Source organism: Odocoileus virginianus, chromosome 10 (assembly GCF_023699985.2).
Source record: "Odocoileus virginianus isolate 20LAN1187 ecotype Illinois chromosome 10, Ovbor_1.2, whole genome shotgun sequence".
NCBI classification, from domain to species: Eukaryota; Metazoa; Chordata; class Mammalia; order Artiodactyla; family Cervidae; genus Odocoileus; species Odocoileus virginianus.
This window is the reverse complement of record NC_069683.1, coordinates 70,927,612-70,999,700: the sequence shown is the minus strand read 5'-3', so window position 1 is coordinate 70,999,700 and position 72,089 is coordinate 70,927,612.

The window sequence follows — 72,089 nt, the reverse complement described above, 5'->3', positions numbered from 1 at the left end:
AGTTGAGTCTGGAACAAAGGAAAAGTGATCCTTAAAATAAGCAACTCATGAATAGCAAATAAATAAAACAAGAAAAGAGAAAATTATAAAATAGCTACTCAGATAGTAAAGAATCTTCCTGCAATGCAGGAGACCCAGGTCAGGAAGATTCCCTGATAAGAGAATGGCTCCCCACTCCACTATTCTTGCCTGGAGAGTTCCATGGACAGAGGAGCCTGGAGGGCTACAGACCATGGGGTGGCAAAGAGTTGGACACAACTGAGCAAATAACACTTTCACTTTTCTTACTTTCATACAAATATATTTGTATATGAGTATTTGGAGAAGAAGTAGTTATGTATATGTAGAATAAGCACACATGTAAACAAAAAGACAATTATGAACACCAAGGAAAACAAAACAAAACAAAAAATACAGAAAAGAAAAATAATAGTATATGAGTTGTGATTCAACTGTGAATAAATTATGCTCATAATAACATATATTAAATATTGGTTTAATCCTAAAAGATTAACATAAATATATTGATAGGATAGTAGGGAAATTAATGATTTGTTTGTGAGTAGTAGTATATAAAAAATTAAATTCTTATCATACTTATAAAAATTCAATACATTGTGTTTATTCTCAGATAGTAGTATGAGTTATTTCTGAGAAGTGTAACAGTAAATATCATAAGAAACAGTTAAAATATGTAAATAGAGTTTCTCCCAGAGAATAGGAAACCATATCAGGGAAATGAATTTTAGAAATTTGTTATTTTTATGCAGAGGGCATAGCAGCCCAATCCAGTATTCTTTCCTGGAGTATCCCATGGACAGAGGAGCCTGACAGGCTATAGTTCATAGGTTTGCAAAGAGACTGATATAGCTGCAGTGACTTAGCACACACGCATACATGGTGGTGGTGGTAATTGTGACAAAGCCAATTTAAAGGAGAGAGAGAATGAGAGAGAAACCATCTGCTAAAAGAAGGAAAAGTTGCAGGAGAAAAGAGGAGAAGCACGGGAAAGTAAGCCAAAGAGGTAAGATAGGCTTTGTTCCAGGAGGGCAGTTCTTGCCCTGCTTGCCTTCAAAGATTTGTGACTAAAAGTATGACAGAGATACAACCTACTCTAAAGAGGGAATGTTATGGATCTTATTCACTTTTTTTTTTTTATTTCTTAAGTAAGAACATCCAGGGAAAGAAATAACTTGACATGTATCCAGAATTTCATCTTTGTTCAGTCATGCATGGTATTGCATTCATAGAACGGAGAGTGACATAAATAAACATAAATGTTAAATAAACAAAAATAAATTTATATTTGAGCTGTAGATAATTGTAGTATATGTATTCACCATAAATCTCAGTCTGGATTGAACATGGAAATTACTTAGTTGAATTTTAAAATCACAAATCGTATACAATGAGATTTTTGGTCCACAAAACAATCTGTATGGGCAAGGTCCAGGCATCAGTAGTTTAAAAACTCTGTAGGCAATTTTAATTTGTAGCAAACAGAAATTATGACTCTTTCCTGTGGTCCTTAGACTAGCAATATTGGCATCATCTAGATACTTTTACTAAATGTAGTCTCAGAACCTATCCCCAGACCTAGAGAAGGAAACATTTTGGGTGTAGGTGCCATCTAAGAATTTATGATGATTCCGAAGCACACCACAGCTTGAAAACCTTTGACTTGGGGATCTTATGATATACAGTGTGGATCATGGACCTATAACTAAGCATATCAACTATCCCAATTTACCAGGATAGTCTTAGTTTGATAGTTAAACCCCTATATGCTAGACAAGGGGGGTTTTAGTGGTAAATAATCCACCTATCAATACAGGACACAAATGTGATCCTTGGGTCAGGAAGATCCCCTGGAGAAGGAAATGACTTCTCACTCCAGTATTCTTGTTGGGGAATTCCCATAGGCAGAAGAGCCTGGTGGGTAACAGTCCATGGGGTTGTAAAAGAGTTGGAAATGACTTAGCCAATAAACAACAGCAACAACATACTAAACAAACCAGAATGAATGGCTACACTCAGCAACAACATTACATCATTACTTGAACCTTTATATTTAATAAAAGTGTTAAGTCCACTTCTAGACTGCCTAAATTCAAATTTGCTTTTTAAGGAAAATTTTATTTTGCAGCAATTATTTTGTAGTACATAGATGACTTCTATGTACTTGACAATCTGAGGAACACTGAACTTGGACAGTAATGGTTTACAAGCCTACTGAACATTAAAATCTTCCCAGGCTTTACCCAAGACTCAAGCAGAATCTTTGGGCTTGAGCACCAGGCCTCTTGTGAACCCACGATTGAGCAAAACTATGCATTTATTTGTTTTGCTTTGTTTGTTTCTAAAAAAAATGAAATTTTATTTAAAAAAATCACAAGTATGAACATTGTTACAATTAGAAGCACTGTTGGTTCTCCACAGTGATACTAAGCGTGCTCACAAGGGGTTTCCATTGTTTAATTTCACATAAACATTCATCTTTAAAAGGGGAAGGGAGAAAAAAAAAAGCACACTACTATTTCACTTTTTTAAAGTTTCTTCACAAATGGAGAAAAATACTAAAGTATAGACAATGACTCATTTCTCATACTAGTAAGTTTATGTCCCAAATCCTTCAAGATATGTTTCAATAGTATGTGAACTGAGAACTTTCAGATGTACAAACTGGATTTAGAAAAGAAAGATAAACCAGAAATCAAATTGTTAACATTTGATGGATCATAGAGAAAACAAGGGAATTCCAGAAAAAATATCTACTACTGCTTCATTGACTATGCTAAAGCCTTTGACTGTGTGGATCACAACAAACTTTGGAAAATTCTTAAAGAGATGGGAATACCAGATTTCCTTATCTGTCTCCTGAGAAACCTCTATGCAGATCAAGAAACAACAGTTTGAAATAGACATGGAACAACTGACTGGTTCAAAATTGAGAAAGGGGTACAGCAAGGCTGCATATGGTCACTCTGGTTATTTAGAGTCTATGCAGAGTGCATCTTGTGGACTGCCAGGCTGGGTGAATCACAAGCTGGAATCAAGATTGCTTGAAGAAATAACAGCAACCTCATATATGCAGAGGACCACTCTAATTGCAGGAAGTGAAGAGGGAATCAAAAACCTCTTGATGACAGTAAAGGCGGAGAGTAAAAACCTGACTTAGAAGTCAACTTTCAAAAAACTAAGAACACGGCATCTGGTCCCTTCACTTCACTTCATGGCATATAGAAGAGGAAAAAGTGGAAGGAGTGACAGATTTTATTTTGGGGGGCACCAGAATCACTGTGATGGCAAGTTCTGTGAAAGGAAATCTAGAAAGTGTATTAAAAAGCAAAGGCATAACTTTGCCAACAAAGGTCTGTATAGTCAAAGCTTTGATTTTTTCAGTAGTCATGTATGGACATGAGTGTTGGAGGATAAAGAAGGCTGAGCACTGAAAAACTGATGCTTTTGAGTTGTGGTGCTAGAGAAGACTGTTGAGAGTCCTTTGGACAGCAAGGAGATCAAAGACAGTCAATTAGAAAGGAAATCAACCCTGAATATTCATTGGAAGGATTGATGCTGAAGCTGAAACTCCAACACTTTGGCCACACGATGTGAAGAACTGACTTGTTAGAAAAGACCCTGATTCTGGGAAATGTTGAAAGTGAAAGGAGAAGAGGGAGGCAAATGATGAGATGGTTGGATAGCCTCACCAGCTTAATAGACATGAATTTGACATAATTCCAGAGACAGTGAAGGACAAGGAAGCCTAGTATGTTGCAGTTCATGGGGTCTCAAAAAGCCAAACACGATTTAGTGACTGAACAACAACAGACAAAGAATAATCATAATGTTGTGATTAATATTATAAATATGGAATTATAATTTCAAAACATATTCTGGTTTAAAAAATAAATCTGGTAGTCAATGCAGTTCTGCAGGATCTGTGTCCAGTGGGACTGGTGTTTTCATTCCTGTGGTGCTCACCTTTAGCCATTTTTCCAAGTCCTCCACACCTGCCTCTTCTGCTACCCCTCTATTCCATCTAAGTTCCTAGGGGTCACCCAGGATCACCTTATTTTCTTCCACTAAAGCCACCATGGTTAATGTCCCAGTCACCACTGAAGCCAACTCAGTCTCCACTGCAACAACCTCTTAACATTCCACTGAAACCACCATAGAGATGCCAAAACTTACACAGGACTGGGAAACAAACTATTGGCGGGCAAAAACAGAACCTTGTGTGCACCAGACCCCAGAAGAAAGGAGCAGCGACCCCACAAGAGACTGATCCAGACTTGCCCATCAGTGTCCAGGAGTCTCCGGTGGAGGTGTGGGTCAGTGGGGGCCTGCTGCAGGGGTGGGGCTACTGAGTGCAGCAGTGCCTGCATGGGACCTTTTGAAGAAGGTCACCATTATCTTCATTGCCTCCACCATAGTTTGGCCCCAGGTAAATAACAGGGAGGGAACACAGTCCCACCTTTCAACAGAAAATTGGATAAAAGATTTACTGAACATGTCCCCATCCATCAGAGCAAGACCCAATTTCCCCCTAGGTCAGTCTGTCCCATCAGGAAGCTTCTGTAAGCTTCTTATCCTTCTCCGTCAGGGAGCAGACAGACTGAAAACCACATTCAAAGGAAACTAAACAATCTGATCACATGGACCAGAGTTCAGTTCAGTACAGTTGCTCAGTCATGTCTGACTCTTTGCGACCTGATGAATCGCAGCACGCCAGGCCTCCCTGTCCATCACCAGCTCCTGGAGTTTACTCAAACTCATGTCCATCCAGTCAGTGAAGCCATCCAGCCATCTCATCCTCTGTCTTCCCCTTCTCCTCCTGCCCCCAATCCCTCCCAGAATCAGAGTCTTTTCCAATAAGTCAACTCTTCGCATGAGGTGGCCAAAATACTGGAGTTTCAATCTCAGCATCAGTCCTTCTAATGAATACCCAGGACTGATCGCCACAGTGCCCCACAGCAACCGCTCCTTGGAGGTGGGGTTGCTCCTTTTGGCCGCTGCCCCTTGTCTAATTCAATGAAACTATGAGCCATGCCATGTAGGGGCACCCAAGGCAGACGGGTCATGGTGGAAAGTTCTGACAAAAAGCTATCCACTGGAGAAAAGAATGGCAAACCCATTTTAGTATTCTTGCCTTGAGAACCCCATGAACAACATGAACACTGAAAGATGAACTGCCCTGGCAGTAGGTGCCCAATATGCTACTAGAGATCAGTGGAGAAATAACTCCAGAAAGAGTGAAGAGACAGAGCCAAAGCAAAAACAACACCCAGTTGTGGATGTCACTGGTGATGGAAGTAAAGTCTGATGCTGTAAAGAGCAATATTGCATAGGAACCTGGAATGTTAGATCCATGAATCAAGGTAAATTGGAAGTGGCAAACAGAGATAGCAAGAGTGAATGTTGACATCTTAGGAATCAGTGAACTAAAATGGAGTGGAATGGCTGAATTTAACTCAGATGACCATTATATCTACTACTGCAGGCAAGAATCACTTCAAAGAGATGGAGTAGCCATCATAGTCAACAAAAGAGGCTGAAATACAGTACTTGGATGCAATTTCAAAAATGACAGAATCATCTCTGTTTGTTTACAAGGCAAACCATTCAATATCACAGTAATCCAAGTCTATGCCCTGACTAGTAATGCTGAAGAAGCTGAAGTTGAATGGTTCTATGAAGACCTATAAGATGTTCTATAATTAACACCCAAAAAAAGATATCCTTTGAATTATAGGGGACTGGAATGCAAAAGTAGGAAGTCAAGAAATATCTAGAGTAGCAGACACATTTGGCCTTGGAATACAGAATGAAGCAGGGCAAAGGCTAATAGAGTTCTTGCAAGAGAACGCACTGGTCATAGCAAACACCCTCTTCCAACAACACAAGAGAAGATGCTACATATGGACATCACCATATGGTCAACACTGAAGTCAGATTGATTATATTCTTTGCAGTCAAAGATGAAGAAATGCTATACAGTCAGCAAGAAAAAGACTGGGAGCTAACTGTGGCTCAGATCATGAACTCCTTATTGCAAACTTTAGACTTAAATTGAAGAAACTAGGGAAAACCACTAGACCATTCAGGTATGACATAAATCACACCCCTTACAATTATATAGTGGAAGTGGCAAGTAGACTAAAGGAATTAGATCTTATAGACAGAGTGCCTGAAGAACTGTGGACAGAGGTTTGTGACATTGTACAGGAGGCAAGGATCAAGACCATCCTCAAGGAAAAGAAACACAAAAAGGCAAAACGGTTGTCTGAGGAGGCCTTACAAATAGTTGAGGAAAGAAGAGAAGCAAAAGGCAAAGGAGAAAAGGAAAGATATACCCACTTGAATGCAGAGTTCCAAAGAATAGGAAGCAGAGATGAGAAAGCCTTCCTCCATGATCAATGCAAAGAAATAGAGGAAAGTAATACAATGGGAAAGTCTAGAGATCTCTTCAAGAAAACTAGAGATACCAAGGGAACATTTCATACAAAGATGGGCTCAATAAAGGACAGAAATTGTATGGACCTAACAGAGGCAGGAGATATTAAGAAGAGGTGACAAGAATACACAGAAGAATTAAACAGAAAAGATCTTCAAGACCCCAATAATGACAATGGTGTGATCAGTCAACTAGCACTATACATCCTGGAATATGAAGACAAGTTGGTTGGCTTTAAGATGCATCATTATGAACAAAGCCAATGAAGGTGATGGAACTCCAGTTGAGCTATTTCAAATCCTAAAAGATGATTCTGTGAAAGTGGTGCACTCAATATGCCAGCAAATTTGGAAAACTCATCAGTGTCCACAGGACTGCAAAAGATCAGTTTTCATTGCTATCCCAAAGAAAGGCAATGCCAAAGAATGCTCAAATTACCTCACAATTGCACTCATCTCACACGCTAATAAAGTAATGCTCAAAATTATTCAAGTCAGGCTTCAACAATATGTGAACCATGAACTTCCAGATATTCAAACTGGATTTAGAAAAGGCAGAGGAACCAAAGATGAAATTGCCAACATCCGTTCGATCATTGAAAAAGCAGAAATTTCAGAAAAAAAAAAAAAAATCTACTTCCGCTTTACTGACTGTGCCAAAGTCTTTGACTGTGTGGACCACAACAAACTGTGGGAAAATTCTTCAAGAGACGTGAATGACAGACCACCTTACTGCCTCTTGAGAAATCTGTATGCACGTCAGGAAGCAACAGTTAGAACTGGACATGGAAAAACAGACTGGTTCCAAATGGGGAAAGGAGTATGTGAAGGCTGTATATTGTCACCCTGCTTATTTAACTTATATGCAGAGTACATTATGAGAAATGCTGGGCTGGAGGAAGCACAAGCTGGCATCAAGATTGCCGGGAGAAATATCAATAACCTCAGATATGCAGATGACACCACTCTTATGGTAGAAAGTGAAGAAGAACTAAAGAGCCTCTTGATAAAAGTGAAGAGGAGAGTGAAAAAGTTGGCTTAAAGCTTAAAATTCAGAAAACTAAGATCATCGCATCTTGTCCCATCACTTCATGGCAAATAGATGGGGAGACAGTGGAAACAGTGAAAGACTTTATTTTGGGGGCTCCAAAATCCCTGCAGATGGTGACTGCAGCCATGAAATTAAAAGATGCTTACTCCTTGGAAGGAAAGTTATAACCAACCTAGACAGCATATTAAAAAGCAGATACATTGCTTTGTCCACAATGGTCCGTCTAGTCAAGGCTATGGTTTTTCCAGTGGTCATGTGTGGATGTGGGAATTGGACTATAAAGAAAGCTGAATGCTTCTTTTAAGCTGTGATGTTGGAGAAGACTCTTGAGAGTCCCTTGAACTTCAAGGAGATCCAACTAGTCCATCCTAAAGGAGATCAGTCCTAAGTATTCGTTAGAAGGACTGATGCTGAAGCTGAAACTTCAATACTTTGGCCACCTGATGTGAAGAACTGACTCATTTGAAAAGACTCTGATGCTGGGAAAGTTTGAATGCAGGAGGAGAAGGGGACGACAGAAGATGGGATGGTTAGATGGCATCACCAACTCAATGGATGTGAATTTGAGTAAATGCTGGGAGTTGGTGATGGACAGGGTGGCCTGGCCTGCTGCAGTTCATGGGTCTCAAAGAGTCAGATCCGATTTAGTGACTGAACTGAACTGAACTGAACTGGAACCACCAGGGTCCATGAGGTCACCTTTTCTTTCCCACCAACCACCAGAGCCACCTCTGCCACAGCCACTGCCTAGGAGTTGGAAAGATGGTGGGAGGAAGACTTCACGTTTTGGGGCCTTAGACTAGTTGCACTCGATGAAGTTCTGTCTTCCATGCCGTGAATCAGGGCACTTCCACTTCCTCCTCAAGATGGGTTCCCTTGGGAACGCCAGGGCCTTCTATGTGGGAAGGCTCTTTGTCCCCTCCATGACCTTCCATGTGATCTATGGGTCCTTCAGGACCTCCGTGACCCCTGGACCTCCTCAGGAGGTAGTGGCATCCCTCTGTCCTCGTGGTGTGTCATTCCTTCCCACGTGCTGTTCATTGGAAGCTTCTTTGCAAGAGAGGCTTTTGAAAATCTCCCCCATCAAACCACTCTACAGAAGTTTTAGCACATCTTCATAGGACACTGTAACATCATGGTCTTTGGGTTTTCCTGTTTCTTTGTCCAAGTAGATATGGATTATGTGTTGTCCACTCCTTAATTTTAACAGCTGTGCACTGCTTAAAGAAGTCTGCCAGGTCATCTAACGTCACACTGGCATTTAATCTGTCCTTGAACATAAATTTCACTGTTTGCAGAGTCTTCATCTGGACCTACGGTAGGCCTAAGTCAGGATCTTGTCCTTCATCCATGGATCCACCAAGCTTATTGAAGCCACCTCACTCTCTAGCAACCATTCTGCCTCATCTTCCCCCCTGCCCACCTCTGCTCATACTTCCACAATCAAATGTCCCCTTTCCTCTGCCCAGGTTAACCAGGTCACTTATTCTCCAGTTCTCTTCTGGTCAGGAACATCCTCCAGACTCCTGCTTGTAAGCAGGAGTGGAGTACTCTTGGAGTGGTCCTGTGGGAATGAACTCTGTTGCCTGAGTGGTCTGTGCATATCCAAGAGTGGGGAAGGTGGTGTAAGCACCATGGCCCTACTGGGCTGTAGGTACTGTAATCCATGGGTACCTTTTTCTTTCCACAACTACAAATTTTAAATGTAATGAAAATAGAATAAAGTAGGTCTTAGATAAGCATTTAAGCTTCTAGGCATTCACAGTGCAAAAATATCTTAGAAGCATGTTTCTTTTTTCTTTCTTTTTTCAGTTTCTGCTCAGATGGTAGATGCTGTGTTGAGTCTTATGGAGACAAAAATGAGTAAGATAGACTTTTACAGAAAGTAATCATAAGTCAGTCACAATGACTCATTTTTAAGCTCATGCTTGAAATTAAAAATAATAATAATAATCACTACTAATAACAAGTTCTTCCAATGTTTCCCATTTGCCTTCTTCTTGGCTAGAGAGTAACCCTTTGTTCTCAAGGGTTGGAGAAATTAACATGTATTGGACTTAGTTACAAAGAATTATCAGTCTTCTATGGTTATGACAGCTGAAAAATGTCTCAACAAAAATTACAGTGAAAAATCAAAATTGTTGTCCAGACTAGGGTAAATACCTAAAGATTTATGATGTCTTTAGGATAAAATGAATCTTGAATCCTGTTATTTTTTACTTTTTTTAAGATATGAAAACCACCTCTCAAAACTAAGTATACCACTTTGAAAAATATTGCTTCAGAGATATTTTTGAAAGTAAAAATATAAAATAGAAATCTTCATGGTATATATTAAGCTTTAGCTGTAAATTAGCTGTTTTGATCACTTAGTTAAAATACTATCTCATCCTTGTTTAGAGTAGAATGATTTTCCTAGAAGAGACAGAGTTTGATATCAAGATCAGGAATTTGCAATCTCTCAACTTAATCAAGGCTGAGTACTCTCATTGCCTACTAATCTATCAGAAACTGATGTGGTCGAACTCTGTGAACTCAGGTGTGCTGCTGAAATGACTCATATTGGCAGAAAGTTCAGGTTCATTAGATAAAAATCAAACTTGATCTTGCCTTGTAATGAAATCTTCTAACATGCATTTAAAAAACAATAGTGTAGCTCTCTGTGTTTCAAGCACTTCTGTCAATTTCTCCTAAGATACATATGTTCTTCTAATTTATTCAAATCTGTTACAATCACACTTTATCTTAACAGCACAATTTTTCTAAGTGCTAAAAAATGCTCCTGCCATAACTAAAGAAGGACATGAGATAGCATTTTACTCTTAGAGAATGGGAATGGATCTTTTTAATTGTCCATAACTTCCTATGCAAAACTCCAAGAACACAAATATTCTTGACAATTGTCCAAAAGTAGGAGCATTTTGAGGTAGAAGGTAAAAAAGTGGAACAAAACAAAACAAAACAAAAAAACTTTGTTTACATAAGAAGTGAATTCTAAATTTTGGTTACTTTAGGTTAGAGTGCCCGCTTTCTTAGCTAACACTAACTGGAATGCAATTATGTGTTACTGACCAGGTATTGAATAGTCAAAAATTAGTGCTAATAAAGTACTCTTTTGTCCTTTAAGTAGCTACTATCCACATGATTGATATATTTCCTTGTCATGTGTGACAAAATCTGTGCCCCAAGTGAGGTTCTGAGATATATACCATCTTGAAAATTTTGAGTACGTGAGACATGGAGGAGGCTAAATATATGCACTACTTTGATTTGGTCTGATGGCCTTAGAGCTTAAAGAAGTCAATTATATAATAGTTCTATTGGTCATTGTGATTCCTGTTCCTTGCTTGTCTCTCATTGCATCTCTAAAGTGAATGATCTGTTATGATCAGTATCTTTAGAGAACAAACTTATGGTTACCAAAGGGGAAGAGTTGGCGGGAGGGCTAAATTGGGATTTGGGGATTGACATGTACAGACAGCTATATTTAAAATAAAATGCATTTCCAGACTTCCCTTGAGGTCCATTGGTTATGAATCTGCCTGTCAACACAAGGGACAAGGGTTCGACCCCTGGTCTGGGAAGATTCCACACGCTGCAGGGCAACAAGCTTGCATACCACAACTGCTGAGCCTGAGCTCTAGAGCCCTCAAGCTACACAACTGTGGAGCCCAACTACTGAAGTCCATGTGCCCTAGAGCCCATTTTCCTCAACAAGAGAAGCCATCAAATGAGAAATCTGCACACAACTAGACAGTAGCCCTTGCTCACTGCAACTAGAGAAAGCTCACAGGCAGCAATGAAGATCCAGCACAGCCAAAAATAAATAAATAAATTTTAGAAATAAAATAAAATGTATTTCCATGAAAAAGATTTTTGTCTTCTCAGATCTTTTTTTTATGCCAGAAGTTTGTTATTTGTAATAAGGTTGTCATGATTTTTTTGAGTCATATAGCAAGTATTGTTGCCCTGTGAACTATATGTGTAAAGCAGAGAAATTAATGGTTATTTTCCTTTATTTTAGCAAGCATGGAATAAATACCACCAGTTTTAAGTTGGGCTAATGCTGTGAATCCCATAGAGATGTATGATGAAGCAGCCATTGATCACAGAGTCTAAAATCCAGGAGGGCAGGTAACACATAAAAATATATGCAATATCTAGAATTGTTAAAAAGTATGCCTCATGAGTGGAATTGAGAACTGTTGGGGCTGAGAAAGGGAAAGATCCATTCAACTTTGGAGTTATCAGGGAAGACTTAACAAGGTCAGTAGATAAAGCAGTGTTTGTAGATTAGCACAGCAGAAGACCACAATTTAATCTCTTTTTTCATTTTCTATTTAATGTTTAAATCTCCATACCTCACTTTGTCATTTGTAACAGATTTAAAACTTTTGTCTTAAGGACAGATTGCATTAAATATAAAAGGCAAAAAATAAAAGATTGAAAAAAAATCATAGGAAAAAATCTTAATGATCTTGGAATAGCCAAAGCTTCCTTAAATAATACAGAAAGAGGCTAAGAGCATATTCATTTTTGTCTTCACCAACCAGTAAGATAGTAGAAGAAAAATTGACAGATTATAAGAAGATGTGACAATATTGATGATACTATGTCTGAGAGATGACTCATATCTAGAATATTTAAAAACAAAACAAAACAAAAAAACAACCTCTCAGGATTAGGTAAGGAAATGCATTGAAAAATAGGTAAGAGACTTGCCAGTTACATCACTAGATAAGCAGTCTACTTGCCCCATAAACATGAAAAGTATTTGACTTCATTTGCTTTTTGAGAAATGCAGAATAGAATCACAGTATACACAATTTTACTAGAAGAATGGAAATGACAAAAGAAAGTTCCAAATATTGAGGAAGATGTGTAGGAACTAGAATTCTCATGTAATCTTAGTAGAATTATAGACTGGTAAAACCACCTTGGAAGTTCTTTGACAGTTTCCAATAAACTCAAGCATAAGCTGACTTTATAACTCAGCAATTCCAGCCATAGAAATATAACTGTATTGTTTCCTATTGATGCTGTAACAAATTATCATAAATTCTGTGGCTTAAAACAGCACAAATTTGTTATCTTACAGTTTTTTATTTATTTATTTATTTATTTATTTATTTATTTACTTTTTTTTCCATTTATTTTTATTAATTGGAGGCTAATTACTTTACATCATTGCAGTGGTTTTTGTCATACATTGAAATGAATTAGCCATGGATTTACATGTATTCCCCATCCTGGTCCCCCCTCCCACCTCCCTCTCCACCCGATTCCTCTGGGTCTTCCCAGTGCACCAGGCCCGAGCACTTGTCTCATGCACCCAACCTGGGCTGGTGATCTGTTTCACCCTAGATACTATACATGTTTCAATGCTGTTCTCTTGAAACATCCCACCCTCGCCTTCTCCCAGAGTCCACAAGTCTGTTCTATACATCTGAGTCTCTTTTTCTGTTTTGCATATAGGGTTATCGTTACCATCTTTCTAAATTCCATATATATGTGTTAGTGTACTGTAATGGTCTTTATCTTTCTGGCTTACTTCGCTCCGTCAATCCTCATATAAAAATTGACCTGGTGCACTGGGAAGACCCAGAGGGATCAGGTGGAGTTGCTTTTAGGCACGTAATCTGTGGGCCTTATTTAATTTTTCCTCCCAGTTAGATTGCCAAAAACGTTCCCCAGTCCCGCCAGTGCGAGGGTTTCCTGGTGATTGGAAACTTCCTTTATTAAGACTCCCTTCCCGGGACGGGTCTCCGTCCATAGCTCTTTGACTCCCTTTTTATCTTTTATATTTTGTCCTACCTCCCTTCAAAGACAATGGGCTGCTTTTCTGGGCGCCTGATGTCCTCTGCTAGCGATCAGAAGTTGTTTTGTGAAATTTGCTCAGCGTTCAAATGTTCTTTCGATGAATTTGTAGGGGAGAAAGTGGTCTTCCCGTCCTATTCCTCCACCATCTTGGCTCCTCCCATCTTACAGTTTTTTAAATCAAAACCTCATCAGCTCTCATTGGGCTAAACTAAAGCAGTTATGTTCCTTTCTGCACACTCCAGGTAAGACTTCCTTCTGAAACCATTCCCAGCGTCTAAAAGTTCCCTGCATTCCTCATGTCATGGTGAAGACCTGAATTATTAATGCCAGGAATGTTCCTCACCCTTCTCCCCCCACTGAATCTCTCTCTTTGTCTTTCTGACATCTCTCTGTCTCTCACTCTGCCTATATTTCTGTTTCTATTTGTGTATCCTTTTCTCTATGTCTCTGATTTTCTTCCTCTATTTCACTCTTTCTCATCCACAGTAGCAAGGAAAGTTTATTTGCTTTTAAATATTTATGTGATCAATTGGGCTGATCTAAATAACCTAGGTCACTTCCTCCATCTCAAATTCTTAACTTAAATCATATCTGCAAAGTCCTATTGGTCATGTAACATGCTGACAGATTTGAGGATTTAGAAAGCAGTTATCAAGTTCAAAAACAGTCAAAATTCATCAATATATTAGAAATCATGATGGGAGCATCCTTGTGAAGGATGTGATTTATGATTAGTACATGGGTGGGGGAAATTTCCAGGATGATAGCACTGTTACTGCTTATCCTGGGTACTGGGTAACATGTTTAATAGTTTGTGAAAATTATGTATGTCATGCTTAAACATTACATTTGAACAATCTGCTGTACTAAATTGACAGAATAACAGTAGGTTTAATAACCAAATGACATAAAAATATTAGAAATTATCTTTATTACCTACTATTTGACAGATGTACTGATTTTTTTTTCCTGTTCTCATATAGCCCATAAGATATGCATTATTTTTCCAACTTAACAAATAAAGGTGCTAAGAACCAGAAGTGCTAACTAGCATAGCTAATAAATATTATCTTGACTTTAAAAAAAATTTTATTTTTTGCTTCTAAATAATGGAAATCATTGGGCTTCCCTGATATCTCAGTTGGTAAAGAATCTTCTTGCAATGCAGGAGAGTTCAATTCCTGGGTCAGGAAGATCTGCTGGAGAAGGGATAGGCTAACCTACATTCTTTATCACTAATAAATGACAGAAATGGTATGGATCTAACAGAAGCAGAAGATATTAAGAAAAAGTGGCAGGAATATATAGAATAAATATACAAAAGAAAAAAAAAAAAGACTGTCATGGCTCAGATAACCATGATGGTGTGATCACTCACCTAGAGCCAGACATCCTGGAGTGTGAAGTCAAGTGGGCCTTAGGAAGCATCACTACAATGAACAAAGCCAGTAGAGGTAATGGAATTCCATTTGAGCAAATCCTAAGAGATGATGCTCTTAAAGTACTGCACTCAATATGTCAGCAAATTTAGAAAACTCATCAGTGGCAACAAGACTGGAAAAGGTCAGTTTTCATTCTAATCCAAAAGAAAGGCAGTGCAAAATAATCTTTAAACTACCACACATTTGTATTCATCTCACACACTGGCAAAGTAATGTTCAAAATTCTCCAAGCCAGGCTTCAACAGTATGTGAAATAACTCCCAGATGTTCAAGCTGGATTTAGAAAAGGCAGAGGAACCAGAGATCAAATTGCCAACATCCTTTGGATCATAGAAAAATAAGAGTTCCAGAAAAACATCTACTTCTGCTTTATTGACTATGCCAAAGCCTTTAATTGTGTGGATTACAACAAACTGTGGAAAATTCTGAAAGAGATGGGAATTCCAGACCACCTTACCTGCCTCCTAAGAAATCTGTATTCAGGTCAAGAAGCAATAGTTAGAACCAGACATGGAACAACAGACTGGTTCCAAATTGGGAAAGGAGTACCTCAAGGCTGGCTGTTTATTGTTACCTTGATTGTTTAACTTATATGCAAAACACATCATGCAAAACACTGGGCTGGAAGAAGCACAAGCTGGAATCAAGATTTCCAGGAAAAATATCAAAAACCTCAGATATACAGATGACACCACCCTTTTATCAGAAAATAAGGAAGAAATAAAGAGTCTCTTGATGAGAATGAAAGTGGAGAGTGAAAAAGTTGGCTTAAAATTCAACATTCAGAAAAATAAGATCATGGCAACTGGTCCCATCACTTCATGGAGAATAGATGGGAAACAATGGAAACAGTGAGAGACTTTACTTTGGGGGGGGCTCTAAAAATAACTGAAGATGGTGACTGCAGCCATGAAATTAAAAGGCACTTGGTCCTTGGAAGAAAATCTATGACCTACCTAGACACCGCATTAAAAAGCAGAGACATTACTTTGCCAACAAAAGTCTGTCTAGTCAAAGTTATGGTTTTTTCCAGAAGTCATGTGTGGATGTGAGAGTTTGACTATAAAGAAAGCTGAGTGCCAAAGAATTGATGCTTTTGAACTATGGTGTTGGAGAAGACTCTTTTGAGTCCCTTGGACTGTAAGAAGATCAAACCAGTCAATCCCAAAGGAAATCAGTCCTGAATATTCATTGGAAGGACTGATGCTGAAGCTGAAACTCCAATACTTTGGCCACCTGATGGGAAGAACTAACTCATTGGAAAAGAGCCTGCTGCTTGGAAAGATTGAAGGTGGGAGAAGGGGATGAGAGAGGATGAGATATTAGTATGGCATCACGCACTTGATGGACATGAGTTTGAGCAAACTCCAGGAGTTGGTGATAGACAGGTAAGCCTGGCATGCTGCAGTCCCTGGGGTTGCAAAGAGTCAGACACAACTGAGCAACTGAACTGAACTGAATGGAAATTATCGTTTGCTTTACTTATATAAAAATGTATCACTTCATATATGATATTGAAAAATTTGACCATGCTTCTTTATTAGAATCGATGTGTTGTTTTCTGACCAGTGACAAATGAGCAAATATAACTACATGCAGCACACACATCAGCACGCATCCTTGGTCATTTCAGTGGTATCCAACTGTTTGTGACCCCATGGACTGTAGCTTGCCAGGCTCCTCTGTCCATGGCATTCTCCAGAAAAGAATAACCTGAGTGGATATCCATGCCCTCCTCCAGGGGATCTTCCCAGCCCAGGGATCAAACCTGGGTCTCCTGCATTGCAGGACGATTCTTTCCCACTGAGCCATCAAAGAAGCTCCTATGTGCAGCATATAATCAAATATTTTAGGAAGAGTTTTAGTTGCTTCCATAAATTTTCCAGACAATAGCATTGAAACTTGAAACGACATTGCCTTCCAGAGTATATAAGCCAATACTTCTGCTTTATAAGGGATGTTGTTCTGTTAAATCATGGGAGAAAAAGAGGCCTTGGAAAGGCAGAAGGATCCTAGAGAGCTATGGGATTCACTACATCTTTATCAACAGGTTTTAGAGTACTCTGATTATCTGTGCAGCATCAGGTATGCTTAAGATGAACTTTTCAACGCAAGAGAGAAAGAATTCCTTGCAAGGCTTTGAGATAAGAAGGTTGATAGAACTTTAAGGTTGCTTCTATATTCTAAGGTTCTAAGTTTGGAAATGCCATTTGATATGGAAGTGAAGTGAAATTGTTATTCACTCAGCCCTCTCCAACTTTTTTTGCAGCATCATGGACTTTAGCCTACCAGGCTCCTCAGTCCATAGGATTCTCTAGGCAAGAATCCTGGAGTGGGTTGCCATTTCCTCTCCAGAGGATCTTCCTGGACCCAGAGATTGAACCCGGGTCTCCTGTACTGCAGGCATATTCTTTGCCATCTGAGCCTTCAAGGAAGCCATTTGATATGGGTTTCCCTAAATGTAACTAAAATCTGTGGTTCTTATGTATCAGTCTGATGGAGGCTACCAGAATATTTGGTTAATGAGTTGCATACTAGGAAAAAATATAGTGCATTTTAAAATGTCTCATACTTTTGCCATTTCTTGGAATAATGCTTATCATCATGCCCTAGTAAGAAAACAAAGTAAATTAGGACTCAACTTAAATTCAAACTAAAAAATTCTTTATTACATATTCTAGCTATATAGTATCAAAATATATGTTATATGAAATAAACCTGATATTTTAAATATATTCAACCCACTTTTAAGTTTTCTTATTTGTATTGGAACTTCAGCATTACTCCTTCCAATTTGCAACCCCATGGAATAAAGAATCCATGGAATTCTCCAGGCTAGAATACTGAAATATGTAGCCTTTCCCTCCTACTTCAGGGGATCGTGCCAACCCAGGGATTGAGCCCAGGTCTCCCTCATTGCAGGCGGATTCTTTACCAGTTGAGCCACAGGGAAAGCCCAAGAATACTGGAATATTGGAGAATTCCACGGACCGTATAGTCCATATGTTCGCAAAGAGTTGGACACGATTGAGAGACTTTCACATAATTAAACTTGGGTACTAAATATGTTTATGTATTTCTCCCATGCATAAGCTGTAAATGTGAGCTCTAACAATTTCTTTTGTATTGAGTCTCAGATTTTTAAAACATATATTTCAAAATATTGTGCTGAAAATCTTTAAAATATTTATAAAAATGACACCTTAAATTGTTTCATTTTGGAGAAGAGTTGAGCCATTTTGGACAGAGCTGAGAAGGTCAGCATCGTAAAAAATTAGATTTTGAAGAAAACTAAAGAGAAGAATAAAAATAAAGGAAAAGTCACATTACCACAATCACCTGACAAACGATTCCTATATTTTTATGTACTCTTAACTTTGGAGTAATTAGAAAAATGATATAAAAATGCCAAAAGGATATATGAGATAAAGATTCTCCCATTTTTTCAACTTATAGAAAAGGAGAAAAAGAAAACAAGCAATATTTCTTTTTCTTCCTGCAATTAGGAAAGTCAAAAAGAACTGGCTGAAAGGCATATCCTCTCACAGTTTGTTGGTGGTGTGTCAGGCAAAACTATTGAAAGAGGATCCTTGTTGAATTTCAATCTCTCTTGCTGTCTATCAGCACCTCAGAGCACTAATGCCATCACTTTGCTTGTAAGATTTGTCGACAGGTAAGGCTACAACAGGGAAAAACAGTAAAACATGGTACTTTATAGCCTGGAGGCTTCACTTCAGGTGACCTGGGTTTAAATGCAAAAAGCTATGCCTCTTCATGCTCTGTTTTTTTTGTTGTTGATGTTTGTTTTGTTTTGTTTCTTTCATCCCTAAAATGAGAGTAATAATAATAGCACTTACCTCACAGTGATGTTGTGACAATTAACTGAGCTAATACTTAAAAACTGTTTAGAGCACTGCCCAGAATATTTGAAAGGTTCCATAAGTTTTAGCCACTTGGGTTTTGTTTTAGCCCACATTGCAAGAAAACTCAAGTGATATTGCTGATTTATAAGGGGAAAAAAAAATTAGGGAGTTACCATTTATTTTCACTTGAAGAGATTTACCAAATAATTCTTAAGTAAACTATATCCTCAAATACATTTTGGATGTTTTCAATATTCACCACACATATTGAACACTACTATGGGCCAGGTGCCAATCTTACCCAGTCTTAAATTAAATGAGAGAAAATGTAGGAAAAATACTATATTGGGGCTCACACCATCTTTTTTCTTAGCCTTAGTCTTTCTTATTTGATATTATGTAAGTATTTCTTGTATACTTGACATTACTAAGTGTAACTTAGTTAATTTTCTGTCAGTGAATGCTTGAATCACAAAACATTAAAACATACTTTCTTTTATAGTAATTCATAGCTTCATTGATTTTTCCAATCAAAGAAGGATAAAAACAAAAATTTATAATATATGCTATCATTGCCCCTAATATTAACTAATGTGGTCTGTACTGCTGAATGTTAATTAAAAAGAGGAGAACTGGAGGAGATAAATCACTGCAAAGTTTAAACTTATATTTTTCTGTTTCTTGTTAGCAACAGGTTCTTATTTTCTTAAATGGTTTTAAAAGAAACAGAGGATCTCTGAGACAGTCAATTGTTCAAGTATTTATGTATATTTTTTTAATCTCCCAAAAGTGTAAATTTTAACCATCAGAACTGAGATGACCCTAGTTTTCTTTGTTAATAATAAATTGAATTTGTCCATTTGACTAAAGTGTAGGCTTTGACTCCACTCTCTGGCAACACTGATGCCATCCAAGTTATTTTTTCATATTCACAGCAGGATGGCAGTTTCATTTGCAAAACTTCTAGTCCAATTCCCATATCTAGACAAATTTTGTACATATCTGAAAGTGGACATTCTTCTAATCTCATTTTCTGATCTTCTTTTGCCCTAAATAGATGCAACTCATGAGAAATGATAAGACTCCAATTTTTCACTCTTAAAAATGATTTTTAGAGTTCCAAGGACAAAACTATCCACCACTATATCCTCTCTAAATCCATTCAGGCTTGGTTTCTCAGTACCCGTGTCTCTTGATGAAAATAAAAAGAAAAAAAAAAATGATGAATGACTTAAAAAGTTTAAGAAGCCAGTGTCTATGGAGGCAGAACAATTGTTTAACTTCAGGGTTGACATGAAATTACTTTCCAACCTATTGTTCAAATAACTGCAAAAAGATGAGAGTATGTCTACCTATTTATGGAAGGTTAGGGAGTGGTGAGCCAGTTTTGCTATTTTTCACTTGGCTGAGCAAGTGTGTAAATTTTTTAGAGTAGTACTTCTCAAATTTCAATTATTAGAAATTTCTCCTTAATTTTAAAAACTGCTTGGTCTTGTTTTCATATTTTTATCTGTTTTCATGGATATTTTATTGGGAAAGGAAAAGAATTGTTAGAGATTGCTAAACCAATGCCATTTTTAAAGAACAACATTATTGGGATATAATTTACATAGCATAAAATTAGGTCACTTCAAGTATATAATTCAGTATTTTTCAGTATGTTCACAGAGGTAAGCAACCAAAACCCTCATCAATTTTATACTATTTTTTAAGCATTAAAAAGAAATATGATAGTAATTATCATTAACATCCCATTTCTTGTCCAAGTACATTTTCTTGGGCTCCAAACTCACTGCAGATGGTGACTGCAGGCATGAAGTGTTTGTTCCTTGAAAGAGAAGCTATGAAAAATCTAGGCAGCATATTAAAAAGCAAAGACAATATTTTGCTGACAAAGGTCCATCTAGTAAAAGCTCTGGTTTTCCAGTAGTCATGTATGAATGTGAGATTTGGACCTTAAAGAAAGCTGAGTGCTGGAGAGTTGATGCTTTTGAACTTTGGTATTGGAGAAGAGTCCTGAGAGTCCCTTGGACAACAAGGAGATCAAACCAGCCATTCTTAAAGGAAATCAGTCCTGAATGTTCATTGAAGGACTGATGCTGAAGCTGAAGCTCCAATACTTAGACCACCTGATGCAAAGAACTGACTCATTGGAAAAGACCCTGGTGCTGAGAAAGATTGAAGACAGGAGAAGGAGATGACAGAAGATGAAATGGTAGGATAGCATCACGGACTCAATGGACATGAGTTTGAGCAAGCTCTGGGAGTTGGTGATGGACAAGGAAGCCTGTTGTGCTGCAGTCCATGGGATTGCAGAAAGTCAGAGATGACCTGAGCAGCTGAATTGAACTGAACTGACTGCATGTCCTCTCTTTATAGATTGGCTTACTCTGGATATTTCTTGAAAATGACATAATAATATGTGGTCTTTAGTACCTGACTTCTTTCACTTAGTACAATGTTTTCAAAGTTTATCCATGCTTTGGCATATATCTCTACTTTATTTCTTTTATGGCCAAATAATATTCCCTTGTATGTATTTACTATATATTATTTATTTGTAAATCAATTAAATCATTGGTTCCAACTTTTAGCCACTGTTAGGAATGCTTCTATGAATATTTATATACATTTTTAAAATGGTATCAGAGTATAATTGATTTACAATATTCTGCTAGTTTCAGGGATACAGTGAAGCCAATAAGTTACATATATACATATACCCACTCTTTTAGTAGATTATTTTCCCCATCTAGGCAATCATATGTAATGAATAGAGTTTGCTGTGCTATGCATTATGTTTTTACTAAGTATCGATTTTATATATAGTAGTGTGTATATATCAATATCAACATTCCAAGTTTTCCCTTCACTGCCCTTACACCCTTGTAACCATAAGTTAGTTTCTTACGACTATAACTCTATTTCTGTTTTGTAAATTCCTCTGTACCCATTTTTTGTTTTGACATATAAGTGATATCATATATTTGTCTTTGTCTACCTGACTTCCTTCACTCAGTATGAAAATCTCTAGGTTCTTCCATGTTGCTGCAAATTGTATTCTTTAATTATTTGCTATGGCTGATTAATATTCCATAGTATGCATGTATGTATGTGTATATACACACACACACACACATATATATATATGCACATACACACACACACACACACACACTTCATCTTCTTTGTCCATTCCTCTGTTGATGGATGCTTAGGTTGCTTTCATTTTCAGGCTACTGTGAATAGTAGTGAACAATGCTGCAGTGAACAATGGAGTGCATATATTTTTTCAAATTATGATTTTTTTTCTGAGTATATGCACAGGAATGAGATTGTTGGATAAATATGGTAGTTCTATTTCTAGTTTTCAAAGGAACCTCCAAAGTATGCGCCATAGTTATACCATTTTCATAACCACCAACACTATAGAATGGTCTCCTTTTCTCCACACACTTTTCAGCATTTATCGTCTGTACATTTTTTGATGGTGGCCATTCTGATTTGTGTGAGGTGATAACTGAATTTTAGTTTTGATTTGCAATTTTATAATAATTAGTGGCACTGAGCCTCTATTCATGTGCTTTTTAGCCACATATATGTCTATTTGGAGAAATGTCTATTTAGATCTTCTGCTTATTTTTTGATTGAGTGAATTGTTTGTTTGTTTGGTGAGCTGTTTGTGTATTTTGAAGATTATTTTCAATTGCTTCCTTTGCAAATATTTTCTCCGATTCTAGGGTTGTCTTTTCAGTTTCTATATAATTTCTTTTGGTGTGCAAAATTTTTTAAGTTTTAATTCAGTTCAGTTCAGTCACTCAGTCATGTCTGACTCTTTGTGATCCCATGAATCACAGCACACTAGGCCTCCCTGTCCCATTTGTTTATTTTTGCTTTTATTTTCATTACTGTAGGAGATGGGTAGAAACTGATCTTACTGCAATTTGTGTCAGAGTGTTCTGCCTCTGTTTTCCTCTAAGAATTTTACAGTATCCAGCCTTACATTAGGTCTTTAATCTATTTCATGTTTGTTGTTGTTGTTGTTGTTTCTTTGTTTTAATGATGTTAGAGAATATTCTAATTTTATCCTATTATATGTAGCTGTTAAGTTTTCTCAGAACTACTTCTTGAAGAGATGGTTTTTGCTTCATTGTATATTCTAGTCTCCATCATAGATTAGGTGACCATAGGTGTGTGGATTTATCTCTAGACTGTCTATCATTGTCTACTGATGTCTGTGACAGTATCCTGTTGTTTTGATTGCTGTAGCTTTATAGTAGAATCTGAAATCAGGGAGTCTGATTCTTCTGCTTTCTTAAGATTGCTTTTACTGTTTGGGTCTTTTGTGTTTCCATACAGTGTAAAATATTTTGTATAAGTCTGTGCAAAATGCCATTGATAATCTCATGAGGATTGCATTGAATCTGTAGCTTGTTTGGGGTAGTAAAGTCACTTTCACAATATCGATTCTTCCAATCCAAATACATGGTATATCTCTTCACAATTTGTTTATGTCGTCTTTTACTTTTTTCTTCAATATCTTACAGTTTTCTGAGTATGGATATTTCGCTTCCTTTGGTAAGTTTATTGCTAGACATTTTATTTAGTTTGATGTAATGGAAAATAGTAAGGTTTCCTTGATTTCTTTCTGATCTTCTGTTAGTGTATAGGAATGTAAGAGATTTTTGTGTATTATTTTTGCAACTTGCCACCTTATCAAATTTGTTAATGAACTTTAGCAGTTTTCTGTTAAAAATCTTTAGGATTTCCTGTATACAGTATTACGTCACCTGCAAACAGTGACACTTTTACTTCTTCTTCTTTTTTTTTTTTTCTAACTTGAATTCCCTTCCAAACCAAAACTATGCTGAATAAGACTGGCAAAATTGAACACTTTTGTCTTATTCCTAATCTTAGAGAAAGTGTATTCAATTTAAAAACAGGAGAATATATGTTCCCATCAAGGGCATATGGAACATTCTCCAGGATAGGTCACATCTTGGGTTACAAATCAAACCTCAGTAAATTTAAGAAAATTGAAATATCAAGCATCTTTTTATATCACAATACTATAAAAGTAGAAATCAATTACAGGGGAAAAAAACTAACACATGAAGGATAAACAGTATGTTCTTAAATAACCAATATATCACTGAAGAAATAAAAAAGGAAATCAGAAGTTACCCAGAGACAAATGACAATAAAAAAAATGATGATCCAAAAATCTATGAGATGCAGCAAAAGCAGTTCTAAGAGGGAAGCTTATAACAATGCAAACTTACTTCAAGAACCAATTAAAATCTCAAATAAACAACCTAATTTATGCATAAAACAACTCGAGAAAGAAGCAGTAACAAAACCCAAAGTTAGTAGAAGGAATGGAATCATAAACATCAAATTAAAAATAAAATAAAATAAGATAAAACAATTAGCAAAGGTCAATGAAACTAAAACCTGGTTGTTTGAGAAGATAAACAAAATTGATAAACCTTTCACCAAACTTATCAAAGAAAAAGGGGATAGGGCTCAAATCAATATAATTAGAGCTGAACATGGAAAAGTTACACTGGACTACATAGAAATACAGAAGATCATAAGAGATCATTACAAGCAACAGTGCACCAACAAAATGGACCACCTTGAAGAAACGGACAAATTCTGAAAAGGTAAAAGCCTCCAAGGCAACCAGGAAGAAATAGAAAATATGAACAGACCAGTCACAAGTACTGACATTGAAATTGTGATAAAAAATCATCCAATGCATGAGACAAGTGCTCGGGCCTGGTGCACTGGGAAGACCCAGAGGGATCCGGTGGAGAGGGAGGTGGGAGGGGGGACCGGGATGGGCAATACATGTAAATCCATGGCTAATTCATTTCAATGTATGACAACAACCACTGCAATGTTGTAAAGTAATTAGCCTCCAACTAATAAAAATAAATGGAAAAAAAAATCATCCAATAATCAAAAGTCCAGGACTAGATATCATCACAGCTGAATTCTATCAAACATTTAGAGAAGAGTTAATACCTACCCTTCTGAAGGTTTTCCAAGAAATTTCAGAGGAAAGAAGAATAACAAGCTCATTTTATGAGGCCACCAGCACCCCAACACTAAAATCAGACCAATAAATCACAAAAAAGAAAATTTTAGGCCAACATCACTAGCAAACATAGACACAAATCCTCAGCAAAATGCTAGCAATCTTGATCCAACAACCCATTAAAAGAGTCATATGCCATGATCAAATGGGATTTTCCCAGTGATGCAAGAATTTTTCAATATCCACGAGTCAGTCAGTGTGAAACATCACATCAAAAAATTGAATAATAAAAACCACATGGTCATTTTAATAGATGCAGCAAAAGCTTTTGAAAAAACTCAAACCCATTTAGGATTTAAAAAAAAAAAAAAACTTTGCAGAAAGTTGGCATAGAGGAACTTATCTGCCTCAACATAATAAAGGCCATATATGACAAACCCAGAGCAAACATCATTCTCATGTGCACATTTCTGTGGGTACTTTGGTATCTTGAGTATAAATCTAGCAATAGAATTTCATATAGTAACATTGTTCATGTTTAAATTTTGAGGAAATGACAACACATTTTACAAAGTGGCCTCACTATTTTCCATTGCTACCAGAAATGCATGCTGCTAAGTCGCTTCAGTCATGTCTGACTGTGTGACCCCATAGATTGCAGCCCACCAGGCTCCCCCATCCCTGGAATTCTCCAGGCAAGAACACTGGAGTGGGTTGCCATTTCCTTCTCCAATAGCAATGCATGAGAGTTTCAATTTTGCAGATCCTCACCAATTATTTTTATTATCTACTGGATGACAGCAATCCCCACAGATGTGAAGTGGTATCTCACTGGGGCTTTGTTTGGAATTTCACTTGTGGCTAACAATGTTGAACATTTGTTGATGGGCTTACTGACAGTTTCTAAACTTACTATAGAGAATATCTTTTAAAGTCCTTTGCACACTTTTTAATTTGATCATTTATATTCTTTTTCAGTTGTAAGTGTTCTTTATATATTCTAGATACAACTTTCTTACCAGAAATATGTTTTTTGATAGTTTTGTCCCCTTCTTTGAGTTTTCTCTTCACATTCTTGAGGGTATCATTTGTCACACAAGTGTTTTAACTTTAATGTTATCTGAATTTTCTGTTTTTTTCTATTGTCACTTGTGCTTTTAGTATTATCAATACCTAATTAAGTTCAGAAAGATTTTTTTTCCAATGTTTCTAAGTGTTGTATAATTTTATTTCCTGCAATGAAGTTTATATTTCACTGTGAATTAGTCTGGGAGTATGGTGTGGCATAAAGGTCCACCCTCATTCTTTTACATGTGAAACTCCCCTTGTTCTGCTCTCATTTACTAAAGACTACTGTTCCCCCAATGAACTGTCTGGGAACCTTGTTGAAATGAGTTAATCATTAATGTAAACTTTTATTTCTTTACTCAGAATTCTATTCCCTCTATCTACATATCTATCCTTATACCAGCACCACTCAGTCTTGATTAATTCAGTAATGTTTAAAAAGCGTGTGCTTCACTTCAGTAAGTGTGTGCTTTCCAAAATTTTTTTCTTTTTTCATGATTGTTTGACTATTTCAGAACCTTCGAATTTTCATATTAACTTAAGATCAGCCTGCCAATTTCCAAAAAAAAAATGCCAGCTGTGTGTTTGATAGGGAATGTAATAATATTAAATCTTCTGATCATTGATGATTAGATATCTTTTCATTTATTTGGATATTCTTTCATTTCTTTCAAAAATATGTAGCTTTCAGTGTATATATAGACTTGTGCTTTTTTCTCTTTAAAATTTCACCAAAGTATTTTGTTGTTTTTTATGCTATAGTAAGTAGAATTATTAGCTTCATTTTCATAATGGTCATTGCTAGTGTGTAAAAATATAATTCAATTTTTGTATATTGATCTTGAATTTTGTAATCTTGATGGACTTACTTACTAATTCTAGAAGATTTTTGTGGATCTCTCATTTTCATAAACATATAAGATGTGTCTATTGCCAAAAATATAGCTCAAGTTTTGCCAAATTTGTTTATATTTTCAAAAAACCATATCTTCTTTATATTAATCATTTTTTTTTTAGCTTTCCTACTCTGTTTCTTTTACTTGTTTTCTGATCTTTAATATCATTTTTCTTCTGTTTACTTGGAATTAATTCATTCTTCTTTTTTCTAGTTTATTGATGTATAAATTTAGATTTTGTATTAATATTTGATATATTTCATTTTTTCTTAATGTTGACATTTTATTTCTGTAAACTTATCTAATCTTAGAACTGCTTTTGCAATAGCTCATCGATTTGGCATATTGTGTTTTCACTACCAGTTGTTTCAAGATATTTCTTGGGTTCTCTTCTAATTTATTTTTTAAATTCTTCAGCAATACTTTTTTTTTTTAATTTCCACAACTGTTAATTATTCAGCTTTGCTTCTGTTATTGATTTCTAGTTCCATACCATTGTGGTTAGAAAAATACTTTGTATGATTTTAATATTCTTAAAAACTTATTTGTTGACCTATCCTATGTTCTTTTCTGGAGAATGTTCATGTGAGCTTCAGGAAAATGTCTATTCTCCTACTACTGGATGAATGTTCTGTACTTGTCTATATATATTTTGTCTCAAGTATGGTTCAAGACAAATGCTTTCTTGTTGATTTCTGTCATTTTTCAATTTGGGTCATTGAAATCCCCTACTGCCATTATATTGTTATCCATTTCTTCCTTCAGATATTTTAATATTTTCTTAATATAAGTATATGCTTCAGTCTTGGATGCACATCTATTTAGATTGCCATATATTCCCTAATGAATTGACTTCTTTATGAAGTCACTCAGTCGTGTCTAACTCTTTGTGACCCTATGTACTATAGCCCATCAGGCTCTTCCATCCATGGGATATTCCAGGCAAAAATACTGGAGTGGATTGTCATTTCCTTCTCCGGGGATCTTCCCAACCCAGGGATTGAACTTAGGTCTCTGCATTGTAGGCAGACTTTTCACGCTCTGAGCCACTAGTGAATCCCAAAGTGAAAGTGAGTCACTCTGCTGTCTTTTTGTTTTCACTTAAATGGAATACTAACTGATCTGCATTTATTGATGCTGTGGTTGTTGTTCACATCTAACTTCTAGCTGATTTTTCATATTATCAATGATGCCCCAATGATAAATTGTTAAACAATTACACAATTAAATTTTATCTCCTTTTCTAGGTAGTTTTTGAGTCTAGGATTTAAATACTTCCAGAAGTACTCTTTTTAGTTGTCTCTTCCTCTAGTTTGTCTGCTAAATTTTTGGCTGGTGTATCTTGCTGCTTTTGTAGACCTAGTAGCCTTTTCTTAATTGTAAACTGCTAAAATCTCTATTGTTTCTGGAAGTGCCCTTTCATTTGAAATTCTTCATGCTTAGTTCCAAATAGTCAGTCTCCTTTTTGAACTAGTTGTTCTTAGTGCTTGAATCTCTGCTGGATCTAAATTGTACAATAAGAATCTTGAGAGTCCCATGGACTGCAAGGAGATCCAACCAGTCCATCCTAAAGGAGATCAGTCCAGGGTGTTCATTGGAAGGACTGATGATGAAGCTGAAACTCCAGTACTTTGGCCACCTGATTCAGAGAGTTGACTCATTGGAAAAGACCCTGATGCTGGGAGGGATTGGGGGCAGGAGGAGAAGGGGACGACAGAGGATGAGATGGCTGGATGGCATCACCGACTCGAAAGGGCATGAGTTTGAGTGAACTCCAGGAGTTGGTGACTGTCAGGAAGGATTTAACAAGAGGCTTCCTGTGTGCTGTTTTGGATCTGTCAGGAACCCTCTGGCCCTTACTGATTCCTGAATATTCAGGAATTAAGAGGAGAGGCACGCCTTTCCCGGGGCTGAGGAATCCAGGCATTTCTCATTACAGTGATAAGTACCCTCTTCCTTTTTATGAGCCAAATGGTAAAAGGTGATCATTTGCAACTCTCTCTCTTTGATAGGGATCATCTTATGTTTTGTAAGTCTGGAATTTTAATCTTTGTCTTTGCTGAGAATAACCACCTGGTAAGACAGTATATACGCCCACGCCATGTTGATTAAAACACCTTTGCTCCATCAGAGCTTGGGTCCCCGTGTCTCTTTCTCTGTCTCTGTCTCTGTCTCTGTCTCTGTCTCTGTCTCTCTCTCTCTCTCTCTCTCTCTCTCTCTATTTCCAGCTAATTCCTTGGAGCGCAGAGGCCCGCTGAGCTCACTTTCTTGCCGGGCTTCTAAGACCCTCTGGAGAAGGCGCACTGTGCCTTCACCCACTCGAGAGGGCGCCTGGTGCCTCCGCGCAGCAGCGCCAGCCCTAAGAACAGGGCTCTATTGGCTTTCCATGTAAACCAGGGGATGTCAGCTTCTTTCTCTCTTACTCTCGGAACCACCAGGTTCCGGTCCATTAAAGGACCAACAAGTGGCACCTGAACAGGGACTCTGGTACACGTGGCTTCGAATGAAGTGACCCCCAGGGCCTATTGAGGCCGGTAAGTACTAAAACAAGGGTAAATCTGCTGGAAAGCCCCTCACTTTTCTACTTTACTTCAGCACTTATTTAAAGTTCAGGGATTTTTGGTTTCATGCCAGAGAGTAGAGGCTTGCCTTCAGACAGTGGTTGAATGTAACCCTTGGTTCCCTAATGAAGGTAGTTCCGATAGATTTCTGACCCCTATGGGCTCTCATTGAAACTGTGATTCTGCCATTTCAAGCTAATTCTAGCCCTCCTGATATTCGGCAACAGGCAGAACATTTATTACATGAATATAAATTAGATGATGATACCTTAAAAAAGGCCCAATTAGAACAACAAAAGATATTTCAAGATTTTCCTACTAACCTTGCCCCGGTTGCTCCAAGGGTCCCTCCCCTGCCAGAGGGCACATATCCCAAAGTCGCTCCCTCGATAAAAGCTAATGATTTTGACAAAGACTCCCCTAAGATACCTTTTAACATTAAAACTGACAACACCTTTCTGAATAACAATAATCTACCCGCTTCCCGACAGAGGCTCTCTGAGTTGCTGGCTTTGCAGTTGCAAGTCTCTGAAGCTGAAGGTTTCTCCCCCTTTCCAGTTTTAAAAAATGTTGACGCTCAGAGGCAAATAACACCACAATATGAAGGTATTAACCTTTTTCACATACAACTAGTGAAAAGGGCCATAACTTTGTATGGGCCACATTCAGCTTTTACTAGAGAGATTCTAAATGTTCTGGTGTCTTCTACTGGAAACTTTATTCCCTATGATTGGCAAATTTTAATAAAAGCTCTCCTTAAACCAGGAGAGTATCTTCAATGGACAATGTGGTTTCAAGATATAGCCAGAGATCATGCTAACAAAAATGCACAAACAAAACCAAATTACTTTTGAAATGTTAACTGGCACCAGACAATTTGATGCTATAAAAGCTCAAATATGACACCCTCCTTTGTTACATGATCAATTAAAAACAGTGACCCTTGAAGCTTGGGGTCGAGTTACTCAAGGGGAGCCTACAGGTACCTACACTAAAATATTACAGGGACCTAATGAAAAGTATGCCAATTTCTTAGCTAGATTAGAAACTGCTATTTCTTGTACAGTAATTGGAGAAGAAGCTAAAAGGCAACTAAAAAAATTACTTGCTTATAAAAATACAAATCAGGAATGTCAAAGGGCTATAGCCCCAATTTGTGATACAGGGACTATTTTTGATTATTTGAAGGCTTGTCACAATATAGAATCAAAAACTCAAAAGATACAAATGCTAGATAAAACAATGGTTGCTGCCTTAAAAATAAGAAAATAATAGATGTTTTACATGTAGAGACAAGTACCATTTAAAAAGAGGCTGCCCTAAAAAAACTTTAAAAAACCTCCAAAAATCTGCCCTTACTGCCATAGAAAAATGCATTGGGCCAAAGAGTATAAATCTAAATTTGATATAAAAAAAAAAAAAACTATTCTGGGAAACTCCAAGCAAGAGACCTCCCAGGTCCCCTTTAACAAAAACCAGGGACAAATTCCATCTTTTCCCTCAAACCCTCAACATCCGGCAGTGCTGCCCTCGATTATACCAGCCCTAAACTCCTTTACCCTCAAGCAGTCCTCCCTAGAATACCTACTAGATTTTTTGGGCCCCTGCCCCCACAAACCTTCAGTCTTTTATTGACTGATCTAGTTTGACTTAGACAAAAAAGACAGGGGTCTCCAAATGGAAAAAATAGGCTGCAAGTGTCAGACATTTTTATCTCTCTTAAACAGCAGAAAAAAACAAACTAGTGATATATATTTTTTTCTTCTCTATACAAATTTAAAAAGAGGTTTCTCTTAAAATACTGTGTTGCCATAATGACACCTGGTTTCACTTGAACTTAACTTTTCTCAAACCCTGAGTTAACCAATGCAGTTTTCTTATGAAAATGTTTGTTAATGTGCTATACATTTACCCCAGACTCTGTCTTCAAGTTGGTTCTGCCTAAGACTCAAAACAGACTTGACAAACCCATATGTTTTACTCATGCAAATGTTCTCTTAAGCTATGTTAATGAAACTGTATTTGCTTAGAAACCTGCTTTTACACTAAATTTCATTCTGTTCAACAAAATAAATTATATGCTCTTATTCAAGTTATTTGCCTATATCTTTACCCCATTAATATAGTCTCTGATTCTAAATATTCAGTTTTGTATTAAAAGATATAAAAACCTCCACCATAAACTCCTAGTTCTATTAAAACAGACACTGGCCCTGCCTATATTTCTAGATACTTTAAACAATTTTTACAATCTTTTTCTATTAAACATATTACAGATATTCCTTATAATCCACAGACATGAGACATAGTCAAATGAACTCATCACACACTAAAGATACAAATAAAAATATTAAAGAAGGGGGGATACACAGGTACACTACTGTCTTCCTTATCTAAAGCAGACTTTACTAGATTCTAACATAAGATATTTTCTAAACCCATAACTATTGTTAATACAGCTTTATTTGTTTTAAATTTTTTAAACCTACCACAGGGAAATATTTTAACAAGAGAAGAAAAACTTCGAGGAATTGAAGGACACTTCTCTTCCTCTGCCCATTTGGGACCAAGACAGGTTCAATAAATAATAGAAATTTGAGAACTTAATCTTATGGGGAAAGGGATATGCTTGTATTTCCCCAGGTGGATCCAACAAACTTTTTTCTCAGAAAATTCGACCAAGGGGGCCCCCCCGACATCCAAAATAGAAACAACAAAAACCCTGGGAGGAAGAAGTTCCAATACAGGCCATGGCTGCTCTAAAGATCTCCAGAAAGCACCACCTTCAGTGACATCAACCCTATGATCTCCCCACTTGGAGACAAATAAAAACCCTCACTAATCAAGTTAAGAATCTGATTTCTCAACAGGGAATGCCTCAGAGTCCTGAAACCTCATCGCTATGCTCCGTTGGCCCTCGACCCCCCCCCCCCAAGCCAGATTAACTAAATTACTTACACAACCCCCCCTTTATTTCAGGTCATAAAATGGACAGAGAAAAGATCCAGTGTATCAACCAATGACTCCACCCACATGCCCCTCCCTGGAACCCTCACACCCTGGGGAGGAGAGAAAACTAATTAACATTTCTTTAGCTTATGAAGTCCTTCCTTTGTGCATGGGCCCAGCAAAATTATGCATAAACATCAGCCTATAAACTTGGGCTTTCGTCCTGCCTCCAAAAGAAGACTTTCAGACATTGCTGCCTTTTTCTGTCTGTGAACCATGTTTACTACTGAAACTTTAGGGAAAGAGGGAAAGAACAAAAAACATTATGTAAAAGGTTACTAACACAACGTTGAAACATTACCATGACAAAGGACTTCTTGACTGACATCCTCCTCCTCCTCCTCCTCCTCCTCGAATCATCCTCAATAAACAAATTGGGCCTGAACTAGAGACATATAAAACATATGGAAACTTGCTGCCAGCACCAAAGAACTTGAGACTCGGACCGGAGATTTCACAGAGACCAGTTGTGGTCATAGTAACTATTTCTTTCATTATAATCAGTCATATTATATAGGCCTGTGTCCCACTTCCTTTTGTTATAGCCATAAGAAATTTACAACTTGATCTGTAACTTGTATTAATTGCCAATTTTGTGGTACTCCTGTTTAATTCAATCATAGTACCTAATATTGGGAACAAATCAAATGTCATTTACATGATAATGACTCTCTGAATGTACAATTACTGCAAAAGAAAATCTTTGAAACTTTTTCTAAATGTCTGCCCTCTTCCACTAACTTGGAAACTTTAGGTGAACAAATTTTCTGGGCTAGACCCAGAAGGATGGTTTCAAAGTATTACCCACAGCATCTAAAACAGTAACTTTGGTGATTGTCTTGATAATTGTATTTGTTGTTTATCATTGCCTTTCTAAAGGTTGGTTAATACTAACAAAACTCATTTGGTCAAGACCTTATTGTTTTACAAATATAATAAAATAGGGGGAATTGTCAGGAAGCATTTAACAAGAGGCTTCCTGTGTGCTGTTTTGGATCTGTCAGGAACCCTCTGGCCCTTATTGATTCCTGAATATTCAGGAATTAAGAGGAGAGGCACGCCTTTCCCCGGGGCTGAGGTATACAGGCATTTCTCATTACAGTGATAAGTACCCTCTTCCTTTTTATGAGCCAAATGGTAAAAGGTGATCATTTGCAACTAGAGGGATCATCTTATGTTTTGTAAGTCTGGAATTTTAATCTTTGTCTTTGCTGAGAATAACCACCTGGTAAGATGGTATATATGCCCACGCCATGTTGATTAAAACATCTTTGCTCCATCAGAGCTTTGGTCCCCATGTCTTTCTTTCTCTCTCTCTCTGTCTCTCTCTCTCTCTCTGTCTGTCTCTCTCTCTCTCTCTCTCTCTCTCTGGCTAATTCCTTGGAGCGCGGAGGCCCGCTGAGCTCACTTTCTTGCCTGGGCTTCTAAGACCCTCTGGAGAAGGCGCACTGTGCCTTCACCCACTCGAGAGGGCGCCTGGTGCCTCCGTGCAGCAGCGCGAGCCCTAAGAACAGGGCTCTATTGGCTTTCCGTGTAAACCAGGGGATATCAGCCTCTTTCTCTCTCTTACTTTCTTATCGTCGACTCCAGACCACCAGGTTCCAGTCCATTAAAAGACCAACAGGTGATGGGCAGGGAGGCCTGGAGTGCTGCGATTCATGGGGTAACAAAGAGTTGGACACGACTGAGTGACTGAACTGAACTGAACTCTGAACCCAGAAAGTGGAAATAATGTTTTCTGCTGTTGAACTGACTTCCTGCTCTGTGAGGGAGGCACTAGGCAGGGGCAGTAGCTCTGGTCTTGAATTGCCTTTCTCAGCATAAAGCCTCTGCTCATTCAGCAAGCTGGGGCAAGGGTAGTTGGGACTCAGTGTTCTTGGCTTGTGTACCTAGCACTAGCATAATGCTTTTATCTTATGAGTTGGTAGCTGAATAGAAAATGTGTGCCCAGGTCTCTCAGTCCCTCTTGTCCAGACTAGAGCTCTTCCAAAACTAAGATGAGAGGAATAAGAAGTGCTGGGATTCTGACCTTCCTGAAGAAAGAATCCACACCCTTTTATTGGAAGCTGGCAGGAGAAGAAGTCCCATTTTCTTTTATCTCTTATTTTCTGCCTATAGGGGGGCTCCCAACATGGTGAGCTACAAATGGGCTGAAAGTGAGTTATGCTTCCTCAAATTCAGAATTTGCCCCCATTTTTACCAGAATTTAATGGATTGTTTTGTTAAATATTTCTCAATATTCTATATGCTATTATGATAAATTCCAGAGATTTAATGTGGCTGTTTGTAATTTCTGTCTTATTCAAGAGAAAGTTTTTGATCCTCCTTATGTTATCATTCTGAAACTGTTCGTTTCTAAAGCATATAATATTAAATAAAAATAATACTTTCTAATTCCAAATCCTTCAAACTTGCTTTAGAAAAACAAATGTTTAATTAATTTTCTCTTGGATAATACAGACATTTCTCTATTACTAGTATGTGTTATATGTATTTGTATGTATTTTCCTAGGATTTATTTTCAATATTTTAATTTAATAAGATAGGGTATATCACAAAATTCTCATAATTAATTTCAAAAGTAAATTAATTTTCATTCAAGGTATACTATGTTGCTCACCAGTTTTCATTTAGTTCCTGTGATTAGAAATGGGAGAACACAACAGCTGATTGGAGGCCTGTGATTTTAAGATCAGAATACTTCTTTTCTGATCTTCAACTTCCTATCTGCTTTGGTCCCATGGTTGTGCCTATGAGTTTGACCTTTTGCAACTATAACTCCTTTCAAATTCCTACTGCCAGTTCTCCTATGACTGACGATAGTTTATCTCTTTACCTTGAGCAAGCTTTTCACTAGGTGCCAATCTGCAAAATTTCATTATCTCTTGTTGGTTCAACTATAAAGAGTCACTTACTTAAATTCACTTCAAAGTATCAGTTAAAAATGCTATTTTCTTTTTCCTAATGGAACTGTGACTTATTTGCTTGGTAATTGGTTCTGGGTCAAAGTAAAACTGTTAACTTCAAGGTAAGCAAATGTGATTACAGATCAGCTTCCTATTTTAAAAGTTCCCTGATAAGGACTGTGGTTTAGATCATAAATTTGTTATTACAAAATTCATACAAATTGAAGGAAATAGAGGAAATCACCAGAGAAGGCAATGGCACCCTACTCCAGTACTCTTGCCTGGAAAATCCCTTGGATGCAGGAGCCTGGTAGGCTGTGGTCCATGGGGTCGCTAAGAGTCAGACATGACTGAGTGACTTCACTTTCATGCATTGGAGAAGGAAATGGCAGCCCACTCCAGTGTTCTTGCCTGGAGAATCCCAGGGATGGGGGGGCCTGGTGGGCTGTTGTCTATGGGATGCACAGAGTCAGACATGACTGAAGTGACTTAGCAGCAGCAGGAGAAACTGTTAGACCATTCAGGTGTGACCTAAATTAAATCCCTTACAATTATACAGTGGAAGTGACAAACAGATTCAGTGGATTAAATCTGATAAACAGAGTGCCTGAAGAACTATGGTCAAAGGTTCATAACATTGTACAGGAGGTGGTGATCAAAGCTAGCCCCAAGGGAAAAAAAAAATGCAAAAAGGCAAAATGATTTTGTAAGGAGGCCTTACAGATAGCTGAGAATAGAAGAGAAGTGAAAGGCAAAGGAGAAAAGGAAAAATATACCCATCTGAATGCAGAGTGCCAAAGAAGAGCAGGGAGAGAAAAGAAAGACTTCTTAAGAGGACAATGCAAAGACATAGAGGAAAAGAATAGAATGGGGAAGATTAGAGTTTTCATCAAGAACATTAGGGAGTGTTTCATGCAACAATGGACACAATAAAGGACAGAAATTGTATGGACCTAAGAGAAGCAGAAGATATTAAGATGAGGTGGTAAGAATGCCCAGAAAATTATATGAAAAAGATCTTAATGACCCAGATAATCATGATGGTGTGACCACTCACCTAGAGCCAGACTTCCTGTAGTGCAAGATAAAGTGAGCCTTAGGAAACATCACTATGAACAAAGCTAGCAGAGATGATGGAATTCCAATTGAGCTATTTCAAATCCTAAAAGATGATGTTGTGAAAGTGCTGCACTCAATGTGCCTACAAATTTGGAAAACTCAGCAGTGGTCACAGGACTGGAAAGGGTCAGTTTTCATTCTAACCCCAAAGAAAGACAATGCCAAACAATGTTCAAAGTATCACACAATTGCACTCATTTCACATGCTAGCAAAGTAATGTTCAAAATTCTCCAAGCCAAGCTTAAACAGTACATCAACCAAGAACTTTCAATGTTCATGCTGGATTTAGAAAAGGCAGAGGAATCAAAGATCAAATTGCCAACATCCATTGGATCATAGAAAAATCAAGAGAATTCAAGAAAAAAAATCTACTTCTGCCCCACTGACTACACTAAAGCCTTTGACTGTGTGGATCACAGCAAACTGTAGAAAATTCTTAAAGAGATTGAGATACTAGACCACCTTACCTGCCTCATGAGAAATCTATATGCAGGACAAGAAGCAACAGTTAGAACCAGACATGGAATAAAGGACTGGTTCAAAATTTGGAAAGGAAAATGTCAAGCCTGTATATTTTCACCCTACTTACTTAACTTATTTGCAAAGTACATTATGTGAAATGCTGGACTGGATGAAGCACAAGCTGGAATCAAGATTGCAGGGAGAAATATCAAGAACCTCTGATACAAAGATGACACTACTCTTATGGCAGAAAGTTAAGAAAAACCAAAGTGCCTTTTGATGAAAGTGGAAGGGAAGAGTGAAAAAGCTGGCTTAAAGCTCAACATTCAAAAAACTGAGATCATGGCATCTAGTCCCATCACGTCATGGCAAATAGATGGGAAAACAATGTAAACAGACAGAGACTTCATTTTCTTGGTCCCCAAAATCACTGCAGATGGTGTCTGCAGCCATGAAACTAAGACACTTGCTCCTTAGAAGAAAAGCTATGACAAACCTAGACAGCATATTAAAAAGCAGAGACATTAATTTGCTGGCAAAGGTTCATCTGGTCAAAGCTATTGTTTTTCCAGTAGTCATGTATGGATGTGAGAGTTGGACTATAAAGAAAGCTGAGCACTGAAAAATTAATTCTTTTGAACTGTGGTGTTGGAGAAGACTCTTGAGAGTTCCCTGGGCTATAAAGAGATCAAAAGAGTTAATACTAAATAAAATCAGCCCTGAATAGTCATTGGAAGGACTGATGCTGAAACTGAAGCTCCAATACTCTGTTCACCTGATGCAAAGAACTGACTCATTAGGAAAGACCCTGGTGTTGGGAAAGATTGAAGGTGGGAGAAGAAGAGGATGACAGAGGATGAGATGGTTGAATGACCTCACCAACTTGATGGACATGAGTTTGAGCAGGCTCCAGAAGTTGGTGATGGACAGGGGAGCCTACCATGTTACATGGGGTTGGAAATTGTTGGATACGACTGAGATTGAACTGAACTGAAGGTACATTCACTGTATTTTCATAGACTGTTGGCTACTTTGAAGAACCCAGAATCAGTCATTGTTCTTAATTGCTGTAACAGACAACTTAGTTGCTGCAGCAACAGGCATATTTAAAAAGAAAACAATGAATTTATCAAAAGGGTGTTACATAGCTCACTGAAACTCCAGAAAGACTAGATAACTGGAACTGGGTATTTAGGTGGAAATTTAGGAGGAACAGAGGCATCAAAATCAGTAACACTAGCCCAATCAGAAAACTGTTGCATTTGCCACAGAGCATAGGTACCATGAGGTGCAGTGCTTTCATTGTTGATGCTGAAAACTAGGTACCATTGTTTGCTGCCTCTAACCTCAAGCATTTACTCCTGTTACTGATGTTGTACACTGACATAATGGGTTCCTTGTCCTTGTCTCTCAATCCCAAATCCAGAGTTGCTGAATTGGATTGGCAGAAGCAAGATTATATCCCATGTCCTGAGAAAACTATCTGGCAGTTTCAGCTTCCATTCAACTAATACTTCAATTAATACTCACTATATAAGGAATTCAACTAATTCCTTCAACTATCACTCACGGGAAGGAATTGCCCAGCTATAAAAGGGGAAGGGGATGTTTGTCATAGGGAACATGATAAATACCCATTGCTATGTGCCTATTTGCCTGACAAGCTTTTAACAGCTGTTAACTACTTTTCACAGCCCAGTGATGCAAAAACAATGAAAAAACTTTTATACTGCAAAAGAGAAAGTAGAATGAAAAAACTCCACCTTAGTGTATTACACCATCTTTCGTGAAACTAAAATATATTCTCACTTTCCACCAAAAAGGGGAACTCAAAATCTCATCAGTTACTGCATCCAGTCAGAGTACCAGTATTTCAGGGGAAATGTAAGCTACTCTTTTTTTTTTTTTTTTCCTGACTGCAACATGCCTTGATATTTTAAAACTATAGAATTCTCACCTCAAATGCCCCCTATAGAAAACAGTAAGATAAATGAAGTAAAAAAAAAAAAAAAAAAGCCGGGGGGGGTTGCGGAATAAAACTTTTTTTTTCCATCTCTTTGGGATTATTATTATTATTATTTTTTAACTTACTGAAAAGAATCCCACTTATCTGCCAGAGGAGGTGGGGGAGGTGCAGGAGATGGAGGAGGCGCTGCCTTCCCAGCCCCCGCGCTCCAGTTGTCTGCGCTCTGCTCTGGACCAGTTTGAGGAAGTTGCCGGAGCCCTGTGTCGACCAGATGTGTGGTCTCATTGAGCTGCAGCTGGCCAAGAAGATCGGCAAGATGAAGAAGTTGTCTAGAACTTTGTCAGATACTTTCAGCTACATTGCCTTGAATAAAGAGGACACCACCTTTAGTGAGATATGTTTCACAAAGATGGCCACACGGAACTGCCCAGGAATGGACTCAGTGATCAAACCCATGGACACAGTTCCTGAGGATAAGAAAGTCAGGGTTCAGAGGACACAGAGCGCTTTGGACCCGTTTGAGAAACTCAGTAATCAAGTAAAGAGGGTGCATTCTGAGAACAATATTTGCATTAACTTTAATAAGAACTCCTCTGCGGGCAGAGTCTCCTAAAGTTTGGGATATTCCAGCCCACCCCAGTTCTTCAACAAGTCCCAAATTTGGAAAAGCTGACTCACACAGAAAACTGGAAAAGCTAGGGGAAGGATCTTATGCTACAGTATACAAAGGGAAAAGCAAGGTGAATGGAAAGTTGGAAGCCCTGAAGGTGATCAGGCTGTGGAAAGAAGGTACACCTTCAATAGCTATCAGGGTAGGAGAAGACTCTTGAGAGCACTTTGGACAGCAGGGAGATAAAACCAGTGAATCTTGAAGGAAATCAACTGTGAATACTCATTGGAAGTACGGTTGCTGAAGCTGAAACTCCAGTCCTTTGGCCACCTGATGAGAAGAGCCAACTCATTGGAGAAGACCCTGATGCTGGCAACAATGAAGGCTAGGAAGGGAAGGAAATGATAGAGGATGAGATGTTTGGATTGTATCCTGGACTCAATGGACATGAACTTGAGCAAACTCTGGGAGATGGTGAAGGACAGGGAAGCCTGGCATACGCAATCCATGGGGTCGCAAAGAGTTGGAAACGACTGAGTGACTGAACAAGGACAAAATAGTGACTTTGAAAAACATTTTGACACCTTTTTAAAAAGTGGAATGTTAAATTACTGTATGTACTAGCATTTTCATTCCTAGGAATCTACCTAGGAGAAAGGAAATAAACTTCCAAAGACACATATGTGAATGTTCCTAATGTTACTGTGCACAATAGGCAGAATCAAGAAATAATCTCAATGTTCATCAACTCTTGTGTTGATACACAGAATATCAAATATCCAAATAGTGATTCAGAAGGAACTATCTACAGGTAATATGCTTGATAATATGCTTCAATATGTTTGAACCTTGAAAGCATTTATGCCCAGTTAAATAAGCCTGGTTGAACTTTCAAGGTGGTGCTAGTACTAAAGAACCCACCTGCCAATGAAGGAGACTTAAAAGATGTGGGTTCCATCCCTGAGTCGGGAAGATCCCCTGGAGAAGGACATGGCAACCCACTCCAATATTCTTGCCTGGAAAATCCCATGGACAGAGATGCCTGGCAGGCGACAATCCATGCGGTTGCAGAGTTGGATACGACTGAAGCGACTTAGCACTTACTGAAGTGGCTAGAGTGACTGAAACTTTTCTTCAATTCATGAAAAACATGCTCCACCTATGTATTTCCCAAACCTGTGGATTTCTCCCTTTATCTTTTTCAGTGTCACACATGACTGAGTGACCCTTTATTTTTTTCAGTGTTTTCAGAGTAGGACACGAATGAGTGACTAAGCATAGCATAGCATAGCATAGCATAGCATAGCATAGACTACCTAAATTGGGCTTCACTTGTGGCTCAGTCAATAAAGAATCTGTCTGCAATGGGGGCGACCTGGGTTTGATTCCTGGGTCAGGAAGATCTCCTGAAGAAAGAAATGGCCACCTACTCCAATATTCTTGCCTGGAGAATTCCATGAACAGAGAAGAGCCTGGCAGGCTGCAGTCCATGGGATCACAGAGAGTCAGACATGACTGAGTGACTAGCATACCTTTTTCTATTTTTAATTACTTGTTATTGGAGTGCAATTGCTTTACAATGTTGTGTTAGTCTTTTGCTGTACGACAAAGTAAATCAGACATAAGCATGCATGTATCTACTCTTTTTATGGTACCCTTGTCATTTAGGTCACCACAGAGCACTGAGCAGTGTTCCTTGTGCTAACTGAAGGTCACCACTAGTTGTGTGTGTATATATATATATATGTCTATATATTTCAGTTCCAATCTCCCAATTCATCCCATTCCACTCTCCCTACCTCACTAGTTAACAAGTAATATGCTCTCTATAACAGTCTATTTCTGCTCTGCATATAACTTCATCTCTACCATTTTTCTAGAATCTATGTATAAGTGATATTATACAGTATCTGCTTTTCTCTATCTGATTTGCTTCACTCTGTATGACAGCCTCTAGGTTCATTAACATTTCTGCAAGTGGTACTATGTTGTTCCTCATTATGTCTGAGTTACATTCCATTGAATACGTATACCATATAGTCTTTATCCACTTTTCTGTCAATGCACATTTAGGCTGCATCCAGGTCTTATCTACTGCAAATAGTGCTGCAACAAACATTGGGGTGCATATAATCCTTTCAAATTATGTTTTCCCTGGATATATGCCTAGGAGTGAGAGTTCTATGCCATATGGTAGCTTGATTTTTAGTTCATTGAGGAACCTCTGGACTGTTCTTATAGTGGCTATAACCAGTTTACATTTCCACCAATAGCATACAAGGGTACTCTTTTCTCCACACCCTCCCCCATGTCTATTGTTTGATAATTTTTGATGATGGCCGTTTTGACCATTATGAGATGATACCTCATTGTAGTTGTAACTTGTATTTCTCTAGTAATTAAGGATGTAGATCATCTTTTAAGATGTTTGTTGTATGTCTTCTTTGAAGAAATTTCTACTTAGCTCTTCTGTCAATTTTGTGACTATTATTATTGTTGTTCAGTTAGTCATGTCTAACTCTTTGAAACTCCTATATAGTGTTTTTTCTTTAATATTAAGCTGCATGAGCTGTTTGATTGTTTTGGAAAATAATCTCTTGTCCGTTTTTCATTTCCAAATATTTTCTCCCATTCTGAAGGCTGTCTTTTCATTTTGCTTATGGTTTCCTTTCTTTTGAAAAACTTTTAAGTTTACTTGGCCCCCTTTAAAAAAATGTTATCTTTTCATTACTCTAGGAGGTGGATCAAAAAAAGAGTTTGCTGAAATTTATGTCAAGGAGTCTGCAGCCTATGTTTTTCTCTAACAATTTTATAATATCTGACATTACATTTAGGTCTTTAATCCACCTTGTGTTTACTTTTGTGTAAGATGTTTGGGAATGTTTTAATTTTATTCTTTTATATGTATTTTTTTTTCCCAGCACAACTTATTGAAGAGACTCTCTCTTCTCCAGTGTATAGTGTTGCCTCTTTTGTCATAGTTTTACAAATAGCTGAGGAAAGAAGAGAAGGGAGAAAGGAAACTGTATACTCAACTAAGTGCAGAGTTCCAGAGAGTAGCAATAAGAGATAAAAAGGACATCTTAATTGATCAGTGAAAATAAATAGAGGGAAACAATAGAAGGGAAAACATTAGAGATCTCTTCAAGAAAATTGGATATATCAAGGGAACATTTCATGTGAAGATGAGCATGATTAAAAAAAAAAAAAAAGGTAAAGATCTAACAGAAGCAGAAGAAATTAAGAAGAGGTGGCAAGAATACACAGAACAACTATACAAGAAAGGTCTTAATGACTCAGATAATCATGATGATGTTGTCACTTACCTAGGTCCAGACTTCCTGGAGTGTGAAGTCAAGTAGGCCTTAGGTAGCATTAATACAAAGAAAGTGGAGGTGATGGAATTCCAGCTGAGCTATTTCAAATTCTAAAAGATGATATTGTTAAAATGCCTCACTAAACTTGTGTTCAAGTCTTTAAAACTCAGCAGTGGCCACAGGACTGGCAAAGGCCAGTTTTTATTCCTATCCCAAAGAAGGGCAATTCCATTTTTTTTATTTAATAATTTATTAAATTTATTTAAATAAATTTATTTTAATTAGAGGTTAATTACTTTACAATATTGTATCGGTCTTGCCACACATTGATATGAATCTGCTACAGGTGTACGTGTGTTCCCCATCCTGAACTCCCCTCCCACCTCCCTTCCCATCCCATCCCTCTGGGTCATCCCAGTGCACCAGCGAGGAGCATCCTATATCATGCATTCAATCTGGACTGGTGATTCATTTCACATATGATAATTTACATGTTTCAATGTCATTCTCCCAAATCATCCCACCCTTACCCTCTCCCACAGAGTCCAAAAGACTGTTCAATACATCTGTGTCTCTTTTGCTGTCTCATATACAGGGTTATCATTACCATCTTTCTAAATTCCACATATGTGTGTTAGTATACTGTATTTGTGTTTTTCTTTCTGGCTTACTTCACTCTGTAAAATAGTCTCCAGTTTCATCCACCTCATTAGAACTGATTCAAATGTGTTCTTTTTAATGGCTGAGTAACATTCCATCAATTCCATTTATATTCACACTCCTGTACAGCTGGACTCAGTTCACTTGCTAGCAAGGTTAATCTCAAAATCTTTCAAGATAAGCTTCAGAAATACATAAACCAAGAAATTCCTGATGTACAAACAGGGTTTCAAAGGGCCAGAGGAACCAGAGGTCAAATTGCCACCATTCAATGGATCTCAAGAAAGCAAGGGGATTTCAGAAAAATGTCTACTTCTGCTTCATTAAAATAGCTTAAACCTTTGGCTGTGTGGATCACAACAAATTGAAAAATTCATAAAGAAATGGGACTATCAGACCACCTTGCCAGTCTCCTGAGAAACCTATGTGGATCAAGAAGCAACAATTAGAACCTTACATGGAACAAATGACTGGTTCAACATTGGGAAAAGAGTACACCAAGACTGTATATTGTCACCCTGCTTATTTAACTTATATGCAGAGTACTTCATGTGGAGTGCTGAGCTGCATGAATCACAAATTGGAATCAAAATTGCTTGAAGAAATATCAGCAACGTCAGATATGCAGATGATACTACTCCAATGGCAAAAAGTGAAGAACGAAAGAGCCTCTTGATGAAGATGAAAGAGGCAAGTAAAAAAGCTGGCTTGAAACTAAATGTTAAAAACTCTAATATCTTGGCATGTGGTATCACTTCATGGCAAATAGAAGGGGGGAAATTGGAAACAGTGACAGATTTTACTTTCTTGGGCTCCAAAATCACTGTGAATGGTGACTATAGTCATACATTTAAAATATGCTTACTCCTTAGAAGGAAAATGATGAGAAAAATACACAGTGTATCAAAAAGCAGAGATATTACTTTGCCAACAAAGGACCATATAGTCAAATCTACATTTTTTTTTTCAGTAGTCATGTATGGAAAAGGGAGTTGGACCAAAAGGAGGCTGAGCACCAAGAATTGATGTGTGTGTGTGTTTTTTTTTTTTTTTTTTTTTGGTCTGTTTGTTTGTTTTTTTTTAATTCTGATGCTAGAGGAGAATCTTCAGAGTCCCTTGGACTTCAGGGAGATCAAACCAGTCAATTATAAATGATATCAACCCTGAATATTCATTGGAAGGATTGTTGCTGAAACTGAAGCTCCAATATTTTGGCCACCTAATGGGAAGAGCTGACTCATTGGAAAAGAGCCTTGTGTTAGGAAAGAATGAAAGCAAAAGGAGAAGGGGACAGCAGAGGATGAGACGTTTAGAGAGCACCAATGACTCAATGGACATGAGTTTGAGCAAACTCTGGGAGATACTGGAGGGCAGAGGAGCCTGGCAAGCTGAAATCTGTGGGGTCTCAGAGAGCTGGACATGACTATGTGACAGAATAACAACAAATTTTGGGTGCATAAACATTTATAATTGTTATATCCTCTTCTTGGATCAATTCCTCAAGGATTATGTAGTGTCCTTCTTCGTTTCTTGTAAAAACCTTTATTTTAAAGTGTATTTTGCCTCAGATAAATATTACTATTCTTGGTTACTTTTTATTTCCATTTTCCTGGAATCTCTTTATCCATGTTCTCACTTATCATCTCTAGTGTACCTATGTCTGAAGTAGGCCTCTTGTATTCAACATATTTATGGGTATTGTTATTTAATTCATTCAGCCAATTTTTGTCTTTTGGTTTGAGCTTTTAATTCATTCACATTTAAAGTAATTTAAACATTTACAATGTTCTTATTGCCACTTTATTAATTGTTTTGTGTTTGTTTTTGTAGGACTTTTTCTTCTCTTGTGTTTTCTACTGACAGAAGATCCTTTAGCATTTACTGTAAAGGTGGTTTCAGTTCAGTTCACTTCAGTTGCTCAGTCGTGTCTGGCTTTTTGCAATCCCATGTACTGCAGCAGACCAGGCTTCCCTGTCCATCACCCACACCCAGACCTTGCTAAATCTCATGTCCTTGAGTTGGCGATGCCATCCTACTATCTGATACTCTGTCCCCCTCTTCTCCTCCTGCCTTCAATCTTTCCCAGCATCAGGATCTTTTTTCGATGAGGCCAAAGTATTGGGGCTTCAGTTGCAGCATAAGTCCTTCCAATGAATAGTCAGAACTGACTTCTTTAGGATTGACTGGTTTGATCTCCTTGCAATCCAAGGGACTCTCAAGAGTCTTCTCCAACACCACAGTAAAAAACAAACAAACAAACAAACAATTCTCTAGCACTCAGCTTTCTTTATGGTCTAAATGTCACATCCATGCATGACTACTGGAAAATGATAGATTTGACTAGACAGACCATCATCAGCAAAACAATGTATCTTCTTTTTATTATGCTGTCCACATTGGTCATAGATTTTCTTCCAAGGAGCAAGTGTCTTTTAATTTCATGGCTGCAGTCACCATCTGCAGTGATTTTGGAGCCCAAGAAAATAAAGTATGTCAGTGTTTATGTTGTTTCCCCATAAATTTGCCATGAAGTGATGGGACTGGATGGCATGATCTTAGTTTTCTGAATGTTGAGTTTAAAGCCAGCTTTTTCATTCTCCTCTTTCACTTTCATCAAGAGACTATTTAGTTCCTCTTCACTTTCTGCCATAAGGGTACTGTCTTCCAGATATCTGAGGTCATTGATATTTCTCCTAGCAATCTTGATACAAGCTTGTGTTTCATGCAGCCCAGCATTTCACATGATGTACTCCATATATAAGTTAAGTAAACAGGGTGAGAATAAAGTACTTTTTTTCCAAGTTTTAAGCATTCTACTACTTCATGTCTGGTTCTAACTGTTGCTTCTTGACCTGCATATGGATTTCTCAGGAGTCAGGAAGGGTGATCTGGTATCCCTATCTCTTTAAGAATTTTTCAAAATTTGTTGCAATCCACTTATTCAAAGGGTTTGGAGTGGTCAACAAGGCAGAAATAGATATTTTTTGGAACTGTTTTGCTTTGTTTTTATGATCCAATGGATGTTGGCAATTTGATATATGTTTCCTCTGCCTTTTCTAAATCCAGCTTGAATATCTGGAAGTTCTTGGCTCACATGCTGTGTTGAAGCTTTGCTTGGAGAATGTTGAGCATCACTTTGCTAGTGTGTGAGGTGAGTACAATTGTGCAGTAGTTTGAACATCCTTTGGCATTTCCTTCCTTTGGGATTGGAATGAAAACTAACCTTTTCCAGTCCTGTGGCTGTTGGTCCTTTAATGGGCCTGGTGGCCCGGAGTTGACAATAAGAAAGTAAGAGAGAGAAAGAGGCTGTTATCCCCTGGTTTATGCAGAGAGCCAATAAAACCCTGTTCTTAGAGCTTGCACTGCTGCACATAGGCATCAGGCACCCTCTCTCTTGTGGGTGAAGGCACAGTTCCCCTTCTCAAGAGGGTCTTGGAGGCCTGGGCAAGAAAGTGGCTCAGCAGGCCTCTGTGTTCCAAGGAATTAGCCTGAAAGAGAGAGAGAAGAAAAGAGAGAAAGAAAGAAAAAAAGAGAAAGAAAGAAAGAAAGAAAGAAAGAAAGAAAGAAAGAAAGAAAGAAAGAAAGAAAGAAAGAAAGAGAAAGAAAGGAAGGAAGGAAGGAAGGAAGGAAGAAAGGAAGGAAGGAAGAAAGAAAGAAAGAAAGAAAGAAAGAAAGAAAGAAAGAAAGAAAGAAAGAAAGAAAGAAAGAAAGAAAGAAAGAAAGAAAGAAAGAAAGAGAAAGGAAGGAAGGAAGGAAGGAAGGAAGGAAGGAAGGAAGGAAGGAAGGAAGGAAGGAAGGAAGGAAGGAAGGAAGGAAGACACAGGGACCCAAGCTCTGATGGAGCAAAGGTGTTTTAATCAACATGGGGTGGGCATATATACTATCTTACAAGGTAGTTATTCTCAGAAAATATAAAGATGGAAATTCCAGATTTACAAAACATAAGGCTATCCATATCAAAAAGAGAGTTGCAAACAATCACTTTTTACCGTATGGTTCATAAAAAGGAAGAGCGTACTTATCACCATAATGAGAAATGCCTGGATTCCTCAGCCCCGGGAAAGGCATGGCTCTCTTAATTCCTGAATATTCAGGAATTAATAAGGGCCAGAAGATTCCTGACAGATCCAAAACAGCACACAGGAAGCCTCCTGTTAAATGCTTTCTGACATGTGGCCACTGCTGAGTTTTCCAAATTTGCTGGCATATTGAGTGCAGCATTTTCACAGCATGATCTTTTGGGATTTGAAAGAGCTCAACTGGAATTCCATCAATTCCACTAGCTTGTTCATAGTGATGCTTCCTAAGATCCACTTGATTTCACACTCCAGGATGTCTGGCTCTAGGTGAGTGATCACACCATCATGGCTATATGGGTCATTAAGATCATTATAGTATAGTTCTTCTGTGTATTCTTGTCACCTCTTCTTCATATCTTCTGCTTCTGTTATATCCATGCCATTTCTGTCCTTTATTGTGCCCATCTTTGCATGAAATATTTCCTTGGTATCTCTAGTTTTCTTGATGAAAACTTTAGTCTTTCCCATTCTACTGTTTTCCTCAATTTCTTTGCATTTTTCACTTAGGAAGGCTTTCTTATCTCTCCTTGCTCCTCTATGAAACTCTGCATTCAGATAGGTCAGTTCAGTTCAGTCACTCGGTCTTGTCTGACTTTTTGCGACTCCATGGATTGCAGCATGCCAGACCTCCCTGTCCATCACCAATTCCCGGAGTTTATTAAAACTCATGTCTGTTGAATTGGTGATGCCATCAAACAATCTTGTCCTCTGCCATCACCTTTTCCTCTCACCTTCAATCTTTCCCAGAATCAGGTTCTTTTCCAATGAGTCAGTTCTTCGCATCAGGTGGCCAAAGTATTGGAGTTTCAGCTTCAGCATCTGTCCTTCCAATGAATATTCAGGGCTGATTTCCTTTAGGATGGACTGGTTGGATCTCCTTGCTGTCCAAGGGTCTCTCAAGAATCTTCTCCAACACAAAAACATCAGTTCTTCAGCACTCACCTTTCTTTATAGTCCAACTCTCACAATCCTTACATGACTACTGGAAAACCACAGCTTTGACTAGACGACCTTTGTTGGTAAAGTAGTGTTTCTGCTTTTAAATGTTCTGCCTAGTTTGGTCATAACTTTTCTTCCAAGGGGCAAGCATCTTTTAATTTCATGGGTGCAGTCACCATCTGCAGTGAGTTTGGGGCCCAACAGCAACAACAAAAAGTAAAAAAAAAAAAAAAGAAAAGACACAGTCACTCTTTCCACTGTTTCCCCATCTATTTGTCACGAAGTGGTGGGACCAGATGCCATGATCTTAGTTTTCTGAATGTTGAGCTTTAAGCTAACATTTTCACTCTCCTCTTTCACTTTCATGAAGAGGTTCTTTAGTTCTTCTTCACGTTCTGCCATAAGGGTGGTGTCATTTGCATCTCTGAGGTTATTGATATTTCTCCCAGCAATCTGGATTCCAGCGTGTGCTTCATCCAGCCTAACGTTTCTCATGAAGTACTCTGCACATAATTTAAATAAACAGATGAGTATATCTTTCCTTTTCTCCTTTGCCTTTAGCTTCTCTTCTGTTCCCAGCTATTTGTCTCCGCCTTAGACAACCATTTTGCTTTTTTGAATTTTTTTCCCTTGGAGATGGTTTTGATCATCACCTCCTGTACAATGTCAACAACCACCATCCATAGTTCTTCAGACACTCTATCAGACCTAATCCCTTGAATCTATTTGTCACTTCCACTGTACAGTTATAAGGGATTTCATTTATGTAATATCTGAAGGGTCTAGTGGTTTTCCCTATTTTCTTCAATTTAAGTCTGAATATTACAGTAAGTAGTTCGTGATCTGAGCCAGTCAGCTCCTGGTCTTCTTTTGCTAATGGTATATAGCTTCTCCATCTTCAGCTGCAAAGAATTCTGATTTTGGTACTGACCATCTGGTGATGCCCATGTTTTGAGTTATCTCCTTTGTTTTTGGAAGAGAGTGCTTTCATTCTCTTGAGAAAACTGTGTTAGCCTTTGCCCTGCTTCATTTTGTACTACAAGGCCAAACTTACCTGTTACTCGAGGTATCTCTTGACTTCCTTATTTTGCATTCCAGTCTCCTATGATTAAGACATATTTGGGGGGAGGGGTGTTAATTCTAGGTGTTCTTGCAGGCCTTTACAGAACCATCAAGTCAGCTTCTTCAGCATTGGTAGTTGGGCATAGACTTGAATTACTGTGATATTGAATACTTTGCCTTAGAAAGGAACAGAGATCATTCTATCATTTTTGAGATTGCATCCAAATACTACATTCCAAACTCTTTTGTTGAATATGAGAGCTACTCCACTTCTTCTATGGGATTCTTGCCCACAGTAGTAGACACAATGGTCATCTGAATTAAATTCCCCCATTCCAGTCTGCTAGTTCACTGATTTCTAAAATGTTGATGTTCATTCTGCCATCTTCTGTTTGACCACTTCCAATTTACCTTGATTCAAGACCCAATAAGCCAGGTTCCTATGCAATGTTGTTCTTTCCATATTGGACTTTACTTCCATCACCCAGTCACATCTATAACTGGGTGTTGTTTTTGCTTTGGCTTCATCCCTTCATTCTTTCTGGAGCTGTTTCTCTACTCTTCTCCAGTAGCATATTGGGCATCAACTGACCTGGGGAGTTCATCTTTCAGTGTTATATATTTTTCACTTTTCATACTGTTCATGGGATTCTCAAGGCAAGAATACTGAAGTGGTTTGTCATTCCTTTCTCCAGTGGACCACATTCTGTCAGACCTCTCCACCATGACCCATCTGTCTTGGGTGGCCCTACATGACATGGCTCATATTTTCATTGAGTTAGACAAAGATGTGGTCCATGTCATCAGTTTGGTTAGATTTGTGTGATTGTGATTTTCATTCTGGCTGCCCTCTTGTGGATAAAGTTAAGAAGATTATCAAAGCTTTCTGGTGGGTGAGACTGGCTGTGGGGGAAACTGGGTCTTGTTCTAATGGGTGGGGCCATGCTCAGTAAATCTTTATTGTAATTTTCTGTTGATGGTTGTGGCTGTATTCCCTACCTGTTGTTTGGCCTGAGGTCAAACTATAGTAGGATTAATGAAGGTAATGTTTACCTTCTTCAAAAGGACGTGTGCACTCACTGTTGTATCCAGTTCACCTGACCCTGAAACAGGCCAGTGTCGACCCAAGCCTCTGCCAGAAACTCCTGGATACTCAGAGGTAAGTCTGTCTCAGTCTCTTGTGGGGACACTGTTCCTTTCTCCTGGATTCTGGTGTGCACAAGATTTTGTTTTTGTCCTCCAGGAGTCTGTTTCCCCAGTCCTGTGGAAGTTATATAATCAAATCCCACTGTCCAAATTCAAATTCCCTGGGGGTTCTCAGTCCTTTTGTGGATCCCCAGTTTGTGAAATCTGTTGTGGGTCCTAGAACTTTCTTAAAAGTGCTAGAATTTCTTTGGTGTAATTGTTCTGCAGTTTGTGGGTTTCTGCTCAGCAGCGCTCTGGTGGGGCTAAACCGATTTGGCGGTGCTGAATACTCTTACCTTTTACTTGTCTGTAAAGCTTTTTATTTGCCCACTGAACATGAATGACATCCTTATGCAGCTGAATATTCTTGTTTGTAGGTTTCTCCCTTTCATCTCTTTATTTTATTTTTTTTTTCATTTATTTTTATTAGTTGGAGGCTAATTACTTTATAATATTGTAGTGGTTTTTGCCATACATTGACATGAATCAGCCATGGATTTACATGTGTTCCCCATCCCAATCCCCCCTTCTGCCTCCCTCCCCATCTGATCCCTCTGGGTCTTCCCAGTGCACCAACCCTGAGCACTTGTCTCATGCATCCAACCTGGGCTGGTGATCTGTTTCACCTTTGATAGTATACTTGTTTCGGTGCTATTCTTTCAGAACATCCTACCCTTGCCTTCTCCCACAGAGTCCAAAAGTCTGTTCTGTACATCTGTGTCTCTTTTTTTGTTTTGTGTATAGGGTTATCATTACCATCTTTTTAAATTCCATATATATGCATTAGTATACTGTATTGGTCTTTTTTTTTTTCCATTTATTTTTATTAGTTGGAGGCTAATTACTTTACATCATTACAGTAGTTTTTGTCATACATTGAAATGAATTAGCCATGGATTTACATGTATTCCCCATCCCGGTCCTCCCTCTCCACCCGGTCCCTCTGGGTCTTCCCAGTGCACCAGGCCCTTATCTTTCTGGCTTACTTCACTCTGTATAATGGGCTCCAGTTTCATCCATCTCATTAGAACTGAGTCAAATGAATTCTTTTTAACGGCTGAGTAATATTCCATTGTGTATATGTACCATAGCTTCCTTATCCATTTGTCTGCTAATGGGTATCTAGGTTGCTTCCATGTCCTGGAAATTATAAACAGTGCTGCAATGAACATTGGGGTGCACGTGTATCTTTCAGATCTAGTTTCCTTGGTGTGCGTGCCCAGGAGTGGTATTGCTGGGTCATATGGCAGTTCTATTTCCAGTTTTTTAAGAAATCTCCACCCTGTTCTCCATAGAGGCTGTACTAGTTTGCATTCCCACCAATAGTGTAAGAGGGTTCCTTTTTCTCCACACCCTCTCCAACATTTATTGCTTGCAGACTTTTGGATAGCAGCCATCCTGACTGGCGTGTAAGGGTACCTCATTGTGGTTTTGATTTACATTTCTCTGATAATGAGTGATATTGAGCATCTTTTCATGTGTTTGTTAGCCATCTCTACGTCTTCCTTGGAGAAATGTCTGTTTAGTTCTTTGGCCCATTTTTTGATTGGGTCATTTGTTTTTCTGGAATTGAGCTGCAGGAGTTGCTTGTATATGTTTGAGATTAATCCTTTGTCTGTTTCTTCATTTTCTATAATTTTTTCCCATTCTGAAGGCTATCACTTTAAAAGTATCTGCCCACTCCCTTATGACCAATAGAGTTTCTGCCGAAAAATCAGCTGATAATGTGACAATTCCCTTGTATGCTATTTATTGCTTTTCCCTTGCTGCTTTTAACCTTTTTCTTTGTATTTAGTTTTTTGTTATTTTGATTAATATATATCTCAGCATATTTCTCCTTGAATTTATGGGGTGCACTGTACTTTTTAAACTTGATTGGATATTTTCTTTCCCATGTTAGGGAAATTTCTGACTATATTGTCTTCAAATACTTTCTTAGACCCTCTCTCTTTCTCTTCTTCTTCTAGGACCACTTTAATTCAAACATCAGTGTACTTAATGTTGTCCCAGAAGTCTCTTTGACTGTCTTCATTTCTTTTCATTCATTTTTCTTTATTCTTCTCCATGGCAGTTATTTACATCTTTCTATATTCCAGCTCATTTATCCATTATTCTGCCTCAGTTATTCTGCTATTGATTCTTTCTAGTATACTTTTCATTTGTTATTGTCTTTTTTATCAAATTTTTTGTTCTTTAGTTCTTCTTAGTCCTTGTTAATCTTTGTTTGTTTCTTTATAATCTGTGCTTCCATTCTATTTTGGAGATCTTGGGTCATTTTTACTATCATTATTGTGAATTCTCTTTCAGGTAGATTGCCTATTTCCTCTTCATTAATTTTGTCTAGTGAATTTTTAACTTACTTCTTCATCTGAAACATATTCATCTCTCATTTCATTTTGTTTAAGTCATGGTTTGTGGTTTTCTTTCTGCAGCTTTCAGGGCAGTAGTTCCTGCTTTGGTGTCTGTCCCCTGATGGCTGAGGTTGGCCCAGGGGTTTATGTGGGCTTCCTACTGGGAAGGAATGTTTCCTGTGCACCATGCATAGATTTAAGTTTTGCCACTCTGAGTGGCAGGTTCATCTTAGGAGGTTTGTATTGGGGTGTCTGAGATTAGTGCAACTTCAGAAGCCTGTCTGCTGCTGGGTGATTCTGTGTTCCCATCTTGCTGGTTGTATGTGGTCTGAGGCATCCAATGTCGGAGCTTGCAGGCAGGGGGAAGAAACCAGCTCTTGGTACTGTGATAAGAGCCTCCGGGAGAGTTTACACTGATTAATATTCCCTGGGGAAAAGACTCTGTGCTCTCCACCTTGGGGCTCAGGTTTCTCCCCTGCTTAGGGAATGATGATCCTGTAAACTGTATAGAATGGTAAATTAAAAAAAAAAAAAAAAAAAAGGAAAATGAACAAACCCCAAGACAACCAAATTAAGCAAAAATAAATAAATAAATAAATAAATAAATAAATAAATAACCAACCAACCAAACAAACAAACCAAAAAGCAGTCAAACAGAACACAAGGCAAACAATAATAATAGGACTGCCTGGGGCATGCTTGCTTGCTTAGATGGGAGGGCCAAAATGCAGGGACAGATGAGAGGCTTCATGCACACTCTAGCAGGGAAGCACAAGGTGGCCATGACTAGGGCAAGCACAGTAGGTCCACTGTATGTCTCTCTCATGCCCAGGGTTGCAGAGGCTGGCATGAGTTTAAGAGACTAATGCACACTTGCTCTAATGTGAGTTGCTCTCTGTGCCTGTGGAGGCAGGGTTGGCATGTAGGGAGAGTCTGTGATGGCAGCCTCCTCCCTGTGTGCCACTCAATGATGGTGCCTTATTTAGGAGGCAGGTCATACTTCCTTCAGGAGCATTCCTGATCACAGAGCTCTTTGCTCCCATGTCTGCATGCCATCTCCACATGGCCAACAGTGCTCCTCTTCTCCAGTCACTGTCTTAAGCTCACACTTTAGCACCCAGCCCTTGCCAGCCTTAGTCGACATACGACTCAGGCTGGGACACCCAGGGCTGACTCCCCAGGAGGTCCTGGCAGGGTAGCATGTGGTTTCCCTGGGGCCTGCACAGCCAGAGGATGCTTTGGCTTGAAGGTAGAGTGATTTGCTCATAAGGCTGCCTTCCCAGTGCTCACGGAGACAATGGCTTGTGGGGTGGAATAGGGTTGCAGTAGCACCCCACCCTTTGTGCACCACTCAACAATGCCTTGTTTTATGATGTCCCAGACCTCTTGGCAAACTTTCCTGATTGTAGATACCCCCACTTTCTTCCCTTCAGGCTGCCTCCTCACAGCCAACAGCTGTTCCCTCCCTAAGTCCACTCTCCAAGCTCCACTTGGAACCCCCAGTTACCCTCTGCACCAGGAGACATGCAACTCAGGCTGGGATGCACATGGCTGAAGCACAAAATACGTGCATAGATCCTCATCTGTCCTGCCCTCCACAGACCAGTTTCTGGGCTCCTCTAGAATCCCCTGAAAGGCCTTCCTGTCCCAGCTGGTCCACCCACTGTGGAGGGCTTCTCTGAGTATGGGAATCCCTCCTCTCTTTCAGTTTCTCCACAGCAGTGCTGCTCACTTCCCATTTCCTTTTTTTTTTTTTTTTTTGCCTTCATCCTACACAGTAAAGTGGGAATTTTTTTTTTTTTTTTGTCCTTTTCAATGTCTGAGGTCCTTCACTAGTGTTCAGCATGTACTCTGTGACAACAGTTCCATTTGTAGATAAATTCTTCATACACATATAAGAAGTAGAATCCCATTTAACCACCTTGAATCCTTCTACTAGCCCTTTACTGTAAATGAAGATGTTTCTGTCATCTGTATACCCATCAATATGCCATTGTATCTAGTTTCAGTTAACTAAGCAAACCATCATAGAAGCTCTGGAAAGCTTTGATTATTGTAACAATATATAATATTTGATAACCTTGTTAAACTTTGTGAGTTTATATTCATTGCAGAGTTTATGCTGCTGCTTTCTGGACCCTTTTGAGAATGAGCTGGTAAAGGAGAGGTTGAAACAATCTGAAGTGTTCAAGAATCCAAGTGATTGGATTCACTTTTGGTACTTGAAATTACAGAACTTTAGAGGTTGGAATAAATAAAAAATGAAATGATTATCAGCTTGCTCTATCACTGCTTGAGAGCAATTATACGGCTACATAAACTTGTAATCACTTTTTGGAAAGTGAAGTTTTTGAAGTGCACATGTCATGGTCTAACTTGCTTTCAATAGCATTTAATGGGTCTGCATAATGTAAAGATACTTTTAAAGAAATGGTATATAGTATCCATGAGTTCTCTTCCTCCCCCTGCCCCCAGCACAGCAATGAGCATCAAGTAGAATGTCTTTCTCCATAATAATTTCTTATGTGTTAACAGGAGCTTATGAGTAGATTCCCTCCCTGTCTCAGTAAAATTGGTCCAGTTATTAAGTTTCAAGATTCTATGCTTTGTGTCAGTCTGGTTTCCCCAGAGGTTCGAAGTCAGCAACAATAGAATTCAATTCATAGCAGAAGACTGCTGATTATTAGCAGAAGATCTATGATCTGTCTTGAGTTATCTGTTTCTCAGCTACTTCACTAAATCATCTTAATCCTCCATTGTGGCCTTCTTCAGATTTTAAAATATATTCAACACTTTCTTTTGTGTTAACATAGTGCTTCATGGCACTCATGCTGGTTGTGATTACCAATGAACGGAAAAGTTAATTTCCTGATATTTTTCCCAAAATTATTATGCCATATATAAATAGCATGTTGAATATTTCCAATACCAACAGCACTTTTGTATATCTTATGTATTGTCTCATGGAGAGAAATGATTCACATGCACAGTAGATGAGAATAAATACAGTCAGGATTATGTCTCTTATGTAGTCACACTTGACTACTTCTAAATTTTCTTCTGATATATGACATTTGCTGACTCTTAGGATCACCTACTTTCTTCACAGACATTTATACTTCCTTAGAATACCTTTACAGAGAAGGCAATGACAACCGACTCCAGTACTCTTGCCTGGAAAACCCCATGGATGGAGGAGTCTGGTAGGTTGCAGTCCATAGGGTCGCATAGAGTCGGACACGACTGAGCAACTTCACTTTCACTTTTCACTTTCATGCGTTGGAGAAGGAAATGGCAACCCACTCCAGCGTTCTTGCCTGGAGAATCCCAGGGACATGGGAGCCTGGTGGGCTACCGTCTATGGGGTCACACAGAGTCAGACACGACTGAAGCGACTTAGCGGCAGCAACAGCAGCAGAATGCCTTTAGAAGTTACTTATGAGGGAGAAGTGATATCCAAAATGCACAGCATATTTTTAAAATGCAAGCACAAAACAGAAGAGGCTTCCCAGTTGTCGCTAGTGGCAAAAAACCTGCCTGGCAATGCAGGAGACATAAAAGACATGGGTTTGATCCCTGGGTTGGGAAGATCCCCTGAAGGAGGGCATGGCAACCCACTCCACTATTCCTGCCTGGAGAATCCCATGGACAAAGGATTCTGGCAGGCCAAGCAAATTGTGATGGTTTAAGAAGAAAAAAATCATATTTACCTATAGCACAAAATCATATTCTTATGTACCAGAAGCATATACAAGCATATGTATGACCACTGGTTGGCAGAGAGCAGCAATAGGTTTTGCTTAACAACTTTCAGAGTTCGTCTTAAGAAGCAGCCAGTTTCATATGGAAGGAACTAGACATTTTGTGGCAGCTTCCTTCAAATTCCTTCATGGACATGGATAACACCAAGATGGAAGTTGGGATTCAGGTTATGTTCTATTTTTGCATCTATGTGTTGTTTTCTTGCATGTTTATTTGTGAAAGTCAGTGAGCTGTATACTATGATACTTACACTTTTCTGTGTGTGTGTATGCTATTCTACTCCAGTAAGACGTTGAAACAGAAAAACAAGAATAGAAAGTGCTGAAATGCTTCTGCCTTCTCACACATTTGTTTCAACTGATAAAGAAAGTCAGTCTTCATTGTGATATTGAAAGAAAACAAATGCTGACCCAAATAAATTCAGATCTGCATTTTTTATGGATACACAAGTAGCAACTGATTAAGGCCTCAGCTTTAAATTAACCCTTTGTCAAATGCAGGGCAGTGATAGAGTTTTCCAATGTAAACAGAAGCATTTTGTGGTTCATATGCAACTTGAACTTTGAGGGTAATTTGGGGGATTCTATCAGTCACTGTACCTACATTAGGTATTGTGAAATGTGAGAAGCATATTTCCTGGTTCATTTAAATTTGGTATATATTAGTAACAATTCAACTTCACTGGTAATAGCATCTCAAGATGAATGCCTTAAACCAGTTGCAAGAAAGAGTTATATGGAAAGAAATACGAGCCTCATTTATTGACCTAAAGGTCAGAAAGTGGACTTGTAGGGAAAAATCTCAGGGAGACTTTTACTTTAATGGAAAATTAATAGATTATAATGTGTGTGGGGAAAAATGAATAGGCTTGCTCTATGTGACACATTTTAACCCATTCTAGCCTCATCTGCAGTCTAAGAATATATTTTGATAAGGCATTCTTAAACACATTAAGATGCTGATACATAAGATAAATATTGGTCATTTTGTAAATCAGTATGAAAATGTCCCAAATATTCCATAAGCAATTCTTAACTAAATAATCATAAGCAATATATATATATATATATATATTAATGCTGCTATAGCAGGTTCTATTTCACAGAGTATTTTGACACATCCATTTGAATCTGTTATTTTAGCAATGACATATTATCTATATTAAAAATTTTGCATATATGCTGCACACAAATTTACACTTCCTAGGAAATCACACTGTTCAATATGGTTTTAATTTTTTTTTAATGGAATTATAAATTTACATATTTTTGTAAAGATTCAAATGCTAAGAGCTCTTAGAACAAGTTTTGGAAAGTTCTTATTGGTTTCCTTTCCCTTTATCCCACTTCAGGCCTCAAGAAAAACCATATTCACAAATATGCATCATTTTAATACCTTTTCCATGCTTTTGTGGTATGTATGGACGTACCTACACATAGAATTTTTAAAATATGTCAGTGTATTCTGTAACATTTTTTCCCACTTAACATGTTCTAAAATTATTTTCCATGTTAATACACATAATTTCCCTTTTCATTTAACCACTACAGTATGTATTCTTTAAAATATGGGTGTTTCATAATTTAGTTGACACCTATTTCCAAAATAATCACTCTTAAAAATAATATGAGAGTTTACAATTCCAAATAATATAATGGTTAAAATCTTGGGTTCTGGGTCTGATTGCACTCTGCTTTTTAACTAGTGTGGAACTTTGACCACAGTATATAACTATGTTGCTGCTGCTGTTGTTGTTGAGCCAACCAGTCTTGTTTGACTCTTTGTAACCCCGTGGACTGCAGCATGCCATGCCTCCCTATCCCTCACCATTTCCTGGAGTTTGCCCAAGTTTATTCCATTGATAGCATTGGTGGTGCCAACCAGCCATCTCATCCCTGGACATGCTCTTCTGCTTCTGCCCTCAATCTTTCCCAGTATCAGGGAACTTATCCAGTGAGTTGACTGCTTGCATCAGGTGGCTAAAATCCTGGAGCTTCAGCTTCAGCATCAGTCCTTCCAATGAGTATTCAGGGTTATTTCTTTTAAGATTGACTGGTTTGATCTCTTTGCTGTCCAAGGAACTCTCAAGAGTATTCTCCAGCACCACAGTTCAAAGGCATCAATTCTTTGGCACTCTGCCTTCTTTATGGTCCAGTTCTCACAACCATACATGATGGCTGGGAAGACCATAGCCTTGAGTATACGGACCTTTATTGGCAGAGTGATGTCTCTGCTTTTCAACTCACTGTTTTTATTTGTCATAGCTTCCCTGCCAAGAAGCAATTGTCTTCTGAACTCATGGCTGCAGTCACCATCCATAGTGCTTTTAGAGCCCAAGAAGAGGAAATCTTGCCACTGCTTCTACCCTTTCCCTTCTATTTGCCATTACATAATGCTGGATGCCATATTCTTAGTTTTTTGAATATTTAATTTTAAATATTCCTCCTTCACCCTCATCAAGCGGATCTTTAGTTCCTCTTTGCTTTCTGCCATTAGAGTGGTATCATCTGCGTATCTGAGGTTGCTGATATTTCTCTTGCCTACCTTAGCTCTGGGAGTTGGTGATGGACAGGGAAGCCTGGCGTGCTGCAGTCCATGGAGTCACAAAGAGTTGGACACGACTAAGTGACTGAACTGGACTGAACTGAACTGAACTGATCTTGATTCCAGCTTGTAATTCATCCAGCCTGGAATTTCTCATAATGTGCTCCGCGTATAAGTTAAATAAACAGGGTAACAACAGATAGCCCTGTTGTACTCCTTTTTCAGTCCTGAAACAATCAGTTGTCCCACACAGAATACCAACTGTGGCTTCTGTTCATCACCTCCACTGCATATGTATAGGGGATTTGACTTAAGTCATACTTGGCTGGCGCTAGTAGTTTTCCCCTCTTTTTTTAGTTTAACTCTGAATTTTGTGATGAGAAGCTGATGATCTGAGCCACAGATCATCACAGATCTGAGCCAAGCTCTAAGTCTTGTTTTTGCTGTCTGTAAAGAGCTTCTCCATCTTCAGCCACAAAGAATGTAATTGATTTGATTTTGGTATTGGCCATTTGGTGACGTTCATGTGTAAAATAATTTCTTGTGCTGTTGAAAAATGGTGTTTACTATGACCAGTGCATTCTCTTGGCAGAATTCAGCTAGCTTCTGCCCCACTTCATTTTGTACACCAAGGCCAAACTTACCTGTTATTCCAGGTATCTCTTGACTTCCTACTTTTGTGTTTCAATCCCCAATGATGAATAGAACATCTTTTTCTAGTGTTAGTTCTATTAGGTCTTCTAGATTTTCATAGAACTGATTAACTTCAGCTTCTTCAGTATCAGTGGTAGGGACATAGACTTGAATTGTCTTGATGCGGAATGGCTTCCCTTGGAAATGAACCAAGATCATCCTCTTGCTTTTGAGGTTGCACCCAAGTACTGAGTTTCAGATTATTTTGTTGATTATGAGAGTGACTCTATTTCTTCTATGGGATTATTGACCAAAGACATAATGGTCATCTGAATAAAATTCACCCATTTCTGTCTATTTTAACTCACTGATTCCTAAAATGCTTAAATGAGGCATTAATAAATCTACCTTAATGTTCTATTTCTGCTTGTTCTACATTGAGATTAATATCAACAAAAATCTCTCCTAATAATTCATATGTGGCAGATATGATATACATACTGATGATCTTCACAGATCTGCACCCAATTGAGTAGCAAGCCTAAGAAACATTTTAATACTTAATTTTCACACTTAAGTAGAAGAAATATTGAACTGTAATATTGAAAATTGAGCTCCTCAAAAGTTCCCAGGACTGTTGTGTCAATTATTAGTACTTTGATGAAATAGATAAACATTTTTTTTTTTAAGTTCCTCCTATAACTGATTTAGTTCACTGACTTTTAATATATCAATATTTATTCTTGCCATCTCCTGCTTGACCATGTCCAATTTACATTGATTCATGGATCTAACACTCCAGGTTCTTATGCAATATTGCTCTTTGTGGCATCAAATTTCACTTTCATAACCAGACACATTCACAACTGAGGGTTGTTTCTGCTTTGGCCAGGCCACTTCATTCCTTCTGGGGCTATTGATAGCTTTCTCTTCCCCAGTAGCATACTGGACACCTTCTGACCTAGGGGACTCATCTTTTGGTGTCATATCTTTTTGTACAGTTCATTAGGTTCTCATGGCAAGTACACTGGGTGGTTTGCCATTCCTTCCTCCAGTAGACCACATTTTGTAAGAACTCTCCACTCTGATTGTCTGTCTTGAGTGGCCTTACATTGCGTGGCTCATAGCTTCACTGAGTTACACAAGTCCCTTCGCCATGACAAGGCAGTGATCCATGAAGGGGATCTAACTATGATGAAGTTCATTTTCTTAATCTGTAAAAATGAAATGAGTATCTACATCATAGAATTATTCTGAGTATTAAGCAATATAAGTAACAAGCACTAAGAATAGAGCATGGCACATGGTAAGTAATAAATGTTAAATAATACACACACACAAACACATACACACAATGTATGTAAAGTACAAGACATATTGTCTGAGGTGTTAAATGTTCAATATATTTGATTATTTTATAGATATTATTCTTATCTATATTTAATAATTATTTATTCTGTTTTTAATAATAATCATAATCTGTTTTTAATAATTAATGCTTATCTATAAAGGCTTTATTTATATGAAAAGTATCTACCATTTGCTAATTATAGTAATTTGCTTTACCCAGTTAACATTTTTTTTTAACTCTGTATAGTCTTTCTATATTAACTTTCTTCACATTTATGATCAAAAGTTTTCCATACATATTACCTATGAATTTTAATATTTGTCATACTTAGAAAGGGCTATGCCACAAAACTTATAAAATTATTCTCCTGTATGTAGTATAAGTTATCTTTTTTCTGGAATTTTTTCCTGTTTCTGGAATGCATTTTTTAATGATATGAGGTAGGCATCTGTTTTTAATTTCTTTTTTCCAATGCATCACCAACTATCTTCAAGTCATTTTTCAGTTCTTTCCCTATGAATTTGAGCTGCCACCTTTAATCATATAGTAGATGCATACTCATACATGGCTACCCATCAGTACTCTTTATTATTGGTCATTTAGATTACAGAATCCTTTTTCTTATGTTGTGATACACTTGGTTTTGGGGGTATAAGTGTTAGCCTTGTCAAATAGAAATAGTTGTAAAGATTTTCAGATCCTTTTATCCACAATCACATGCTCTACTCTCAATCCATTTATGGTTACATATTGGTTAGATAGAAGAGAAAGTGAGGAAAACCTCTTCTATTCACCTGCAAATGTAACTATTCTTTCTTTTACACCAGAGCTGATTCTGCCTTCCATCACTAGAAATGGAATTTCAAAGAGCTACAGGTTGAGTAGTAAATACTTTCTGCTTGACTTCTACTTTGAGATTGCTGAAGTTGAAGCTCCAATATTTTGGTTACCTGATGCAAACTGCTGACTCTTTGGAAAAGTCCCTGATGCTGGGAAAGATTGAGGGCAGAAGAAGAGGGCATCAAAGGATGAGATGGCTGGATGACATCACCAATTCAATGGACATGAACCTGGGCAAACTCTGGGAAGTGGTGAGGGACAAGGAGGCCTGGCCTACTGCAGTCATGGTGTCACAAGGAGTCAGACAAGACTGGGCAACTGAACAAGAGCCTCTACTTCAGTCACCACAACTTTTCCCCTATCATTAAGGGATTTGCAATTGTAACTACTTTTTTGGCATTAGCCAAGTTGACTAACTCTTATGCCTCCAAATGAATTTTCCTTTCGTGGCCCAAACATCTCTTTATGTCCTTTTTGAGTCCTGCAAGAATCTCTTTCCACTCCACTTTCTATCCAGATCCTACCATTGTGTGGTAATTTCCACTATCTCTGTTTCACATGGTATGAGGTTGCCTGAGAATTCACAGGATGGACTTTATGCTGTGTAGCAATGTCTTCATAGTTAACTGTAACCAAACTGATGCTTCTTTATTCCCTTTTCAGGTTGACATATATCATATGGGTCGTGTTACATTGCTAGATTATTAAATAAATATATAGCTAGATGAGGATGCTTTCTGAAATAGTTTGATGACTTGGTAGCATCTCAAGACCAAAATTACCAAACTTTGGGGGTGCTTGTAGTAGTGTTTGAAGAATGTAGTGACTATCTCTGTTCTAACACATCTCATTCACTTGTGAAGTGATGGGTATCATTTGTTACTCTGGGCTTCATAGTCAGTCAACCTAAAACACTATAATGGCTCATAAAGTTAAATCATGGTGTAAAGGGGTATTGAAAAAGCATTGAAAAGTAGAACACAGTTCCAGGAAGACTGTTCATAATCTGTGATTTCTCTTTAGTTCTATATTGTCTCTTTAACTTGTTCTGAAATTTTAATGAGATTGAAAACAAGAGTTTAGATGAAAAATAAGTGTTTTAAATTATTTTAATGGCAAATAAGTAAGACTTTGATATTTTTCATGAATATATTGTATGGATATGATGCATCACAATGTTTTTCTTTCATTTATTTAAAATAAGATTTTCTTTATTGTCATTAACAAGTTCAGGACAGAGAGAGCAGATGAGCTTCTGAAATGCCACTAGATTTAGGAATATAAAAAGCATTTTATGTTTTGGTTTTAACTGTAAAGAGTAAATGTTTTAATTTAAAGTGTAAATTTTAGGAATTAAAAACTAAATTAGAAGTGGACTGCTCATTCTTCTTTATAACTGCACTTAATTTTATCCTAGGATGGGCATAAAACAAAAAAAAATAGATACATTTTAGCATTCAAATGCATATTTTTAAAAGTTAATCTAGTTAAATAGTCTCATAGATATACTATGTCAACAAACTGTGAGGTAAAGAGTTGAAGTAGTTTGAACAGTAAAATTAAAAAGAAAATGAACTACTGAATTTATTGACATAATAGAAAAATATCTAGAACTAGAAGTCAGAAAGCTAGCAGTTTTGATAAAGGTTTTACAATAGCTCATTCTATGATGTAAAATAACCACTCCACTCCAGGCTTAGAAAAGAGGAGAAGCTTTGTTTCAGAGGTCTTGAAGTTTCCTCTCTGACATAAAATATGTGTAAGTCCACAATTTTCCCAGTGAAGTCCCAATGTGATAGTCTAACTACTATCACTTGTCTTTTGTTAGTTTAATACTGAGGCTATTATAAACTGTGCCACTTGAATGAGAGAAACTCAGTTTTTATTTTGTTTTGTTTTGCAGTGGCACATAGAGATACAGAAATACAGATTAATGGAATAGTATAGGAAGCCCAGAAATAAACCCACACATGTCATTTGATCAATGACAAAGGAGGCAAGAATACACATGGAGAAAATATAATCTCTTCAATAAGTGGTGCTGGGAAAAGTGGACAATTCTATGTAAAAGAATGAAATTAGTGTATTCTCTAACACTATACACAAAACAAACTCTACATAGGTGTGATTAGCCTTTCTCATGCTTATCCATTTGACAGAGTTTGATATGACATGACCTGGCATGTAAGCTATATATATCCTCAAATGGAGTGATTCATTGATGTTCTTTGGCATAAGTAACAAATAAGCTAAACATTTCTGAGAATCCAGTTGCTCAGGAAAGAGTGTGATGATTATTGAAATTACACCTTTTCCATAGTTAGTTATCATATAAAATATATAATATGTATAAAACAATATTATGAATCTTACAGCTTAAATGCCCAAAACAGTTGGGGCATTCATGGAGAAGATATTTCAGTTAATCTGTTTCACTTGTCATTGAAATATAAACTGACAGTAATAGGACAAGCTCATTAACTGTTTCATATGGTCAAAATAAATCTGTCTTATGTTTACAATTATAGCACTGGAACCATTGATACCTATACTATTATAAATAAAATTTATATCTTTATCATTTTCTGAGTCTTAAAATTTTTTTTTTCAATATAGTGTACAAAGTTTCATTTAATATGTTTGTGTGACTTTCACGCTAAATATTTGAAATTCTATTCCAAAAATTACACAAATTTATCAACATAATTCTTTATTAAAACCAAATTGTAAATATATTATGTCTTGTTATAATAGCTTCAATCATTGCTAATTATAATTTTAATTCTTATTTTTAAAGTATTATTAATACAGTAAGGGAATTTAAGCATGCATGTATTATTTTTGGAAATGACTTTTTGAAGATCACAGTGGCTCACTCTAATAAGATCTTTTCTAAGTCTCATCTAGAGTAGAAAAATACAGAACAGTGAGTGATTTAGGGTGCTTAACATAAACTTTTCTCTCATTTACTCATATAAAAACTATCAAGAACATAGCACCAGGGATTATCACAGGTTAAGTACTGGTAATGTGGTGCTTTTATAAGAACACATGGTTTTTAAGGTTTTATAGATAAATATAAGTAGGCTATTTCATATAATCTATAAAAGAAAAAAATAAAATATCTAATTAAATTCAATACTATCCTGAACTTATTTTTATGGAAGTTCAAAGAAAAAAAAAAAGGAGTTTTTAAATTCATCAAATAATCTAAAAAAAAAAAAAAAAGGTGAATATGAAGTTCCAGAATTAATAAATTTTTATTTGCTCTCCAGTATGACCTAAAAAAAAAGGCCTTCCCAGGTGGTGCTAGTGGTAAAGAATCCACCTGCCAATGCAGGAGATGCAAGAGTTGAGAGTTTGACCCCTGGGTAGGGAAGATCCACTGGATTAGGAAAGGGCGCCCCACTCCAGTATTTTTGCCTGAAAATTTTCAGGGGCAGAGGAGCCTGGCGGTCCATAATCCATGGGGCCCCAAAAAGTCAGAAGAGACTGAATCCACACACATGACATAAATCAAAGTGATCCAAATCAGTGTCAGATTTGTTACCTAAGATTAAGGCTGCATTGATGGAGATGAAGATAGATTTATCAGCAAGCTGTGCTGGGGAAGTTTCCATGGCATTCTCCCAAAGCTTTGAAACAGTCAGAACAAAGCTATGAAGTACTCTTTTCATTCTAGGATATCAAAATATTTAGATTTTTTTTCCTTTGATCACTAATGGAGAAAATGAAATCCCTGCAATTGCTCACTCACCAGTGCTAGAGAATGCTTAGGCTTCTGTGACAACCTCATATTTAAACTATTACTCTATTTGTTGCTCTCAACCTGTACATGTACTTATTTTTGCATTTATATATGAGATATACCTACACATATCTGCATCTTTGTATGAATTTAGTTCTTAAACTATAGTATCAAAAAGTTTTGTTTTGTTTTTATTATTAAGGTCAGATAAATGCCAGCTTGGTGAAACAGAAAATTTTAGCATACCCATCTCAGACAGACAGATCCTTTAGCAATATTTGATCATCTATAATTCTGTGAATTCTTCAAGATGTATTTTCTTTCTCCAACACTAGACACCTGACTTGAGGTCCCTCAGTATGGGGTGAAAAATGTAAAGTCTATTGATAAGAATTCATTCCAGAACATCCGCAGAATCTATTTCAAACAGCTGAAATAACTCTACACTTAGAGTAGTAAAGCATCTCGAGTGGAGAGATGGTAATTTAATATGTAGTATCAGTGTCACAACTATTTTTTCTATATTTGAGGTAAAAATCTGATGATGTTTTTACCTTTACCACACTAGTTAGCATTTTCCTGTACTCACTACTTCCTAATCTTTAAAATTCCAGTGAAACTTTATGTTTTCCTGCAGATAGAACAGAAATTTTCTTTTACATAAGAATTTAACTATCATTTTGTAATAAGGATGAGGTTTTTGCCCCTGTTTTGAATTTGCTGTAAGCTGATAAACTGAGTACTAAAGTTACCACTAGTAATAGAGAAGAATTTCTTTTTGCTTCTTCTCTATAAATATTATCAATAATGCCCTAAGGTTAGTGAAATCATCTGGATCATGATCTTACTTCTGCACAGCTACTATTTAAGAATTTATTTTTACCTATGTATAATCTATTTATTTATCATTTATTTGTCTATCTATCCCACTTATCTAACTTATCAACTCCTTATTTTCGAGTATGGAAAGTTTTCACCATGAATTATCAAAGTACAGAAATAGACATTTGAGATCTCTTAATGTCATCTGAGAGAATGTTTCAAGGTACCAGGAGTGAAGATACTGTTATTTCACATGTATGGAGTTGGTTTGTACAAATAAACATAAGCAAGTGACTTATTCTTTACCATCTGAGCAACGAGGGAAGCCTGTAGAAGCCTCACCAACCACTTATCAGATCTCAAAAGGGTCTGAATACAGAGCAGGGTTCATTTTCATTAACTATTGGATGTTCCAGTGATGCAGCAGTAACTCTAGAAGACATATTCTAGGTCATTGATATTAAATTTAATCACTTGGTTAAGTAGAGGCATAATAATTTTCTCCCTTGGAAAATTAATAGTTTCTGCTCTTTTTAAATAACAGCTTTATTGAGATACAATTCACTTATGTCTCACCCACTCAATTCAATGTATACAGTTTAATAGTTTTTAGTATATTCAGAGTTTCACAGTCACCTCCTCATTATTATTATTATTATTATTATTTTGTATTTTTAAGACATGTTATTTCCATCTCAGAAATCCCTCCCAGAAAAATCAGTATTCATCTTTCATCCACTTGCCAAAGTTCCTTAAACTCAACATTCAGAAAATCAAGATCATGGCAACTGGTCCCATCACTTCATGGCAAATAGATGTGGAAACAGTGACAGACTTTATTTTGGGGGGCTCCAAAATCACTGCCGATGGTGACTGCAGCCATGAAATTAAAAGACACTTACTCCTTGGAAGAAAAGTTATGACCATCCTAGACAGTATATTTAAAAAACAAAAACAAAAAACAGAGATATTCATTTGCCAACAAAGGTCTGTCCAGTCAAAGCTATGGATTTTCCAGTAGCCATGTATGGATGTGAGAGTTGGACTATAAAGAAAGCCTAACGCTGAAGACTTGATGCTTTTGAACTGTGGTGTTGGAGAAGACTCTTGAGAGTCTCATGGACTGCACGGAGATCCAACCAGTCCATCCTGAAAGCAATCAGTCCTCCAGTACTTTGGCCAGCTGATGCGAATAAGTGACACATTGGAAAAGACCCTGATGCTGGAAAGATTGCAGGCAGGAAGAAAAGGGGATGACAGAGAATGAGATGGCTGGATGATATCACCGACTCAATGGACATGAGTCTAACTAAACTCTGGGAGTTGGAATTGATTGAGTGACTGAACTGAACTGAAAGTTCCTTTCCATTTACACCTCATACATATTTTAACTTTGATTTTTTTTTTCATTCAAAAGTAAGTTTCCAAATATCATGTAGTCCAATTTATTGCTATTTTATTTTACTACATCTGGATTTGAGTCATAATAAGTCTTTCCTTACATGGAAAGTGAAAGTTGCTCAGTTGTGTCTGACTCTTTGTGACCCCATGGAATATATAGGCCAGAATACTGGGATGGGTAGCCTTTCCCTTCTTCAGGGGATCTTCCCAACCCAGGGATCAAACCCAGGTCTCCCACATTTCAGGTAGACTTTTTTACCAGCTGAGCCATAAGAATACTGGAGTGGGTAGCCTATCCCTTCTCCAGCAGATCTTCCTGAGCCAAGAATCAAACTGGAGTCTCCTGAATTGCAGGTGAATTTTTTACCAATTGAGCTTTCAGGGAAGCCATCCTTACATGGGAGTATTTATTAAACTGTCTGCTTGACCATGAATTTTTTTTTATATTGGATTTATTATTCCATTGGAGTTTATTCTTCCATATGTGTGAAAGGGATACACATTTACCTTCTTCTCAACAGCTATCAAATTATTTTGGCACCACTTAATTTAAAAGTCTACCTTTGTTTCAAAGATTGGTGATGCCATTTGCATCATTAACTAAAACTTTCATATGTTCTTGGGTCTATTTCTAGATTTTTAAAATTGTATTTCACCAGTCTATCTATCTAGTTATATGATGGTAAAATAGCATTCAATTAGAAGAATGAGAGCATGTTTTTAATTCCTGGTTGGAGCAACATGACCACATAGTTCTTTTTCAGAAATTCTTAGCTGTTCTGGCATGCTAATTTTTCACATGAACTTCAATCTCTTTTCAGGGGAAAAAGGTGGTTCTTTGTTTTTTTTTAATTTGAGTTACAAGCAAACACCCTCTTCAAACAACACAAGAGAAGACTCTGCACATGGACCTCACCAAATGGTCAATGCTGAAATCAGATTGATTATATTCTTTTCAGTCAAAGATGGAGAAGCTCTATGTAGTCAGCAAAACTAGACTGGGAGCTGATTGTGGCTCAGATCATGAACTCCTTATTGCCAAATTCAGACTTAAACTGAAGAGAGTAGGGAAAACCACTAGACCATTCAGGTATGATCTAAATCAAATCCCTTATGAATATACAGTGGGAGTGAGAAATAGATTTAAGGGACTACATCTGATAGACAGAGAGCCTGATGAACTATGGATGGAGGTTCATGACACTGTACAGGACACAGGGATCAAGACCATCTCCATGGAAAGAAATGCAAAAAGGTAAAATAGTTGTCTGAAGAGGCCTTACAAATAGTTGTGAAATGAAGAGAAGTGAAAAGCAAAGGAGAAACGGAAAAATATTCCCATTTGAATGCCGAGTTCCAAAGAATAGCCAGGAGAGATAAGACAGCCTTCCTCAGTGATCAGTGCAAAGAAATAGAGGAAAACAACAGAATGGGAAATACTAGAGATCTCTTCAAGAAAATTAGAGATACCAAGGGAACATTTAATGCAAAAGTGGGCTCAATAAAGGACAAAAATGGTGTGGACCTAACAGAAGCAGAAGATATCAAGAAGAGGTGGCAAGAATACACAGAGGAACTATACAAACAAGATCTTCATGACCCAGAGAATCACAATGGTGTGATCACTAACCTAGAGCCAGACATCCTGGAATGTGAAGTCAAGCAGGCATTAGAAAGCATCACTACGAACAAAGCTAGTGTATGTGATGGAATTCCAGTTGAGCTATTTCAAATCCTGAAAGATGATGCTGTGAAAGAGATGCAGTCAATATGCCAGCAAATTTGGAAACCTCAGCAGTGGCCATAGGACTTGAAAAGTTCAGTTTTCATTCCAATCCCTAAGAAAGGCAATCCCAGAGAATGCTCAAACTACCGCACAATTGCACTCATCTCACATGCTAGTAAAGTAATGCTCAAAATTCTCCAAGCCAGGCTTCAGCAATCGTGAACCATGAACTTCCAGATGTTCGAGTTGGTTTTACAAAAGGCAGAGGAAGCAGAGATCAAATTGCCAATATCTGCTAAATCATCGAGAAAGCAAGATAGTTCCAGAAAAACATCTATTTCTGCTTTATTGACTACGCCAAAGCCTTCAACTGTGTGGATCACAATTAACTGTGGGAAATTCTGAAGGAGATGGGAATACCAGACCACCTGACCTGCCTCTTGAGATACCTACATGCAGGTCAGGAAGCAGCAGAACTGGACATGAAACAACAGACTGGTTCCAAATAGGAAAAGGAGTACGCCAAGGCTGTATATTGTCACCCTGCTTATTTAACTGATATGCAGAGTACATCATGAGAAATGCTGGGCTGGAAGAAGCACAAGCTGGAATCAAGATTGCCAGGAGAAATATCAATAACCTCAGATATGCAGATAACACCACCCTTATGGCAGAAAGTGAAGAGAAACTAAAAATCGTCTTATGAAAGTGAGAGGAGAGTAAAAAAGTTGGCTTAAAGTTTAACATTCAGAAAACTAAGATCATGGCATCTGGTCCCATCACCTCATGCGAAATAGATGGGGAGACAGTGGAAACAGTGTCAGACTTTATTTTTGGGCTCCAAAATCACTGCAGATGGTGACTGCAGCCATGAAATTAAAAGATGCTTACTCCTTGGAAGGAAAGTTATGACCGACCTAGATAGCATGTTAAGAAACAGAGACATTACTTTGCCAACAAAGGGCCATCTAGTCAAGGCTATGGTTTTTCCAGTGGTCATGTATGGATGTGAGAGTTGGACTGTGAAGAAGGCTGAGAGCTGAAAAATTGATGCTTTTGAACTATGGTGTTGGAGAAGACTCTTGAGAGTCCCTTGGACTGCAAGGAGATCCTACCAGTTCATCCTGAAGGAGATTAAGTCCTGGGTGTTCATTGGAAGGACTGATGCTGAAGCTGAAACTCCAATACTTTGGCCACCTCATGCGAAGAGTTGACTCGTTGGAGAAGACCCTGATGCTGGGAGGGATTGGGGGCAGGAGGAGAAGGGGACGACAGAGGATGAGATGGCTGGATGGCATCACCGACTCGATGGGCATGAGTTTGAGTAGACTCCGGGAGTTGGTGATGGACAGGGAGGCCTGGCATGCTGTGATTCATGGGGTCGCAAAGAGTTGGACACGACTGAGCAACTGAACTGAACTGAACTGACTGGCATTTATTAACTGATTTAGAATTAAGTAATATCTTCCCAATATCAAGCTGTCCTATGTCTTTTTTTTTTGCTTTTGTGTTTGTCTGACTGAAAGGGAGAGATGTACAGTGTGTCATTTCAGAAATTTCCCATAACTGTGCTCTTTCCCATGAGAATGGTCACACATGTGGACATCAAGTTTTGTGCATGTCGTGAAGCTGAAAATAAGTTGTGAAAGAATTTACTAGTGCATATAACCAAGAGTCTATAAGAAATTCTGGAAAAAAATAGTATTAAAGAATGAAAATTTGGGCTGGACAAGATAGGCTCTAAAAGTAGAAGGCACAGAGAATTCTGAAAGAATGAATCCAGAAAACTGTATATGGAATTGATGAAGATATATAAAATGAAAATTAAATGTATTAATTAGTTTTATCAGAGAATAAAGAGATAAATTGACAAGATTTATTTTCTGGCATATAAATATTCTATTTTGTGTAATGTGTTAGTTTCTAATTTTTTTGTTAACTGATGGCATATGCTTGTAACAAACTGTAAGTAAACTTTAGAAAAATGATGACATGTTTCATCAGAGACTTTTTAGCAGATGTTCAGTTCTTACCATGAATTTGGAAAATAGCAAGCAATATTCAGATTCTAAATTTTATTCTTCCTCTCAGAGTAGAAGCAAATCCTTCAACAGTATCTTCTTAATAAAGCTTTAATACTTTTCCTTTTCCATTATCATTACCATTAGCCCTGCCAAAAGTTTTTTTTTTTTAGAAATGAAACCTCCAACTAATAAAAATAGATGAAAAAAATAAAAAAATAAAATTGCAATCCTAAAGAAAAAAAAAGTGAAATCAATTGCAAAGTAATATAATCTTGAAATATAATCATAATTAACCAGAGAGTTTTCTTATTTGCTTTATCTGATACTCACAGTATATAGTCTCAAACACTAGAGCACCCAAGAAAATTAAGC